The 69,553-nt window shown below is 43.9% G+C and overlaps 2 protein-coding genes across 3 annotated transcripts in view; both read right to left on the reverse strand.

The window, feature by feature from the left end:
* LOC121585604 (endothelin-2) overlaps positions 1-3,571 on the reverse strand; it is a 4,073-nt gene extending 502 nt beyond the window's left edge. Inside the window, exons 1-4 of the mRNA XM_041901928.2 lie at positions 3,352-3,571; positions 1,958-2,234; positions 1,195-1,299; positions 1-953 (exon numbers count right to left, since the gene is read on the reverse strand). The exon at positions 1-953 is cut by the window's left edge and continues 502 nt beyond it. Coding sequence (XP_041757862.1) covers positions 860-953; positions 1,195-1,299; positions 1,958-2,234; positions 3,352-3,418 — 543 coding nt within the window. The 5' untranslated portion in view covers positions 3,419-3,571 and the 3' untranslated portion in view covers positions 1-859. The remainder of the gene's footprint in view (positions 954-1,194; positions 1,300-1,957; positions 2,235-3,351) is intronic.
* A 22,577-nt stretch (positions 3,572-26,148) lies between these two features.
* Positions 26,149-60,612, reverse strand: LOC121586537 (transcription factor HIVEP3). 2 transcript variants are annotated; one of them, XM_041903289.2, is made up of 7 exons: positions 59,265-60,612; positions 36,227-41,002; positions 35,703-35,893; positions 31,043-31,218; positions 30,693-30,791; positions 28,186-28,997; positions 26,149-27,524 (listed from the first exon to the last, which is right to left on the reverse strand). In XM_041903289.2, exons 2-7 carry the CDS (start codon positions 40,544-40,546, stop codon positions 26,916-26,918), a joined length of 6,207 nt encoding a protein of 2,068 aa, XP_041759223.2. In that variant the 5' UTR covers positions 40,547-41,002; positions 59,265-60,612; the 3' UTR covers positions 26,149-26,915. The 2 variants fall into 2 exon arrangements, with proteins under 2 accessions (XP_041759223.2, XP_041759221.2); XM_041903287.2 differs by lacking the exon at positions 59,265-60,612 and adding an exon at positions 48,046-48,214.
* Positions 60,613-69,553: the final 8,941 nt, after the last annotated feature.

The following is a 69,553-nucleotide window of genomic DNA, read 5'->3' on the forward strand; positions in this document are numbered from 1 at the left end:
GACATTTGTTGAAAGCAGAAAAACAGTCACTGCATATTTGGCAAGGAGCAGACCCATTGAAATCTGCTGCCTTGGCTCTGTCTACAATCAAAACATTCAACGGTGGCTATGCAATAAATACTCCCGCCATCACAATAGACCTGCTTTTATCTGCTGCTACAGGAAGGCTGTGTGTGTATTAATTCCCTGTCCCTTAAAGTAATGTCCTTCATGTGCCAAAAGTATTTCAAGGAATTTAAATGCATGCATGGCAATCACTATAAACTGGCAATACATCTCTGATACAGAGGAACAATCTTTATGTATTTTGTTATTCTATGATATAGTAGATGTCATGTGACAGGTAAAGTAAGGATCAAAATCCAAATGAAAATAGTGGTCAATATTTCCAAAGTACTAATGAAGTAAGCCTGTAAATTAAACATAGGCTAACATCACTCCAGAATGCCTTGGCTTGCATTTCAGGTGCTCAGACACAGAAAGTGTATTAATGTTTGGGACATGATGACAACCCATGCCCAGCACACAGTCAGTAACTATCCTAGTCCAGACTGTCACAGTTCACAGTGGACACACTTGATCCTCCCTAGTCTTCTAAACCAGAGTCTTAGCCAAATTAGTCCAAGACTCATATCCAGATAATGGCCATATCCAGTCCACTGTATGGTATACAACAATCAGTGGGCAGCCAGTAGGCAGTGTTCCATCTTTGCCCTCTTCTCAGGGTCTCTCCTCTCAGGACCTCTCTTCTATGTCTTCCCTGGGGAGGACTCCCTAGTTTCCTCTAGGAGGTCTTTGTTCGGATGCTCTGGAGCTCTTCAAGCTCCTCTTTCAGCTCCCCTTCCTCCCTCCTCCTCATCTACCCAATGTTCAGTCTGTTGGCTCTGGATGCGTTCTTCTTCCTGGAGGGAGCAGCCTGCTCAATGGCAACCATGTTGGATCGGACCATGTTTCTGTAAAGAACAAAGAGAGAAACATCAGGTTAAGATCAGATTCCATGTTGTCTTTTCAATGACACAAAAAAACGTTTGCTGAATGTTAGTGGGGATCTCTCTATGGGCCAATACTCCTGGCCTGAAAAACATCCTCAATGGGGACAGGAATAAGATGAATGGATACAGGAATAAGATTAATCTAGGTCTGGGAAACTGTCTGGTCCTAAAAGGTTGTGATGATATCTTGTTTTTCTCTTACCTGAGAGAGGTCAGTAGATCGTTGCTGGTTGTGTCTGGACTGCTAACAGTCTGTTCCAGGATCTGGTCTGAGGGGCCTACCACTACGAATCTGGGGTTCTCTGAGCTGCAGACAGAAAGAACAACCATGTCAAAATGAGAGAAAACCAAGAAAACATTATCTAGACTATTCCTTAAGGGCCATGAGACTGGATTCTGTACCACATAATTCTACAATGCTAGCAGTGAGAGACAGTTGGCTATGGATTTCAACCCAGTAATGTCTGTACTGCATGCCCTACAGCCTGTTCTCAGTGACTTTTCACAAAGCAGGATAAAACCTTGTTGGGACACACAGACTAATCCTCAACCTTGGTATGTCATAACAGCAATAACTGTATTAATACAACAGACATTCCCGCTGGTAAAATATTCCAAAAATAGTGTCATGACTAATGGACCTGTCTGTAAGGGAGCTCTAAGCCTCCAGAACATGCAGGCTATTCCCACATCCATCCTCCCTCCCCCCTCCTCCCTCCTCCCCAATCGCTAGTTACACATCTAAGACACAAAGACAATACGCCTCCTCCCTGCATCTCCTCGACAAGCAGCCCTGATACAACCTGATACAGGCTGGTCACAGACGACTGAATGCCACAGATAGTCAATGGCTTGATACAATCTGGTATCTAGCAAGGAGGCAAGGAGGGGAAAGAGTAGGGTAGGATGAGGGAGGGAGGGAGGGAAGGAGGGTAGAAGTTCCTTGTCTATGAAGGTGAGCTCACCTGTTGTGGCAGAATCCGGAGCAGGTCCTGTCGGCTGGGTGGGCACATTCACATCGCCCGGTAGAGCGCCGACGTCGGGACAGGGGGCTTCCAAGACCGTAGGGGATGACCTTATTGGGAGTGTTGACCCAAATGATGTCCAGGTGACAGAAGTAGATGCATTCATTGTCCAGCCAGTTATTGCAGGAGCATCGTTTAACCCTGGTGTGGTGTGGGCTGTTCTGGGATGGGGACTGGGCAGGGAGCTCAGGCTGGCTGGATACAGGTAGCCCAAAACCTATAGAGACAGAAAGGATCATTGGTTAAGAGCCTGGTTATAACTCAGCAGAATCACTGGATGACTGTGCAATTTGACAATCAGCAATGAGCAAATGCACGTCACCACATCCTAATGAAAATCCTTTTTCACTGATACAGAGAAGTGCATGTAGGCTAACTGCCATCCCATTCTCCTATGTATCAGTACTTGTCAAACACATTTGAACTTTGATTCATTACTAATCTGTTATGAAATGTTATCCAAATCAAAACAAAGACTGTGTTTGTTGCCAACTGGGGTTGTTTCAAGTCAAATGCAGTGATAGGAGTTGAACTTGTGCCAATATAATCTGCATCTTATCAGAGAGAGTGTGATTACATGTATAGCCTAGCAGGATCTGTCATTGTATTGTATTGTATTATATCTCTGTTGGGCAACTGTGGGAGTAGGTCAAAAAGTCTGGCATCAGGCAGCATGTGTCATGCAGTAACCTCACAACAAGATCATTAGCCACCCACCTACCAGAGCCGTGATTAACTGAGTTATCATTCTGAGAGTGAAACTAAGTAATGACAAGACCAAGCATGCATGGTGCAGCAGGAGTTTTAGTATCAGGGCGGCAGGTGTCCTAGAGGTTAGAGCGTTGGGCCAGTAACTGAAATGTCGCTGGTTCAAATACCCGAGCCGACAAGGTGAAAAATCTGTCTGTGCCCTTGAGCATGGCACTTAACCCTAATTTGCTCCAGGGGCGCCATACTACTATGGCTGAGCCTGTAAAACAATACATTTCACTGCACCTATCCGGTGTGTGACAACAAAACAGGTGTTTCTCCATCTTTCATCATTGTAGGTTTTATCATGTTATTCTGGATCTACCCCCACCACCTCAACCAACCCTGAGCTATAATTCTACATCTCAACTGAGCTATGACCCCTCATGTTCAATTTAACAGCCTCATGAAAATAAAATGGAACACTTGTATAATAAAACGTATACACACTCACTGTCAGTCATCTTTATGACTAAAGAATACAAATCTGCATTGTCATGTACCACATGCACACCTTAGAATAAGTTCAAAACAAAGTTATATAAATGTTGAATAAAAAGTCAGTATAAAGGATGATAACTTACCCTCCTGCAGGAGCACACAGAGTGTGATGATGGTGAGAGACAGGATGGAGTTCAGTGATAGAGCCATAGTTATTCTCTGGTAGAGTATCTCTGAAGACGTAGTCTGCAATAATATCCAAGAGTCCACAGGACAGTAGAGTACACACACCGTTATGGTTAACAGTAATAGTAGCTACAGCTTTACAGTCCTGAGTGATGCAGCTAGAGAGACAGAGCGAGAGGCAACAGGTGCTTTGTGCTGTAGTGTTCTCCAGCACCACTAATTATACCCCTCACCCTGTGATGTCACCTACCTAACCACGCCTACTATCCATGTTGTTACACAATGCTCACCGTTCAGCAGCTGCCTGCCAGCCTCTCACTCTCTACACATTCCAGGCAACAGGAAGAGAGAGGGAAAAGGAATTAACTGATATTGGGTAGTTGTTGTAACCCTTATGGAGTATGCAGGTCATTGTCACTTACAGAGACAGGAAATCACCAGAGAAGGCTTGGAATCTGGGAATGCTTTGGAGTTTTCCGAGACATAAGGCAGGCAGGAGAGGGAAACCTGTAGGCGGAGGGAAGACTTGGTGTCATCAGTAAAAGGAAAGGCTGTAAAGATAGTGGCTGATGATGGGGACTGTTGTTTTGCATGCTGCCACTACAGGTCCTCAGGGCTGGTGATGTTCACATCAGAGGGAGCAGTCAGAGCTAGGTCCAGCGCCCCCGTGGAACAGAGGTCAGAGCCAGACGCATCCGGGACGACCCCACTGTCACACACGCTATCTCAGTGTCATCAGTTTGACACACGTGTGACATGACCCCTGATACAGAGATACTGTAGAACACACAAATTAACCCACACATTAACACAGACACACAGTCACACACACACACACACATACACACACACAGACATACACACACCCTTCTGCCAGTTTGCATGGCCAATCACACAGTCATTCCACTCTGACAGGACAGCTGTAAATCTTGATCAGCCTGAGGGACAGAACTGCCTTCCTACAGAGTGGGGTGTCAATCTAGATAGACAGAATACTAGTAAAGTCATGCAAATCCTTCTGGGTATTCCTACTCCTATCAGTGGTGAAGGAAGACTATGTGATTCAGTGGTAAACTCCAGCAGCAGATGATCAGGCAGTGGAAGTGAAAAGCACTACGTGCATCAGATAAAGGAATACCACCGGATAATGCGTGCAAATACATAATTTAAAGGATTACTGCTATCAATACTGTTGATTAGAGTGGAATATAGGTACGTTCATTCATGCACAAAGGAAAACATTGTGTTGTGAGGTTCAGAGGGGTAGGCTATTTGACGCCATACTCCAATACCATAGTCTACAGCTAAAATATAAAGATTTTACAAAGTGTTATTGAGTAGAGCAAATAGCACCGGCTGCGACGCTTCCAATTCACCTGTGGTCAGTGAGGAATAAGTTACATTTGGATACTGACACCTCATATCTTTTCCATAAGTTACATTTGGATACTGACACCTCCTATCTTTCCCATAAGTTACATTTGGATACTGACACCTCCTATCTTTCTAGTACCCTCACAGCCAAATGTTGAAACTATTCCCTGCAGAATGTCAACAGCAGTTTAGGCACAGTAATCACTGTGCTTTATATGCCAGTGTTTTTACTGTAAATCCCCTAGATGTTCAATGAGGGAAAAGCCTGCGGTGCAGTAGGCTGCCGTTTGCCCAGACTTGATATAGCTATACCATCAAAGGCAAGCTAAGGGCGCACTGGGGACAACCTCATTTCAGAAAACAACATTCTTCAATTAAAGGGGAAAAAAACACTATGTAGGAACATTAAGTATTTTTAGGGGGGAGGGGGGCCTTGGAGGAAATGCCAAAGTGATGTCACAATGCACAAAACAATGGCATTTCAGAAACGATTTGTTCCATTAGGGGAAAAAAAGTTGTCCAAAGCAAATATTTCTCCAATGTTGCGCGGGCTGGCGAGGTGGAACCAGTCTGGAGAAAGACCCCCCACCCCTCCATCCTCCCAAACCCTGCTCTCCCTTGTTCTTTCTAGACAACACGAGGGGGGGTATGGTAGTGATTTTGCAGTCACAGTGAAAAAATGTGCCCTTATCCATTTCCACTTGAGAGAGAGAGAGAGAGAGAGAGAGAGAGAGAGAGAGAGAGAGAGAGAGAGAGAGAGAGAGAGAGAGAGAGAGAGAGAGAGAGAGAGAGAGAGAGAGAGAGAAATAAATACAAATAAGATAATGTTTTTTTTCAAGAAAATATCTCAATAAATTCCCAACTTCTGCACATTTACTAATAACATAAAGCTCAGAATTATTCTGGGTGAGGGAGAAACTGCAAATATTACTGCCAGAGTCTGAGGGACATCCTATGACCATCAATTCCCTGAAGTGTTTTACATTGTATATAACTTACAAGTAATACATAGTGGAACCATCATCCATGAACATTTTGTTGTTTATTTATTAGCCATTCTTTCTTTTTCTTTTTATAATCTTTAATTACATTTATCGACCGAAGATTCCACAATACAACAGCAGTAGTGTTGTCCCTGTATACATGATTATATGTACTATTATTGTAACTACTGAAATAAACTGTATTTCATTATCCTCGTTGCATTGTACTGCATTGTCTTCCTTCACCACCATTTACTAAAATGCTGTACCACTAAACTGCTTTGGCAATATCTACAAATTGTATTTCATGCCAATAAAGCAATCTGAGAGCGCGAGCGCGAGCGAGAGAGAGAGAGAGAGAGAGAGAGAGAGAGAGAGAGAGAGAGAGAGAGAGAGAGAGAGAGAGAGAGAGAGAGAGAGAGAGAGATATTTGGAGATAAAAATTTGACCCCAAAAATTACAGAGGCATCTGAGTGAACCTGGAACAGGTACTTTGTAGTATTATAAATTCAAGACTTCTAGACTTCCTTATTGAACAAAGTGTCCTGACCAAAAGCCAAATTGGATTTTTACCAAATAACCGCACATCTGATCATATTTACACCCTGAACTCCCTTATTGACACCCATGTGAACCAAAATAAAAACAAAATATATATATTCCTGCTTAGTTGATTTTTAAAAAGCATTTGATTCCATTTGGCAATGAGGGTCTCCTGTTGGGAGGAATACATATGATTTTATTAAATCTATGTATACAAACAGTAAATGTGCAATAAAAATGGGAAGCAAACAAACAAACTACTTTACTCAGGGTCGGGAAGTCCAACAGGGTTGTAGCCTAAGCCCCACTCTATTTACCATATATATAAATGAATTGGCAAAAACTATTAGAAAAGTCCACAGCACCTGGTCTCGCCCTGCATGACACGGAAGTTACATTCCTGCTGTAAGCAGATGATCTAGTTCTGTTGTCACCCACAAAAGAGGGTCTACAACAGAATCTAAATATCCTACATCAGTTCTGTCAGACATGGTCCCTGACAGTAAACTTCAAGAAGACAAAAACCATGATTTTCCAAAAAAGATCAAATTCCCAAGACTTAAAACACAATTTAACAGTAGGAATGAAAGACATACAACATTTTACATTTACATTTTAGTCATTTAGCAGACGCTCTTATCCAGAGCGACTTACAGTTAGTGCACACAAGTCTAATCATATCTGGGCTTAAAAATAAGCTCCACGGGTAGTTTTTTTAGTTTTTTTATTTCACCTTTATTTAACCAGGTAAGCCAGTTGAGAACAAGTTCTCATTTACAACTGCGACCTGGCCAAGATAAAGCAAAGCAGTGCGATAAAAACAACACAGAGTTTCTGCTTGGCTGTCAATTAACTGAAAGAGAAAGCAAGAAGGGATTTTTACGCTATCAAAAGACAAATTCAAGTAAACATACCAATTAGAACCTGCCTCAAAATATTAAAATCTCCAATTGTACCAATTGCTCTGTATGGAAGTGAAGTGTGGGGTCCCCAAACCAATCAAGATTTTGAAAAATGGGACAAACATCCAATTGAAATCCTGCATGCAGAATTCTGCAAAATTATTCTTAGAGTACAAAGAAAAGCCCCAAATAACGCATGTAGGGCAGAATTAGGCCAATATAAATTACTAATTAATATCCAAAAATGAGCCATCTAATTCTATAACCACCTAAAAACAAGCGATTCCTACCACTAAAAATCCCTGAAATGCCAAGAGATTAACATAGAGAAAAGTCCCCTCATCTAGCTAGTCCTGACGCTAAATTCACAAACAACTACCAACACAACAATGCCTCAGAACAGCACTCAAACAATCTGTCCCAAAGAAATTATAACCAAACAAAAATAAAATTATATTACCTATTGGGAAAACATGACAAAATCTCAAAGTAAACTGAAATGCTATTTGGCCCTAAACAGACAGTACACGATGCCGACTATCATTTAACATTAACATAGAAAACTGAGGAAAGAATTGCCAATATACCGACTCAGTGAGCATAGCCTTGCTATTGAGAGAGGCCGCCGTAGGCAGACCTGGCTTTCAAGAGAAGACAGGCTATGTGCCCACTGCCCACAAAATGAGGTGGAAACTGAGATGCACTTCCTAACCTCCTGCCAAATGTAAGACCATATAAGAAACATATTTATCTCAGATTACAAGGACCCAAAAAGAATTTGAAAACAAATCAAATATTGACAAGTTCCCTTATCTGTTAGGTGAAATACCACAGTGTTCAATCATCGCAGGAACATTTTGACCTGTGGCGATAAGAAAAGAGTAACCAGTGCAGCAGAAACACCAAAGTAAAGAGAACCTATGTATTTATTTGTTTATTTATTTTCCCTTGCCATTTATACTTTGATTTTTTTCACACACAGCACACGTACCAGCTGGCTGAGCGGGCCCTAGTGGAGCGACTAGTTAAATTAGTCTGTGCGCTATTTTATCTTCATTTATAGGCTATTTTACATTTTATTTAGAGTGTATAGACCGACGGCCTGTACAGGTCCGGACCGATACACTCGTATTTGTGCTTGTTTTTGTACATAGTTAATCATTTAACATTTCAAATGTCTTTCTCTTTTGAAACGTTTGTGTGTTAAATGTTAACTGTTAATTTGTGATTGTTTATTTCACTTGCTTTGGCAATGTTAACATATGTTTCCCATGCCAATTGTGAGAGAGAGAGGGAGCGAGAGAGAGACGCAGAGAGGGAGAGACACAGGGAGAGAGAGACACTGAGAGGGAGAGAGAGAGAGAGAGAGAGAGAGAGAGAGAGAGAGAGAGAGAGAGAGAGAGAGAGAGAGAGAGAGACATAGAGAGAGAGAGACACACACAGAGAGAAAGAGAGACACACACACAGATATATATACAGTGCATTCGGAAAGTATTCAGACCCCTTCCCTTTTTCCATATGTTTTTACATTACAGCCTTATTCTAAAATGGATTAAATCAAAAATGTTCCTCATCAATCTACACACAATGCCCCATAATCACAAAGCGAAAACAGGTTTTTGAAATGTTTGCAAATGTATGAAAAATAAAAACAGAAATACCTTATTTACATAAGTATTCAGACCCTTTGCAATGAGACTCGAAATTGAGCTCAGGTTCATCCTGTTTCCATTGATCATCCTTGAGATGTTTCTACAACTTGATTGGAGTCCATTCAATTGATTTGACATGATTTTGAAAGGCACACACCTGTCTATATAAAGGTTGACAGTGCATGTCAGAGCAAAAACCAAGCCATGAGGTCGAAGGAATTGTCCGTAGAGCTCCGAGATAGGATTGTGTCGAGGCACAGATCTGGGGAAGGGTACCAAAACATTTCTGCAGCATTGAAGGTCCCCAAGAACATCGGGGGAGAAGGGCCTTGGTCAGGGAGGTGACCAAGAACCCGATGGTCACTCTGACAGAGCTCCAGATTTCCTCTGTGGAGATGGGAGAACCTTCCAGAAGGACAACGATCTCTGCAGCACTCCACCAATCAGGTCTTTATGGTAGAGTGGCCAGACGGAAGCCACTCCTCAGTAAAAAGCACATGACAGCCCGCTTGGAGTTTGCCAATAGGAACCTAAAGGACTCTCAGACCATGAGAAACAAGATTCTCTGGTCTGATGAAACCAAGATTGAACTCTTTGGCCTTGTACCATCCCTACAATGCAGCATGGTGGTGGCAGCAACATGCTGTGGGAATGTTTTTCACCAGCAGGGACTGGGAAACTAGTCAGGATCGAGGGAAAGATGAACGGAGCAAAGTATAGAGAGATCTTTGATGAAAACCTGCTCCAGAGCACTCAGGACCTCAGACTGGGGTGAAGGTTCACCTTCCAACAGGACAACAACCCTAAGCACACAGCCAAGACAACGCAGGAGAGGCTTCGGGACAAGTCTCTGAATGTCCTTGAGTGGCCCAGCCAGAGCCCGGACTTGAACCCGATCGAACATCTCTGGAGAGACCTGAAAATAGCTGTGCAGCGATGCTCCCATCCAACCTGACAGAGCATGAGAGGATCTGCAGAGAAGAATGGAAGAAACACCCCAAATACAGATGTGCCAAACTTGTAGCGTCATAACCAAGAAGACTCAAGGCTGTAATTGCTGCCAAAGGTGCTTCAACAAAGTACTGAGAAAAGGGTCTGAATTTTTATTTGTATTAAATTTGCAAATGTTCTAAAAACCTGTTTTTGCTTTCTCATTATTGGTATTGTGTGTAGATTGATGAGGGCGGAAAAAACAATTTAATCAATTTTAGAATAACGCTGTAACGTAACAAATTGTGGAAAAGTCAAGGGGTCTGAATACTTTCCGAATGCACTGTATATATATATATATATATATATATATATATATATATATATATATATATATATATATACAGTGGCTTGTTAAAGTATTCACCCCCCTTGGCATTTTTCCTATTTTGTTGCCTTACAACCTGGAGTTAAAATTGATTTTGGGGGGTTTTGTATAATTTGATTTACACAACATGCCTACCACTTTGAAGATGCCAAATAATTTTTGGGGTGAAACAAACAATAAATAAGACAAAAAAACTGAAAACTTGAACGTGCATAAATATTCAACCCCCCCCTCCCCCCATAGTCAATACTTTGTAGAGCCACCTTTTGCAGCAATTACAGCTGCAAATGTCTCTTTAAGCTTGGCACATATAGGCAAAACTGCTCCAGCTCCTTCAAGTTGGATGGGTTCCGCTGCTGTACAGCAATCTTTAAGTCATACCACAGATTCTCAATTGGATTGGTTTTGACTAGGCCATTCCAAGACATTTAAATGTTTCCCCTTAAACCACTTGAGTGTTGCTTTAGCAGTATGCTTAGGGTAATTGTCCTGCTGGAAGGTGAACCTCCATCCCAGTCTCAAATCTCTGGAAGACTGAAACAGGTTTCCCTCAACAGGTTTAGTGCCATCCATCATTCCTTCAATTCTGACCAGTTACCCAGTCCCTGTCGATGAAAAACATCCCCACAGCATGATGCTGCGACCACCATGCTTCACTGTGAGGATGGTGTTCTCGGGGTGATGAGAGGTGCTGGGTTTGCGCCAGACATAGCTTTTTCCTTGATGGCCAAAAAGCTCAATTTTAGTCTCATCTGAGTACCTTCTTCCATATGTTTGGGGAGTCTCCCACATGACTTTTGGCGAACACCAAACGTGTTTGCTCATTTTGTTCTTTAAGCAATGGCTTTTTTATGACCACTCTTCCCAGCTCTGTGGAGTGTATGGCTTAAAGTGGTCCTATGGACAGATACTCCAATCTCAGCTGTGGAGCTTTGCAGCTCCTTCAGGGTTATCTTTGGTCTCTTTGTTGCCTCTCTGATGAATGCCCTTCTTGCCTGGGCCGTGAGTTTTGGTGGGCGACCCTCTCTTGGCAGGTTTGTTGTGGTGCCAAATTCTTTCGATTTTTTTATAATGGATTTAATGGTGCTCTGTGGGATGTTCAAAGTTTCTGATATTTTTTTATAACCCAACCCTGATCTGTACTTCTCCACAGCTTTGTCCCTGACCTGTTTGGAGAGCTCCTTGGTCTTCATGGTGCCGCTTGCTTGGTGTGCCCCTTGCTTACTGGTGTTGCAGACTCTGGGCCTTTCAGAACAGGTGTATATATACTGAGATCATGTGACACTTAGATTGCACACAGGTGGACTTTATTTAACTAATTATGTGACTTCTGAAGGTAATTGGTTGCACCAGATCTTATTTAGGGGCTTCATAGCAAAGGGGTTGAATACATATGTACGCACCACTTTTCCGTTATTCATTTTGTATAATTTTTTGAAACAATTTATTTTTTTCATTTCACTTCACCAATTTGGACTATTTTGTGTATGTCCATTACATGAAATCCAAATAAAAATCAATTTCAATTACAGGTTGTAATGCAACAAAATAGGAAAAACGCCAAGGGGCATGATTACTTTTGCAAGGCACTGTATATATATATATATATATATATATAGAGAGAGAGAGAGAGAGAGAGAGAGAGAGAGAGAGAGAGAGACACAGTGAGAGACACACACAGAAACACAGAGAGAAAGAGAGCGAGAGAGAGAGAGAGAGAGAGAGACACACAGAGACACAGAGAAAAAGAGAGAGACACACAGAGAGAGAGACACACACATACGGAGACACACAGAGAGAGGGAGACACCGAGAGAGAGAAACAGAGAGAGAGAGAGAGAGAGAGAGACAGAGACACACAGAGCGATAGAGAGACCCATGGAGAGAGATAAACACAGAGAGAGAGAGAGACTCGGAGAGAAAGAAATACAGCGAGAGAGAGGAATACAGGGCTGCGCGATGACAAACAGAGCGGAACGCTGGATTCCTTGGAATTCCTTAGAGCAGAAAGAATGTGCTAATCGGCTGACCTTTGAAATCATGATGATGGCTCAATCATCATCACCTCCCTTCATTAAAACAGGCCACAGACATTTACATTACATTTTAGTCATTTAGCAAACTCTCTTATCCAGAGCGACTTATTTTTTCATATTGGCCCCCCGTGGGAATCGAACCCACAACCCTGGCGTTGCAAACGCCATGCTCTACCAACTGAGCTACATCCCTGCTGGCCATTCCCTCCCCTACCCTGGACTACGCTGGGCCAATTGTGCGCCCCCCATGGGTCTCCCGGTCGAACCAGGATCTCTAGTGGCACAGCTAGCACTGCGATGCGATGCCTTAGACCACTGCGCCACTCGGGAGGACAGACACAGAGAAGAGAGAGTCAGTGACTAAAGAAAGTGGAATAATCCGCCAGACATGGGTAGACATATACTAAAAGTATGTGGACACCTGCTCGTCGAACATCTCATTCCAAAATCATGGGCATTAATATGGAGTTGGTCCCTCCTTTGCTGCTATAACAGCCTCCACTCTTCTGGGAAGGCTTTCCACTAGATGTTGGAACATTGCTGCGGGGATTTGCTTCCATTCAGCAATAAGAGCATTAGTGAGGTCGGGCATTGATGTTGGGAGATTAGGCCTGGCTCGCAGTCGGCGTTCCAATTCATCCCAAATGGCTCGTAGCCGACCGCGACTGGGAAACCCATGGGGCGGCACACAATTGGCCCAGCGTCGTCCAGGGTAGGGGAGGGTTTGGCCGGCAGGGATGTCCTTGTCCCATCGCGCTATAGCGACCCCTGTGGTGGACCGGGCGCAGTGCACGCTGACTCGGTCGTCAGGTGTACAGTGTTTCCTCCGACACATTGGTGCGGCTGGCTTCCGGGTTAAGCAGGCACTGTGTCAAGATGCAGTGTGGCTCAGCTCGGTTGGGTTGTGTTTCGGAGGACGCACGACTCTCGACCTTCGCCTCTCCCGTGTCCGTACGGGGGTTGCAGTGATGGGACAGGGACTGTAACTACTACCAATTGGGGAGAAAAAGGGGGGTAAAATACCGAAGAAAATAAAAAAGATTAATCTACAATGTAATTCTATGCTGTAGTGTTAAGATTTCCCTTCACTGGAACTAAGGGGCCTAGCCCGAACCATGAAAAACAGCCCGAGACCATTATTCCTCCTCCACCAAACTTTACAGTTGGCACTATGCATTTGGGCAAGTAGCGTTCTCCTGGCATCCGCCAAACCCAGATTTGTCCGTCGGACTGCCAGATGGTGAAGTCACTGCAGATTCATCACTGCAGAGAAGGTGTTTCCACTGCTCAAGAGTCCAATGGCGGCGAGCTTGACACCACTCCAGCTGACGCTTGGCATTGCGCATGGCTGCTCGGCCATGGAAACCCATTTCATGAAGCTCCCGACAAACAGTTGTTGTGCTGACGTTGCTTCCAGAGGCAGTTTGGAACTCGATAGTGAGTGTTGCAAACGAGGACAGACGATTTTTACGCGCTACGCATTTCAGCACTCGGCGGTCCCGTTCTGTGAGCTTGTGTGGCCTACCACTTCACGACTGAGCCGTTGTTGCTCCTAGACGTTTCCACTTCACAATAACAGCACTTACAGTTGACCAGAGCAGCTCTAGCAGGGCAGAAATTTATGAACTGACTTATTGGAAAGGTGGCGTCCTATGACAGTGCCACGTTGAAAGTCCCTGAGCTCTTCACTAAGGCCATTCTACTGCCAATGTTTGTCTATGGAGATTGCATGGCTGTGTGCTCGATTTTATACACCTGTCAGCAACGGGTGTGGCTGAAATAGCCGAAGCCACTAATTTGAAGGGGTGTCCACATACCATGTAGTGTAGGTGAGCAGTCACTATCTTTGACACTTGATATATTTGACTCATAAAATGAGATGTCTGCATTTGAATGCTCCGTATCAGTCAATACCATACAGTGTTTGAGTATCTGCACAATTACTAATCTGTATGCACCCAATAAAAACCCCTTAATATTATTTGCATGAAGGAAACCATAGACAGGGTAGCATAGATAAGCATACTGAAAGATAACAGCACGTAGGCTCTAGTTAAATAATGTCTAAAAGGACAGACAGGAAATTCTCCATGGCAATTTTAATTGAGCAATGTCATGGTCAGTTTGGTATGTGTTTAGAATGTGGCGGGTTTGTGACTTACTGGATGATATCACAGGACAGGATGTTAGCGTTATGTCGTACTTCTCTGAGAGAGATAATGCTTGCTAGAAAACAAGAACAAAAGCCAACATCAGTTTCTATATTCCACGGGTCAGAGGGGTTTATGGGGGATGGGGCAACAATTAAAACACACACCTGCCTTTAAGGACAGTTTGCCCCCCCCCACCCCCCACCCACTGGCTCTCTTCCGTTTCCTTTTCCTGTCAATTCCATTGGTGTGAGTGTGTAGAGATGACACAGCGTAAAGAATGTGTAAACAGGCCCTTTTAAAGTGGGCCCAACACCTCTTTATGAGTGGGGGTTGAGAGTGTAACCATGAGGGCTGAATCTTGAAACCATAACAAATCCTGTATCAAGCCTGTATTATAAACCAACTCTGACCATAATAATCAACATCTCCACCGGCATATCTTCTCACTGAACATACTCATTGACCTAATGAATATCATGGCCAAGAACTAACACTTGAATCTTCCATGTCATATCTGGTAGCTGAGGAATTCATATAATGAGATTCAACACACATTTCAACACATCAGTATGTCACTTCAACAGCTCCCTCGGGTGCAAGACATTTCCCTAATATTTGGCGAAGAGAGAATGGATAATAAGCATTACAAATGATGTGTGGCTCCTGCTCTTTCCATCCATATAGACTTATACTGACAATATACTATATACACAGCACCAGTCAAAAGTTTGGACACATCTACTCATTCCAGGGTTTTTCTTTATTTTTACTATTTTCTACATTGTAGAATAATAGTGAAGACATCAAAACTATTAAATAACACATATGGAATCATGTAGTAACCAAAAAAGTGTTAAACAAATCAAAATATATTTTATATTTGAAATTCTTCAAAGTAGCCACCCTTTGCCTTGATGACAACTTTGCATACTCTTGGCATTCTCTCAACCAGCTTCATGAGGTAGTTACCTGGAATGCATTTCAATTAACAGGAGTGCCTTGTTAAATGTTAATTTGTGGAATTTCTTTCCTTCTTAATGCGTTTGAGCCAATCAGTTGTGTTGTGACAAGGCAGTGGTGGTATACAGAAGATAGCCCTATTTGGTAAAAGACCAAGTCCATATTATGGCAAGAACAGCTCAAATAAGCAAAGAGAAATGACAGTCCATTATTACTTTAAGGCATGAAGGTCAGTCAATACGGAAAATGTAAAGAACTTTGAAAGGTTCTTCAAGTGCAGTCGCAAAAGCCATCAAGCGCTATGATGAAACTGGTGCAGAGGATAAGTTCATTTGAGCTAGCGGGCTATACGCTACATCGGCAGGATAGAACGGCTGACTCCGGTAAGACAAGGGGTGGTGGTCTGTGTATATTTGTAAACAACAGCTGGTGCACAAAATCAAATACTAAGGAAGTCTTGAGGTTTTGCTCGCCTGAGGTAGAGTATCTTATGATAAGCTGTAGACCGCACTATTTACCAAGAGAGTTTTCATCTATATTTTTCATAGCTGTCTATTTACCACCACAAACCAATGCTGGCATTAAGATTGCACTGAATGAGCTGTATAAGGCCATAAGGGAACAGGAAAACGCTCATCCAGAGGCAGCGCTCCTAGTGGCCGGGGCCTTTAATGCAGGGAAACTTAAATCCGTTCTACCTAATTTCTACCAGCATGTTAAATGTGCAACCAGAGGAGAAAAAAACTCTAGACCACCTTTACTCCACACAGAGACGCATACAAAGCTCTCCCTCACCCTCCATTTGGCAAATCTGACCATAACTATATCCTCCTGATTCCTGCTTATAAGCAAAAATTAAAGCAGGAAGCACCAGTGACTCGGTTAATAAAAAAGTGGTCAGATGACGCAGATGCTAAGCTACACTCCACACTGCCCTTTCCCACCTGGACAAGAGGAACACCTATGTGAGAATGCTATTCATTGACTACAGCTCAGCATTCAACACCATAGTGCCCTCAAAGCTCATCACTAAGCTAAGGATCCTGGGACTAAACACCTCCCTCTGCAACTGGATCCTGGACTTCCTGACGGGCCGCCCCCAGCTGGTAAGGGTAGGTAACAACACATCTGCCACACTGATCCTCAACACGGGGGCCCTCAGGGGTGCGTGCTCAGTCCCCTCATGTACTCCCTGTTCACCCATGACTGCATGGCCAGGCACGACTCCAACACCATCATTAAGTTTGCCGACGACACAACAGTGGTAGGCCTGATCACCGACAACGATAAGACAGCCTATAGGGAGGAGGTCAGAGACCTGGCCGTGTGGTGCCAGGATAACAACCTCTCCCTCAACGTGACCAAGACAAAGGAGATGATTGTGGTCTACAGGAAAAAAAAGAGGACTGAGCACGCCCCCATTCTCATCGACGGGGCTGTAGTGGAACAGGTTGAGAGCTTAAAGTTCCTTGGTGTCCACATCACCAACAAACTATCATGGTCCAAACACACCAACACAGTCGTGAAGAGGGCACGACAAAGCCTATTCCCCCTCAGGAGACTGAAAAGATTTGGCATGGGTCCTCAGATCCTCAAAAGATTCTACAGCTGCACCATCAAGAGCATCCTGACTGGTTGCATCACCGCCTGGTATGGCAACTGCTTGGCCTCCGACCGCAAGGCACTACAGAGGGTAGTGCGTACGGCCCAGTACATCACTGGGGCCAAGCTTCCTGCCATCCAGGACCTCTATACCAGGCGGTGTCAGAGTTGTCAAAGACTCCAGCCACCCTAGTCATAGACTGTTCTCTCTGCTACCGCATGGCAAGTGGTACCGGAGTGCCAAGTCTAGGTCCAAAAGACTTCTCAACAGCTTCTACCCTCAAGCCATAAGACTCCTGAACAGCTAATCATGGCTACCCTGACTATTTGCACTGCCCCCCCACTCCCACCCCCCACCCCATCTTTTTACGCTGCTGCTACTCTGTTAATTAATTATGCATAGTCACTTTAACTCTACCCACATGTACATATTACTTCAACTACCTCAACTAGCCGGTGCCCCCGCACATTGACTCTGCACCGGTACCCCCCTGTATATATAGCCTTCCTACTGTTATTTTATTTTACTTCTGCCCTTTTTTTCTCAACACTTTTTTGTTGTTGTTTTATTTTACTTTTTTATTTAAAATAAATGCACTGTTGGTTAAGGGCTGTAAGTAAGCAATTCACTGTAATGTCTGCACCTGTTGTATTCGGCGCATGTGGCAAATACATTTTTATTTTATTTTATTTTATTTTATTTGAGTTAACTTCACCTCAGATTGCAGCCCAAATAAATGCTTCACAGAGTTCAAGTAACAGACACATCTCAACATCAACTGTTCAGAGGGGACTGTGTGAATCAGGCCTTCATGGTCGAATTGCTGCAAAGAAACCACTACTAAAGGACACCAATAAGAAGAAGAGACCTGCTTGGGCCAAGAAACACGAGCATGGACATTAGACCGGTGGAAATCTGTCCTTTGGTCTGATGAGGCAAAGTGTGGCTACTTTGAAGAATCTAAAATCTAAAATATATTTTGATTTGTTTAACACTTTTTTGGTTACTACATGATTCCATATGTGTTATTTCATAGTTTTGATGTCTTTACTATTATTCTACAATGTAGAAAATAGTAAAAATAAAGAAAAACCCTTGAATGAGTAGGTGTCGAAACATTTGACTGGTAGTGTATATTTAATCCATCTTCCATGTGATAGCCAGAATGACCTGTTCACTATATGTTCTGCATTCTCGTCATGTCCCTGTCTCCGAAAATAAATATAATGGTCAAATGAACCAGTCTGGTAACATGTTTCCTCTGCAATTATTATTTCATTATTTAATTTCAACATGTTCTCATTAGAATGACTCTACTGATTACCAATAATAAAGTACATTGGGAATATGTAGATTGAAATGCAAGCATGGCTGAAATAATTGGAAATGTATAATTATGTCAATTATGCTTTATGTCAATTTCTGGGTGAAATACAGTACGGAGTGATGACCAATATCTTTACTACATGATGTCATCGTTTTCAGCAAACCGCAGTCCCGAGCATCGGTCTCCAGTCGCTTGATGGTAGTGACATCTAGTGGCTGACAGAGACACTGTCCTCATAGTGAGACAAAGAAACAAAGGCGTCATTGTACACTGATGATTCATGTTTTCTCTTAAATCCACAACTTGGATCCCTCCACAGCCTCATAGATGATCTAGATACATTTTCTAACCTCTCTTACAACCAAATTATGATAAGTGTACTATATTACGTTATATGTTACGTATTGGATCACTAAAAAATACAACTTTTATATTACGGTGTAGTTTACTAATAAAATGGTCTGATGGTGATGTGGATATACTTGGTATACATATCTCGAAATTAATCAATGATCTCGCTCCAATAAATGTTAATAGAAAGTTAGCAAAAATAGGTAAGATCTTGCTAACATGGAAAGTTCTATTTGTGGAAAAATCACCCTGATTAACTCTTTAGTAATATCCCAGTTTACCTATTTGCTTATGGTCTTGCCTACACTTAGCGAACAGTTTTTTAAATGATATGAGAAAAATATATTCCATTTTATTTGGAACGGCAAGGCAGACAAAATTAAATGAATTCGGAGGGCAGAAATGATTAAATATGAAAGCAATAGACCTCTCATTAAAGGCTTCAGTCATACAAAAGTTATACTTAAATAAGAACTGGTTCTCTAGCAAATTAGTAAGAATGTCTCACCCCATGTTCAAGAATAGCCTTTTCCCCCTTTTCAGATTACAACCTCTCACTTTCAGTTATTTGAAAAGGAAATAATCTCCTAAATATCACTACTTCTGAAACAAGGCGTAGAAAGTTGGTTGCGATTTCAATTTCATCCACCAGAAACGACAGAACAAATAATACAACAAATATTGTGGTTAAACTCAAATATACTAATTGATTTTAAAAAAACATTATTTTTTGAAAAAATGTTGGAAAAGGTATAATCTTCGTAAATTATATCATAGGTAGAGTTACGTTGCACATGCAGCTAACAAAAACATATGGAAATGTCTGCTCTACATTGCAGCATTACTGCAAACATGGAAGAGGAAAGTGGAAGGGGGAAAAAGTAAGAAACTTGTCTCTCGGCCCTGCATTAAAGACCATAATTGGTTAAAGAAAATTGTGATAAATAAAAAAGTAAACCAGTTTCATTTAAGAGCCAAAAAATGTACAGCAGTGCCATATAGATTACAAAATAGTTGGGAAGAGATTTTTGATGTACCGATTCCATGGCACATGGTATATGAACTGATATGCAAAATGATGCCAGAATTTTTCAATTTAAATTATTATACAAAATTCTTACAAACAGTAGAATAATATTTATATGGGGTACACAACCTTCCCAGCTCTGCAGATGTTGATGCGAATTGACAGAATCATTAGATCATTTGTTTTGGTACTGTCCATATGTAATAATAATATCACATTTAGCAGACGCTTTTATCCAAAGCGACGTACAGTCATGTGTGCATACATTTTTGTGTATGGATGGTCCCAGGGATCGAACCCACTACCCTGGCGTTACAAGCGCCGCCCTGTACCAGCTGAGCTACAGAGGACCACATGTAGCTTGTTTTTGGTCACAGGTTCAGGAATGGCTGAAGGATTGCAATATTTACCTGGAGCTAACCCTGCAGATAGCACTACTGGGTGATCTGAAAAGTCATAGTCAATTGATCAATAATATAATAATACTTTTAGCAAAAATGTTTATTTTTAATTTAAAATCTGTAGAAACCATGAGAAAAGAACAGTTCAGAACTTATGTGAAACAGTACAGTTGAAAAATATATGGCAAAAATAAATCCAATATGGAAGGTGTTAAGAAAAAGATGGGAGGTGTTGAATGGAGCTGAAGGATGGGACTAATAACAACTAACAACAACTAATAACAACAAGATAACTAATGTAAAGCATACTGTGTCCATGATAAGTATATAGGTTATAGGTTGAGAGCTTTTGTGAAAGAGCACAGTTAGAAAGATATGGCATATAGAAGCAAACCGGATGGACATCATGAAAGTGATCGGAGAGTTTGAGGGTAGAGGAATTTCAGGAGTAAAAACAAACAAAATAGAATTATTGTAAAATTGACTGAGTCCATAAAATGTATATAGTATGTATAAGCTGGAAGTAGAGGCCTAAGCATTGTTGTTCACTAGTTTACTCCAATTAGGGAAGGGGTCATGGGGTTGGAAAGTAATAAAGGGAAATATTTTTTTTTAAAGGATATGTGTATATATGTATGTGGGCGGCAGGTAGCTTAGAGCGTTGTGCCAGTAACCGATAGGTCGCTGGTTCTAATCCTCGAGCCGACTAGGTGAAAAATCTGTCAATATGCCCTTGAGCAAGGCACTTAACCCTAATTGCTCCTGTAAGTCGCTCTGGATAAGCGTCTGCTTATGACGCAAATGTATATATATATATATACACATTGTGAGAAAAAAACATATGGGGGATTGGAAGGGATGCAGACAATTACATTGATGGAAGTTACAAACTATCTGCAATTTTAAAGCTGATCAACCCCCCCCCCCCCAAAAAAAAGAAAAGAATATATAGAAACACGAGCGATGGACATTAGACCGGTGGAAATGTGTCCTTTGGTCTAGAGTCCAAATGTGAGATTTTTGGTTCCAACCGCTGTGTCTTTCTGAGACGCGGTGTGGGTGAACGGGTGATCTCTGCATGTGTATTTCTCACTGTAAAACATGGAGGAGGAGGAGTAGTTATGGTGTTGGGGTGCTTTGCTGGAGACACTGTTTGATTTATTTAGAATTCAAGGCACACCAGCATGGCTACCACAGCATTCTGCAGTGATACATCATCCCATCTGGTTTGGGCTTAGTGGGACTATCATTTGTTTTTCAACAGGACAATGACCCAACACACCTCCAGGCTGTGTAAGGGCTATTTTACCAAGAAGGAGAGTGATGGAGTGCTGCATCAGATGAGCTGGCCTCCACAATACCCCGACCTCAACCAAATTGAGATGGTTAGGGATGAGTCAGACTGCAGAGTGAAGGAAAAGCAGCCAACAAGTGGTCAGCATATGTGGAAATTCCTTCAAGACTGTTGGAAAAGCATTCTAGGTGAAGCTGGTTGAGAGAATGCCAAGAGTGTGCAAAGCTGTCATCAAGGCAAAGAGTGGCTATTTGAAGAATCTCAAATATAAAATATATTTTTTGATTTGTTTAACACTTTTTTGGTTACTACATGATTCCATATGTGTTATTTAATAGTTTTGATGTCTTCACTCTTATTCTACAATGTAGAAAACAGTCCAAATAAAGAACAACCGTTGAATGAGTAGGTGTTCTAAAACTTTTGACATGTAGTGTATATATTTGCAAAATAATATATGGGGGATTGGAAGTGATGCAGACAATTACATTGACAGAAGCTACAATCTATCTGCAATATTCAAGCTGATGTACCCCCTAAAAAAATAATGGAATTAAAATGGATTTTTTTGGGGTTTGTATAATTTGATGTACACAACATGCCTGCCACTTTGAAGATGCAAAATATTTTTTATTGTGAAACAAACAAGAAATAAGACCAAAAAAAAAAAGAAAACTTGAGCGTGCATAACTATTCACCACCCCAAAGTCAATACTTTGTAGAGCCACATTTTGCAGCAATTACAGCTGCAAGTCTCTTGGGGTATGTCTCTATATGCTTGGCACATCTAGCCACTGGGATTTTTGCCCATTCTTCAAGGCAAAACTGCTCTAGCTCCTTCAAGTTGGATGGGTTCCACTGGTGTACAGCAATCTTTAAGTCATACCACAGATTCTCAATTGGATTGAGGTCTGGGCTTTGACTAGGCCATTCCAAGACATTTAAATGTTTCCCCTTAAACCACTCGAGTGTTCGCTTTATCAGTATGCTTAGGGTCATTGTCCTGCTGGAAGGTGAACCTCCATCCCAGTCTCAAATCTCTGGAAAACTGAAACAGTTTTCCCTCAAGAATTTCCCTGTATTTAGCGCCATCCATCATTCCTTCAATTCTGACCAGTTTCCCAGTCCCTGCCGATGAAAAACATTGGCAGGGACTGGGAAACTGGTCAGAATTGGATGGAATGATGGATGGCGATATGTTTGGGGAGTCTCCCACATGCCTTTTGGCGAACACCAAACGTGTTTGCTTATTTTTTTCTTTAAGCATTGGCTTTTTTCTGGCCACTCTTCCATAAAGCCCAGCTCTGTGGAGTGTATGGCTTAAAGTGGTGCTATGGACAGATACTCCAATCTCCGCTGTGGAGCTTTGCAGCTCCTTCAGGGTTATCTTTGGTCTCTTTGTTGCCTCTCTGATTAATGCCCTCCTTGCCTGGTCTGTGAGTTTTGGTGGGCGGCCCTCTCTTGGCAGGTTTGTTGTGGTGCTATATTCTTTCCATTTTTTTAATAATGGATTTAATGGTGCTCCGTGGGATGTTCAAAGTTTCTGATATTTTTTTATAACCCAACCCTGATCTGTACTTCTCCACAACTTTGTCCCTGACCTGTTTGGAGAGCTCCTTGGTCTTCATGGTGCCGCTTGCTTGGGGGTGCCCCTTGCTTAGTGGTGTTGCAGACTCTGGGGCCTTTCAGAACAGGTGTATATATACTGAGATCATGTGACACTTAGATTGCACACAGGTGGACTTTATTTAACTAATTATGTGACTTCTGAAGGTAATTGGTTGCACCAGATCTTATTTAGGGGCTTCATAGCAAATGGGGTGAATATATCGTGGTCCTCTGTAGCTCAGCTGGTAGAGCACGGCGCTTGTAACGCCAAGGTAGTGGGTTCGATCCCCGGGACCACTCATACACAAAAATGTATGCACGAATGACTGTAAGTCGCTTTGGATAAAAGCGTCTGCTAAATGGCATATTATTATTATTATATACGCACGCATCACTTTTCCGTTATATATTTTTTAGAATTTTTTGAAACAAGTTATCTTTTTCATTTCACTTCACCAATTTGGACTATTTAGTGTATGTCCATTACATGAAATCCAAATAGAAATCCATTTAAATTACAGGTTGTAATGCAACAAAATAGGAAAAACGCCAAGGGGATGAATACTTTTGCAAGACACTGTATATTTAACCCATCTTCCATGTGATAGCCAGAATTACCTATTCACTATATGTTCTGCATTCTCGTCATGTCCCTGTCTCCGAAAATAAATATGATGGTCAAATGAACCAGTCTGGTAACATGTTTCCTCTGCAATTATTATTTCATTATTTCATTTCAACATGCTCTCATTAGAATGACTCTACTGCATTACCAATAATACATTACATTGGGAATATGTAGATTGAAATGCAAGCATGGCTGAAATAATTGGAAATGTATAATTATGTCAATTAGGCTTTATGTCAATTTCTGGGTGAAATACAGAAGGTAGGGATGACCAATATCTTAACTACATGATGTTATCGATTTCAGCAAACTGCAGTCCAGAGCATCGGTCTCCAGTGGTTTGATGCTAGTGACATCTAGTGGCTGACAGAGACATTGTCCTTTATAGTGAGAGAAACATCATGAACCGCTGCAGTAACTCCAGGGTATACTGTAGATGCCCCATACCAAATCAACCCATATAACGCCCTATGCACCCTATACACTCGTGTAGATCTGAGAGAAGTGGATAGGTGCCAGGTCGCTTAGCGGTCAAGAGCGTTGTGCCATTAACCGAAAGGTCGCTGGTTCTAATCCCCGAGCCGACTAGGTGAAAAATCTGCTAGGGCACTTAACCCTAATTGCTCCTCTAAATCGCTCTGGATAAGAGCGTCTGCTAAATGACAAAAAAATAAATAAGTGTACGCAATATGGCAACAATTCCAGCTGGCTGGTGGTGTTATTCCTATTTATAAATTGTGTGGGTCGATCCCTGAATACTGACAGTCTGACTGTATGACAAAACATTTATTTTTAGTACCCTAATTACGTTGGTAATCAGTTTATAATAGCAATAAGGCACCTCGGGGGTTTGTGATATATGGCCAATATACCACACGGCTAAGGGCTGTGTCCAGGCACTCAACGTTGCGTGCTAGAACAGCCCTTAGGCGTGGTATATTGGCCATATACCACACATCCTCGGGCCTTAATGCTTAAATAATCCTCTCAGATTTCCACAAGGGGGTAGGGGCTAATAGCAGTTGAGTCACTATCACAAGTCAAGTCCATATCCGCTGAGAGAAGTAGATAGGGCCAAGCAAAATGGTGAAAGTTCCACCTAGCCTGTCATATAAGGTGGCACTATTACCATATTGGTTACATAGCTAAAGAAGAAGTAAACTACAGTGGTCAGTTTGGGATAGAGCGATAGAATACACAGTAGGTGACAACGTTTGGAGGGTTGCAGCTAGAAATTAAACTTCTAAAGGGTTTGATTTGGTCCATGGCATTGTACATGACTAGTATCTGACTAGTGTCTTAATGTGATATGTGGTTGTCCCACCTAGCTATATTGAATGCACACACTGTAAATCGCTCTGGATGAGAGCGTCTGGTGAATGACTCAACTGTACAAATGTACTAGACTAGTGAGTGACTAACACTAGCAGCCACAAGGTGGCGATATAAAATACAAGATAAACTGTAGTACTGTTGTGTGATGCTGCATTGAATTATGCAGAACCAAAATGTTTAGGTTGAAAGTAAATATACACAGGGCACCATTTCATTATAAATCTGTAAAAACTAGTTTTAATGGCAAAAAAACATGAAAATGACAAATATGGAAACTGACTCCTTTATAAAAACGAACTGTTATTACTGTATTTATGACAATAAATATAGACTGCACCATGGACAGCAGATGATCAAAACAATATATATTTATATGACTATCCAATGAGTGCAGTTAGCTTTTCTACCCCGAATGCGTATTCTTATTCCAAGATTTAGTCTCAACAAGATAGTAGAAAATAAGATATAATTCTAACCCTGATTCTTCAAAACAAACTGATAACATATTGTAAAAAATGAACAATATTTAAAGATGGAATCCACAGTGGGGAAACGGCACCACTGCCTGCCCCACGGCCTTTGCTTTTGTTTTGTTGATGAAGCAGACCCGGGAGCGTCCGTCAGCGTGGTAAAAAAAGCAGTACATATTCTGCCATTCTAGCGTGCGTGCAGCGATGTCCGAGTGAGAAAAAAAAAAGTGTTAGTTGTTTGCGATATTACAACAATAAAGAAGTTAGTGCAAACGGACGTGGCTGTTTCACCATTAAGGATTCCAACTTAAAAACTAAAATAAATAATCACAGTCATTAAGAATGACATTTCAAGCCACAATCTTTACAGAAATTGCACTTCAAAATACTGGTCAGGGTGAGTAGATTTCTAGTACTATATTTGGTCGTACAGGTGTAGGATCTTAATTTTCCTGCACCACATTAAATGCAGATGAGCTTTGTGATTTACATGAATTCACAGAAAACCCACACTAACACACGGTTATATTGACAGTATTGCACTTTTCTTGTAGCCTACTTTTGGCCAGCTAATAGCCTAACCACCGATCAAGCAACATTATGGTCTAAACGGCGGCAGGTAGCTTAGTGGTTAAGAGCATTGTGCCAGTAACCGAAAGGTCGCTGGTTCTAATCCCCTCACCGACTAGGTGATGAATCTGTTGATGTGCCCTTGAGCAAGGCACTTAACCCTAATTGTTCCTGTAAGTCGCTCTGGATAAGAGCATCTGCTAAAAGACTAAAATGTAAATGTTCAAATCCTGTTTCTGCAGGATTATTTTGCTGTGACAATATATGTCAAATTAAGATCCTACACCTGTACATCATACAGTATAAACACAGCAAGGGTAGTATAATGTATTATAGAGTTATCAAAGGTGTCAACAAGGGGAGTGTTAAACTAAATAAAATCTTTATAATCTACATTTCATTCCAGCCCTCACAAAGGATAGTACAGAATTGCATAAGAGCACATCAATAATAAATTAACAGCAATGACATCAAACAAAAGAAGAGGGTAAAAAAAGATTACAAAACATATACTGCATATTCAACGTATCTATATATTATTCATATAATTACATAATAAAATTATAGTCAGAAGCCAATACGCTTCTGAGTGCTCTTCTTGGATTCCTTTAGTCTTCTTCAGTCTCAAAACCAGAACTGCTTCTAGCTCTGAGATCAAATGGCACTGTATCCCCTATGTAGGAAATACGCTGCAATATCAGATGTACCCAAGACAAGTCTGTTGCACTGTTCCCTAAAGGTGCTCCTTCCTATCAGAGTTTAGTCTGGAAAGAAGAAGGTGTTTTTTTGGCGTTGGGTAGTCACTGGAAAAACACTTCCTCCTCTAACGTGTGTATCTATATTTCTTTCTGTGTGTGTAGTTCCCTTGGACAAAGTGCTCGTCTGGGCACCTGTAGTGTGTGAGGTGCCTCTTAGCTCTGTCCCAGTGAACAGTAGTTTAGTTTCTTCCCTTTGACTCCAACTCCCATGATTCTCCGGTCTCATGGATCACACCTGTACATGGGCCGTACCTGCCTTGTCTGGGAGAGGTCCTGACTGTCTGCACCCAGCCCCGGCCTCTCCCTCTCCTACCCTGTTGTCCTGGTAGCTGGTGTGCATGCTAGTGCTAGGCCTAGCAGCCTCTTTCAGAGTGTTTTGATGGTGCTTCAGCAATGAAGGCCAACTAAGTGGCCCTTCGTCCAGTCCAGCTCTCCTGGTCCTGGACTGGTCCATCTCTGCTGGGGTAGGGGTGTTCAGGGCTGTCATGGGCCGGTCCATTCCTGTTAAGGTAGAAGTGTCCTGGGATGACCTGGTCCGGTCTATTGCTGCTTGGGTAGGGGTGTTCTGGGCTGCCATGGACCGGTCCATCCTTGCCGGGGTAGGGGTGTTCTGTGCTGCCACAGGGCTAGTCACCAGGCTGTAGTGTGGACTGGTCCTGGGCTGTACCATGTGGATCCCCCCAATGGGGATCATCAGGTTGGGGGTCCTGGCTAATTGCTGGGAGTGGAGAGGCAGGTGGCTGAGGACACCCGCGTGGCCCCCTCGGGATGGTCTAGTCCTGGGGGACAGGAGAGGGGGACGCACCTCGTCGTCGTCCTGAACAGAGTAGCTCTTCAGCTGGGTGGGGATGAGGGGAAGGAAGGGTGTAAAGGTTAAAACCACAACGCAACCAAACCACAACGTCAACACGACTTTGACACAAATTTAGAGGCTGATGGCACAGTCCTTGAGGTTACAATCTCAGACATCTTATGATAGGTGTGTCTCGTTTTATCACCGACTGCCCAGAACAAACACGTTTGTGTCTATTTGGGATCTCTCTTGCATTATTTTCAGGTTTTGTGTTGTTGGTTTGGTTTGAATCATATAAAAGTAGAGAGTTACCCTTCCTTCCTTTTCCTATATAGGTATGACTTTAAAATAACCCTGAATGTACCGGCCTGCGCATCTATATTTGTTTTGGATGTTTATTTTACTCGGATTTGGCTGTTTAGCCTGCACAGCAACTGCTTTGTGTGCAGAAAGGGGTTTATTTAATCTCTGAACCGAACCGGCTAACCAAACAGAGACAGATCACGTCGCAGGTGAGTGAGCATCACTGTGGTTATCAAACCAATCCGTCCCCACGTTATAGACATTAAATTCAATTATGTAACAAAAATGCAAGAGAGCCAAACAGTCTTCCACAGTTACCTTGATCAAATATCAACAAGGTCGGACACAAGGTGTGTCTGTGTTGTGTTCTAAGGGTGACAGAGAGAGACAGTGAAATACTCACCAGCTTTGCCTTGGAGCTTGTAGCTGTAGCAGGTCTGTCCCTGTGGGGATTTGAAGATGGGTGTCTGGACAGACAGGCTCTGTGTTGAGCAGGGATGGTTGCCTGAGGGGCAGGGGAGACACCGGTGGGGGACTTGGGCTTGACAGGCGAGAGGCCTCTTAGGGGGGAAGGATGTCTTTCTAGGGAGGAGGAGACATGACAACCTAGCAGGGACAGAGAGGAGGGTGGGGAGGGGTAGGAGGGGGCAGGGGACAGGTTATATCTAGGAGACAGGGATGAGAGTGGTGGAGTGGAGGGATGGCAGGAGACAGGGGAGAGGTAATGCCTGGGGGAAGGGCATCGGAGAGGGGACAGGTCCGCTCTAGGGGATAGGGAGTGAGCAGGAGAAAGGTGATGGGTTAGGGATGGGGATGGAGATAGGTCTGGAGTTGGTGATGGACAGTGCAGTGGGGAGCGGTGACCATCGGGGTCCAGGTGCCTCCTCCGGGAGAACAGAGCTCTCTTCTTGCTGGGGGAACCAGCAGGGTAACAGAGGCTTGGCTCCCGGGGATTCAGCCTCTGAGGCTGGCTGAGCTGGCTTGACCCTGATGGTCTGGTCCTGTCCCGGTCTGGTGTGGTTCTGTTCTGGTCTGGGGGTTTGGGTGGCTTCAGGTGGCTTGTTGAGGTGGTGGAAGGGTCTTCATGGGACCAGGACTCCTCCTCACCATCATCATCTTCATCATCATACTCGTTGTCATCATCGTCTTCTTCAGTTTCGCTGACATCAGAGTATCGGTGCTCGTCCTGTCCTGTCTCTGGCCAGACTGAGCAGTCTAAGAGTATTAAGCAACATAACAAAGTATTATTGGATACTTCTAAGGTAGACACTGCAACATACAGTGCCTTGCAAAAGTGTTCATCCCCCATGGTGTTTTTACTATTTTGTTGCATTACAACCTGTAATTTAAATTGATTTTTATTTGAATTTCATGTAATGGACATACACAAAATAGTCCAAATTGGTGAAGTGAAATGAAAAAATAATTTAGACAAAAATGTCAAAAAAATTAATAACGGAAAAGTGGTGCGTGCATATGTATTCACCCCCTTTGCTATGAAGCCCCTAAATAAGATCTGGTGCAACCAATTACCTTCAGAAGTCACATAATTAGTTAAATAAAGTCCACCTGTGTGCAATCTAAGTGTCACATGATCTGTCACATGATCTCAGTATATATACACCTGTTCTGAAATGCCCCAGAGTCTACAACACCACTAAGCAAGGGGCACCACCAAGCAAGCGGCACCATGAAGACCAAGGAGCTCTCCAAACAGGTCAGGGACAAAGTTGTGGAGAAGTACAGATCAGGGTTGGGTTATAAAAAAATATCAGAAACTTTGAACATCCCACAGAGCACCATTAAATCCATTATAAAAAAATTGAAAGAATTTGACACCACAACAAACCTGCCAAGAGAGTGCCGCCCACCAAAACTCACGGACCAGGCAAGGAGGGCATTAATCAGAGAGGCAACAAAGAGACCAAAGATAACCCTGAAGGAGCTGTCCATAGGACCACTTTAAGCCGTATACTCCACAGAGCTGGGCTTTACGGAAGAGTGGCCAGAAAAAAGCCATTGCTTAAAGAAAAAAATAAGCAAACACATTTGGTGTTCACCAAAAGCCATGTGGGAGACTCCCCAAACATATGGAAGAAGGTACTCTGGTCAGCTGAGATGAAAATTGAGCTTTTAGCCTTCAAGGAAAACGCTATGTCTGGCGCAAACCCAACACCTCTCATCACCCCGAGAACACCATCCCCACAGTGAAGCATGGTGGTGGCAGCATCATGCTGTGGGGATGTTTTTCATCGGCAGGGACTGGGAAACTGGTCAGAATTGAAGGAATGATGGATGGCGCTAAATACTGGGAAATTCTTGAGGGAAAACTGTGTCAGTCTTTCCAGAGATTTGAGACTGGGACGGAGGTTCAGCTTCCAGCAGGACAATGCCCCTAAGCATACTGCTAAAGCGACACTCGAGTGGTTTAAGGGGAAACATTCAAATGTCTTGGAATGGCCTAGTCAAAGCCCAGACCTCAATCCAATTGAGAATCTGTGGTATGACTTAAATATTGCTGTACACCAGCGGAACCCATCCAACTTGAAGGAGCTGGAGCAGTTTTGCCTTGAATAATGGGCAAAAATCCCAGTGGCTAGATGTGCCAAGCTTATAGAGACATACCCCAAGAGACTTACAGCTGTAATTGCTGCAAAAGGTGGCTCTACAAAGTATTGACTTTGGGGGGATGAATAGTTATGCACGCTCAAGTTTTCTGTTTTTTTGTCTTATTTCTTATTTGTTTCACAATAAAAAATATTTTGCATCTTCAAAGTGGTAGGCATGTTGTGTAAATCAAATGATACAAACCCCCAAGAAATCCATTTTAATTCCAGGTTGTAAGGCAACAAAATAGGAAAAATGCCAAGGGGGTGAATACTTTCGCAAGCCACTGTAACATCATCTTACCTTCTTCAGCCTCAGTCTCTTCCAGGGAAGAGCCGGTCATTGGCCCGTCATGGCATTTCTTCCCATGGGCCTTGGACTTCATGTGTTTAGTGAGGTTCCCTGGAACAACAGAGAACCATTACATTACCATCACTGACATCCCTACAACACACTGGATGAACAGAGATGTCAACTCCAAGCAGGTCAGCAGTACCCTTTTCCTTAAAAATCTATTTTATAGGAGAGACCTTGTCCCAATAAGGCAGCCATTCCAGTACCTATCCAACTATCCATACCCACTAGAGAGTCACAGTCATGTGACTATCTATAACCTCAGTAAGGCAGCAATCCTGTGTCTATCCAAAGCTCACCTTTGGTTTTGAAGGCGAAGCTGCAGTGCTTGCAGACGTACGGTCGTGAGTCGGTGTGCAGGCGGATGTGTTTATGCAGCATACTAGGCTTCTTACAGCGGATGCCACACTCCTCACACACATATCTGCCCCGGCCTCGACCCCGCACGTACACATACTCCTCACTAGACCTGTAGCTGACGGACGAGAGAGAGAGAGAGAACATTTTTTATTTAGTGTAGTGTTATTATGTATAGGTAATGCTACCACCAAAAAACCTTGGTGATATCAACAAAACCTTGTGACTTGATGCTAGTGCTCTTTCAATAACAACTAGGAATGGAGAGGAACCTGAGATAACAGAGTTCCCTAAATTCTGATCTTTTGATCTGAATCCCGGGTCACATTTTCAGTGGTGAGTTCATTTCCACCCCTGATGAAAACCACAGTCCATATGTACTGTAAATAGCACCTGCAAGCTGCTATAATGTTTCTATTTATCGCTGTATCTGTTTGGCAAACGCCCTTCTTACACAGTGAACTCAGTTCAGTTGGTTAGGGGGTCCACCCTGTGTGTGTGTGTGTGTGTGTGTGTGTGTGTGTGTGTGTGTGTGTGTGTGTGTGTGTGTTGCTGCTTTTGGGTGGAGGGTGTTCTGGTTTGCGGTTATAAAAGCCTGACTGTGTGAAGCTGAAGTGGGGGCTGTGCAGTGGGACTCTAACCCCCATCACCACCCTCTCACACCACCCCCACCCAGCCCAGTCCAAACACAGAGAGCCTGCAACATCAGCTGGGGTTTGGAACAGCAAGCCAATAAAAACACACCAGAGAGGGAGGAAACCCTGGGCTCAGACCAGCTGCTCCAAATAAACAGAAAACAAAAACGTCTTTCTATTAATATGATCGGTAATTACAATGATAGCTAACATGCTTAATTTTCTCAACTTAATCCCTGTTTGGTGCCTTAAAAGCGATGTTTTGGCTGAATGAATGAGACAGGTGTTGCGAGGTCCTTACAGGGGTTCAATGTGGAGCTTTCATTAAACCATATCAGCTGTGTTTGTGTGTTTGTGTGTTTGTGTGTGTGTGTGTGTGTGTGTGTGTGTGTGTGTCGATTGTTACATGGAGCAGGCCTTTTCTGAAAAACTCTTTAAATACCAGCCCCTCATATCACGCGTGGACAGCCTAGGATACAAATGCAAGTTGGTGCCATTGAAATTTGGCAGTCTTGGCCACATACATAGGCTTACTGTACGTGGCCTTCAGATTGCAGGCCTGACTAAGAGTAGAACAAAACAACTGGCTAGGTACTGCTCTGTTTCAGCTGTTATGGGCAGCCTAGCTGTGTGGAGGAGAAGGTACTGCTCTGTTTCAGCTGTTATGGGCAGGCTAGCTGTGTGGAGGAAAAGGTACTGCTCTGTTTCAGCTGTTATGGGCAGGCTAGCTGTGTGGAGGAGAAGGTACTGCTCTGTTTCAGCTGTTATGGGCAGGCTAGCTGTGTGGAGGAAAAGGTACTGCTCTGTTTCAGCTGTTATGGGCAGGCTAGCTGTGCGGAGGAAAAGGTACTGCTCTGTTTCAGCTGTTATGGGCAGGCTAGCTGTGTGGAGGAGAAGGTACTGCTCTGTTTCAGCTGTTATGGGCAGGCTAGCTGTGTGGAGGAAAAGGTACTGCTCTGTTTCAGCTGTTATGGGCAGGCTAGCTGTGTGGAGGAGAAGGTACTGCTCTGTTTCAGCTGTTATGGGCAGGCTAGCTGTGTGGAGGAGAAGGTACTGCTCTGTTTCAGCTGTTATGGGCAGGCTAGCTGTGTGGAGGAGAAGGTGCTTTTTGTTTCCTTGCATCAACAACCTTTGAAATGTTTGAATAATTTATGATGTAATGTGATTTGTGGATTTAAATAAAGTATTTCAAATGTGTGTGTGCGTGTGTGTGTGTGTGGATGCATGCGTGTGTACGTGCCCACTGACAAAAAATCCCACATGCTGAACTGATATACAGCATGTAGGCATATTGATGGCCACCAACCCACGCAATTCATAGTTTACTCTGACACCCATTCACAGATCCTGCCCCTAGCTTTATCTTCAGAGAGACAGCCTACACTAAATCCTCCCTCACTCAGCCTTCACTCCCCCTTCACTGTAGCCATACTGAAAGGTCATTGTTTGACTTCCTCTCTCTCACTGCTTTGTCTTATCATCCCGCACACACATCGGCCTGAACAGATGGAATTGGCGGGCTCAGAGCTCCACACAGCACAGCATGGAAGGGAGATGAGTCATTCCCAGCTAGCACATCGGGGTTTTGGGAACATTGTGGGAACTAATGTTTTTGGTTTCATATTTGGTTGTGGGAACAAAGCCATACGTTTCCTGACAGGTAAAACTGAACGATTTTTAAACGTTCTGAGAAGTGAAAATTTGGCCTGTTCTGAGAAGGTTTTACTCTGGTCCCTTGAAAGATTTCCTGGGAGTTTTTATTAACGCTCTGAGAACGAAAATTAAAGGTTATTTGGAGGTTTTTGAATAACTTCCTTAAAACTTTCACTGAATGTGTGGCCAATTAGTGGGCGCGGCCAACACACCTGAACACACTTAACAAGACAGAGGATAGAGAGCGTACTCTTTGCCTTGTCCAGTCAGTGTGCCCCCTCCGCAAAATACAGCTGACAGATCTTTTATAAATAATTCTGATAAAACGTGAAGTTTAGTCATTAAAAACCCCTGTAGGTCTAAGCCCTTAGATCGCAATATCTACTAAGCTAACGTATCTAATTGTTTTAGGATGGTAATAAAATGGATCATTTAGCTATTTGATTTGGAATTTTAGGACCCCTGTTGGTATATTAGTTCGCTCAAACGCTTCGGTCTGGACAGTTGGTTTTGTGAGAAGACATCTTCGAAATTAGGGTGTCCGCGTCAGAGAGTTCAGACGACTGACGTAAAGCTTCTGGATGTCATAGGGCAAAACAAACAACACTGTCGTGTTCATGAGAGGCTCATCTTTCATCTTATTCATTTGTAGCTCAAACGTTCAGGTTCTACAGACAATTTTGTGACGATTTTCTTGTCCGGATCCTCTCAAGTGTAGAAAAACACAGCTTTTAAAAGCCCCATGTTATGGAATAGGCACAAACTTCATATTGAGCTGCAGCCACTGCAAGACATGGCAAGTCTCTAGCATAAACACACAGGGAGCTATTCAAAATGACATCAACAATAAAAACAGGACAATGCTGACGGGGCACTTGCCCTTGTGCCCCTTATGGGCAGCTTGTTCTGAGACGGAATGTATGTTTTTAAATATCATTCTTAGAATGTTCTCTGAACGTTACAAAAGTTTTCTTGTGGTTTTTATGGAAAGTTTTCTTAACGTTCTCGGAACAATTTGAGAACATGACTTTAAATAGGAAACCTGTAGGAAACATTATGTCGAGGGTACTGAAATTCCCACAGAATAATGTTGTTTCTTAACGTTCTCTGAACTATTTGAGAACATTCCCAATGTCAAACCAGTTGGAAAACGTTCCTAGAACATTACCAAGATTGAAATTAAATGTAACCATGTTTGAATGTTTAGGAAACGTTCTGTTAAATTAATGAAATACCAAAAAAAATCTGTTTTTTTTTGTCAAGTTCCTTAAATGTGCTGAGAATGTTCCAAAGCCAAGCAACTATCCTACACTATTCCCAGAAAGTTGTGGGAAGGTTGTATGCAAAATAACCATAGGACAAACACACTCTCCCCAAGCTCTAAGAAACATATGGTTCTCAGAACGTTATGTGCTAGCTGGGTTGTGACTGATGAGAAGAAGGCTGTGAACCTGAGTCACAACAACAACAACAGGTTCCCAGCGGTACTCAGAGAGATGCAGAGGAAAGCACAGATGGCACCTCAGTGGCACATTCACAGATATGATGGAGGAGACCAAGTGTTCTCAGGAGTTTCAGTTATTTCTGCTTCATAACCTCAGTGTGATTCAATCTAGCTGTGTGGATTAACGTAAATGAATTTAGATGAATCAGAGCGCTCTCGATCTCTCAGAGCTCTCTCTCCTATCTGACACATCCTACATAAGTCCCATTACTAGAGAAGCAGAGAACACTTTCTTCATCTGGGTACTGTACCTTCCTCTCCCTCCTCTGAAAATAGTATCCCTCTTATGTTCTCTGTCTACAAATAGATACACATAAACCCAGATGTACAGAGAAATCATGTAAATAGACGTAAGGTTCTCATTCATTCAATCAATCACCATCTAAAATGGGAATGAAATTGGGAATGAAACTTTCCCTTTACAGCTTAATGGCCAGAACTATTGACTGTGTTGGGTGTAACTGAGCCTCTACAGGGTACAGTAGAGGAAGCTGGGTAGTTGTTGGTCATTTCCTGGCTAGGGCCACTCAACAGACGTGCTCTGTTGGTGTAGTCAGACAGGCAACCCTTAGCCCCTCATGTCCTGCAGAGGGGAAAGACAACATTTCTCAGCTCTCCACAAACGACACAGAGACCCAATACCCTCACTGTCTGTGACTAGTAGCTTACAGTACCATGGCTTGTACTGTATAGAGATACAGTTGTAAGGCTGAGTGTAGTTTCTAATGTCCTTATGAATGTAAAGCCAATAAAGCTTTGCATCTTCATTTTTTTTCAACTGTAAAATGTAATCAGTCATAGCCTACTCACCCTCCCTCACAGATCCAGATTCGAGGTGGAGGTTCTCTACATTTGCTGGTTGACTCGGCCTCCGTTTCCTTTTCCTCCTCTTCCTTCTCTTCCTCCTCCTCTCGGTCTTTCTTTAGCTCCTTGTCCTCTGCGGATTGCTCTTGCTTTGTTGTCTCGACACGGTAGCTGTCGCCGGGCAGAGTGGCTTGTACCTACACTCGAGAGAGACATGCAGGGCAAATTCACCAACCCTGCTCCAGCAAGATCAGGCCAAGGAGACAGAGATGGGGGGGGAATTCATCATAACTTATGTGTTTCAGTATTTATCGAAATTATACTGTAGCATTACAATTTACAATATAGGCCTACAGGCTTTAAATGAGAAATAAGGCCAAACTTTAAGACTGTATTGGGTCATATACAAAATATAGTATGAAAGACTACAGCACATAGTACAGTATGGGACAAGGCTAAATAAATACATACTGTACTGCATATTTCACATTGGCCATTCTATGAGGAGGCCTACAGTAAAGTCTATTTACCTCAGAATGGCATGGCATCTTCATGTCGGTGGGCTCTGGTGGGGTCTCTGCTTGGGTGGATGACATGGGAGACATGGTGTAGATGGTGGAGCTGACCCTCTGCTTGCAGTCCAACAGGGACAGGGCTGTCTTGCTGGATAGGCCTGGAGGGTTGGGGTCATACTCGCTGGTAGACCAAGAGGAGTACACTGAGGGCTGGTGGTCAGTCGAGGTGGAGGGATTTGGCTTGGCGTAGTTCAGATAACACCAGCTGTGAGAGGTGGTGGACTGGAGGGTCGGATATGAAGTTCCTTCTTGACTTATGGGAGTACACACCCTAGGTAAACATGTTGTAATTTCAACCTTTTCTTCTTTTGTGGATGTTTCCGCGATTACGTTTCCTACGTAACTCTCCTCTACTTCTTCCTCCTCCTTCACTCGTTTCTGCTGCTGTTTGGACTCAAGGCTGAAATCGACACTGTTTGAAGGGGATAACATCCTCTTGTTGCTCCCTGAGCCCGAAGATCTACAGCCCTCCTCAGACCACAACTGGCTGCCTGGAGGCAAAGGCAAAGCCAAGTGGTTGCCTGGAGGCAGGGCCAACTGGCTGACTGGTAGCAGAGTCTCAGACAACATCTTGCTGCCTACAGGCAGAGTCATGACCAGGTGGCTGTTATGTTCAGGAATTGGGATATTTCTATTGCCACTGTTTAACCCAGAACACACAGGTTCCTGGGACCTAGATGTTGTGGTTTGGGACAGAGTGGTGTATATGGCACTGGCTGGGGTGTTGGTGTCTGCCTGTAGCCGGACTACTGCTACTGCTGGTGATATGGAGGGCCGGAGAAACTCTGGGCTATGTGTGATGTTAGGGTGAGGGTGGAGGATCTGCGGAGGATGTGTTACAAACTCTGAATGTCCTCCATGACTGTGAGTTGGGACTGGGATCTCCAGCTTCAGGCCTGTGGACATTGGAAGGTAGTTCGCCCTAGCAATCCCTAATGGGCACTGGGTGGGGAGGGGGTGGGGAGGGTAGACAGGGCGGGGTTGGGATTGGGGTTGGGCAGGGTGGATGTAGGTATGGACAGGACGCAGGGAGATAATTAGAGGTTTCCCTGAACAGAGAGGTGATGGGGCTACCCTCTGGAGGGGGTCAGGAGATTCTACAGAGTTCTTTGAGGGTAGGACTTCAGAGCAATGTCCGGTCAACTGAATACTTTGACCCAGTTTCCATTGTAAGGGGGGCTCTTGGCAAAGAGTTTGTACAGGGTTAAAGTACGTGGTTTCGCCTGACAGACGGGAACCAGCGGCCGGACTAAGGTGTCGAGGACCTGGGCTTAGTCTAGAAGAAGTGCTAGGACTGACAGGGTCAGGACTGGGGCTACAGTGAGAAGGGTTGTTCACCTTTAGTGCTGTGTGTTTGGAAGAAATGGAGGAACTGGGGTTCAGTTTTATTTCTGCGGGTCTGGCAGGCTGCTCCTCCTCTGGGTCCCTGACCGCAGTGTGTCTCATGAGGAGACATTTGCGTCTGTCTCTCCAGCCAGCTGCGGAGCGCTCAGGGGACAAACTGCTGTAGTCAAAGGACTTGCTTCGCATCTCCAACATCGCCATCAGGACAGACTGCTGCTGTGGGTCGTGAGGTGCTTGCTCTGAGGCTGACCGCCGCATCTCCCTTTTGTGAAGATGCAGCCCTGGGACGGTCAACATGTTAGGGGCCCTAGACCTCCTCAACGGTGTCCCAGCCAGGGTCTCCATGTCTCCGGGTCTGGTGGACTCCTCGAAGGATGCAGAGCGGCTAGATGCGTGGGATGCACAGCTGTCCTGGCTGGGGCTGCGAGGCAGGGAGATGGAGTCAAAGCTGGACATGGACTCCCCTGAAGACTGGGCGGCCTCTGCCAGGCGAATACGTTTCTTCTTCGGGGGCAGCTTCTCAATGGGCACCCCAGACAGGGTGAGGCTCCTCTGTGGCCACTGGAACTCCTCTGTCCTCTCAGTCTGTTTAGGCATTATGGATGCTGTTTCTGACTGTGTCTGAACAGACTCAATAACATTGGTGTTGGAATCCTCAGTGACGAATATCTCAGGGACTTGAACATTGTGTTGGCGCACCAGTTTGCGAGGTGTTGGTTTGGACGAGTGTTCCTGCGGTTGTTTCTGAGACACATCCTCATGAGATGGGAAACTAAAATGCGCCTCCTCTTTACCTTGACTCTCTGTAAACAAAGTGTCCTGTTTCTCAAATGAACTAGTATGCTGAATCACTGAGAAACATTTCGATGTGCCTCCCCGATCCTGCTCTAACCATGGCCATGAGTTTCTATTGCATGCTACACTTTTTTTGTCTCTGCCTTGCACCGACGTGGAGAAGTTGGGTATGGATAAAGACACAGGAGAGGATGGATCATCAGATTCAAAACTCTCCTCTTTCCTTCTCTTGCGCATTGCCAAAGCCCCTGGTTTGCTGATCGGATAGTGTATCAACTGTGAACGGTCCAGCTGGCATATTGTTGTATCAAGACTCTCTTGGGGAAGTCGTGCTATACAAAGACTTCTCTTGTGTGCCTTATAACCTTCCCAGTTCTTACATCCAAAACCACAGGACTCACACTCATATGGCTCTGGTTGACATTGCTTGTGGTCAGGAGGCACAACGGACATATTGTGATTGTAGAGTGTGTTGGAGCTACTGTGTAAACTATGTTCCTCTTTAGTGAATTCAGCACCAGGGTGTAGTTCGATAGCAGGCTGGCGTCGTAGCATCCCAATCCGGCGAGACAGTGTTTCAGACCGTTCATCGAAAGATTGGCTAAGGCGGAAGTTTTGTGGGAAGACGTCAGAGGTGGCATCAGTTGAACTAGCAGCAGAGGGCATAGAGAGGCTTCTCAGAAGAGGAGCCATGGAAGTGGATGACAGGCCTGCCGTTGAATCCACGTGTAGTGACTGGTGATGATGGAACTTCTCACACGGAACTCCCATAGTGATGGAACCACTGCATTTAAAGCCTGGGTCTCCAGGGTTGTTGGTGCTGTGGTGGACTACCGGCAGCTCTTTCAGAGATAGAGAAACCTTAGAGTTAGACTCATTGCTACTTCTCCTAGGCAGAGAGAACCTCCTGGGCTTAACGCTGTCGATCTTACTTGTATCAACCACAGCCTCGTTGATGGTGATGAGGTTGGTGATGTGGTCAATGACCTGCTTCTTGGGCACTGTGAATGGGATGCTCTTCTCCTGCTGTCCCTGGCCTCCAGAAGGCTGCTGGTCCTGATGCCGGGACATCCTCTGGAGGTGACCCAGACGGCCATATTTCCCCATGATGATCTCTGCGTAACTTTTGGCACTTGTTGCATTGGGTGGGCTGTCCTGCGACTGCTCAGTGCTCTCAGAGCGAGAGAAATAGCCAGACTCTGTGCTGCCTCTACTCCCTATACTCGCCATACCCAATGAGGAACTGATCGAGTCAGACGAGCCTAGAAGGCCACGTTTCCCTCGGCTCAAACGCATGGCCAGCCTCTTCTTGACAGCGTAGGAGTTGTCCATCGCACTGGACTGCTCTGTAGACCTCTCTGTGTCTTCATGGGTCTTCTCGTTGGCTACACTGCCTTGTCTCTCCAAGTTGGAGGAGGCAGCAGATGATGGCTGTCTGGTTTCGTCTTCTGACTCTGGCACCAGTTCTTCTAAAGCACTGGGCTCTCCAGAGGCGAGGCCGGCCTTCACCCTGTGGGTATGGGACTTCCGGTGCTTGTAGAGGTTGCTCTTGGTCTTGAAAGAAAAGCCGCAGGGAGCACAGGGGTAGGGCCTCTCTCCGGTGTGGGATCGGATGTGTTTCTGCAGGACACTGGGCTTGGCACAGGCACGGCCACAGTAAGAACACACATATTTCCCAGGTTTTCCAGGCTTACGCTCCCGTTTATGCTTCAGGGTGCCCTCCTGGTTCTCCTCTGTGGCAGGAGCCTCTGTAGACTGGGTGAAGGTGGTTGATGAGGAGGGAGTTGCCGGGGTCCCCCCAGACGAGGTCCGAGACACTCTAGTCGGTGTTGCCTCTGCCTTTGCATGCTTACCCCCCTCCACCAGTGGGGTGTCTGAATCAACGCTTTGCCTCTGATGTCGGAGACGCTTGCGCTCCCTCTTATTAGGCAGTTTGTGGTGTTGCTCTTGTTGTTGTTGAGGGCCTCCTTGCTTGGAGCGAGTCTGTTGTGTCTGCAGTTGATTGTTCTGGGAGTAGGGAGATTTGGGAGGCTCGGGGTCTGCGAGAGGCAGAGCAGACTCTCCTGGCTGAGGGTGGTCGTGACCTCCGGACTGCTCCCCAGTCGACAAGTGGCTGCAACTGTGCAACGCCTCCATAAAATGGAACAACAACCTCAGGTAGACACCTGGGATCCCTCCGCCTGAGACAGGCCACACAGGTCAAGCCTATTCATTCAACGGACTCTGGGATTGATGTATGATGAGTATTTTATTCCTTAGTTATATCTGGCTTTCGGGCTGTCTGTCCTCATACTTAGTACTTACTCCAGTAAAGCCATTAATTCAACGGATCCTGGGCAACAACTGTGAATTGTCATGCGGTGATGAGGAAGTCCTTTTCCATCCTGAGCCAAATAAGCTTCCCATATCGGAGCTCTGTTGTCTCCCAGAGTCAACAACTCTGCCCTCTAAGCCTCTGAGCCAGTCCCCTCAGATAGTCCCGTTGTCCGGTATTCAGATACTGGGTTGAACCCTTCCTCGTGTCAGGTCTTCAGATCCAGCTATCAGGACTTTTTGTTGGATGTCTGTGTCCTCTGATTCACTCCAGAGGACCTGAAAGAAGAAAAAATTGAGGGGTAGTCTCTATCGCTCCTTCTTTCTCTTTTTCACACACACACAGCGCACACACCAAATGAAATTACATCATGAAGACAGATGGCAGAAACAGTCTTTCTCCGCCCACTATGATCTAAAAATATTACTGTTGAAGGGAACAAAACAGCTAAAAAGCAAGGTTTTAATCACTTATTTCATGAAGATGTATTGGAAACAAGTTGGAAACAAAGCTTGGGGTTTGATCGTATTAAAGGGGCACATTTCTCATAGCGCCCAGTTTCAGTTTCACTTTGTCAACAACAACAAAAAACATTAGCATGATATAGAAAGTCCTTCAATGCAGAAAGAAGTCTGCTTCAAAAGTTCAAAACCATACACCTAAAATGTAGGTGTTCGTTACCAAACTGTGATTCGGAATCTGGCTACAAAAATATCTAATTTACCTGACTATTGTGAAGAAAACGAACCAAGTCATAGCATCCATTTTCAGATTCGGCAATCAATAGCCCCTTGAATAGTTCCCAATCAGCCGTGTGCATTGCACATTGCTCAATCATAAGATACTACGTGTTTCTCAGGGATCACACTCCCAAGACAAGATTACATAGTTTTCCTCTTGATTGCCCAAACTCATGAGCTTTTGTTGCAGCTGGAAATGCAAATAGTTTAATTCATCCAGATTCCCCCAAAGTCTCCCAACCCCAGCTGCTAACGCTAGCTAAAAAGAATTAGGCCAAATGCAAATGTTGTAGTCTGCATATGGATACCACCACAAGATAACACCAACACTTACTTCCTGATGGTGTAGTCTGCAGATAGATACCACCATAAGATAACACCAACACATCTCCCATTGGGAAGTGGATAACATCATTCAGCTGTGAAAAAAATACACTACCGGAATCTAGTCAAATATTCATCTACAATAACACACTTGATTTCTAATTTCTCCCTATTGTAACTTTACACTGTTAAACAAGCAGACTTCTCTAATGATAGCAATTCACTGAAAGCACATTAAGTAATATAGATTTCACTAAATAATATGTTCTTTAATAGATTCTTATTTTCATACACCTAATGGCTCCAAAACGAAATGGCTCCAAAACTCTAACTGGAGTATTTAAAGATTTCTAAACACCAGGCAGCCAAATACAAACAATCTTTGTCATTTTAGCTTTGTATCATCTCTGTTTCTCATGAGGAAAATATATAAGGTGACACAGTGCAGAATCAGATAAGGGAGAAAATAAACTCCCTCTACTTTCTCTGCGCCAACATACTGCACTGTAGCAACAACCCAGTCATCCCACACACTAGATACGTTCCAATATCCACACTACCGCACCACCTAGAATGCATGCCCAATACATTGCTTCGTACTAGGAAGTATGCTAGGATGGTATTTGAACAGTGCCACTGATCAGCTGGTTGCAGCCTGCACCCAAGCTCCTCTGGAAGAGGGCAAAACCACAGGAGGTGCAAGCTGCTGGTCAATATAAAACAACTGATAACATGTTGCCATTCTTACAGTAGTACTGTAGAACTCTCTTATACAGTACCATACAGTGAATGGCGCCGGAGAAGATGGCTGCCGTTTTACAGCCCTCTAACCAATTCTACTATTATGTGTGTTTTTTGGCGTTATTTGTAATTTATTCTGTACATAATGTTTCTGCCAGTGTCTGTTATGACCAAAAAGAGCTTCTGGATATCAGGACAGCGAAGGATATCCTACAGACACCCGACAAGGCCCAAATCCCCGTCATTCGCAGATATCGTGGACGTAGGTCGGGGTGCCTTGTAAGGATCCGACGGCGAACGAGTAAATTGCCTCTTCCATCAATCCTACTAGCCAATGTTCAATCATTTGAAAATAAGGTAGACGACCTAAGATTACGGTTATCCTACCAACGGTACATAAAAAACTGTAATATCTTATGTTTCACCGAGTCGTGGCTGAACAACGACATTGATAACATATAGCTGGCGGGATATACGCTACATCGTCAGGCTAGAACGGCTGACTCCGGTAAGACAAGGGGTGGTGGTCTGTGTATATTTGTAAACAACAGCTGGTGCAAAAAATCTAATACTAAGGAAGTCTCAAGGTTTTGCTCGCCTGAGGTAGAGTATCTCATGATAAGCTGTAAACCACACTATTTACCAAGAGAGTTTTCTTCTATATTTTTCGTAGCTGTCTATATACCACCACAAACCAATGCTGGCACTAAGACTGTACTCAATGAGCTGTATAAGGCCATAAGTAAACAGGAAAACAGTCATCCAGAGGCAGTGCTCCTAGTGGCCGGGGACTTTAATGCAGGGAAACTTAAATCCGTTCTACCTAATTTCTACCAGCATGTTAAATGTGCAACCAGAGGACAAAACAACTCTAGACCACCTTTACTCCACACAAAGATGCATACAAAGCTCTCCCTCACCCTCCATTTGGCAAATCTGACCATAACTCTATCCTGATTCCTGCTTATAAGCAAAAACTAAAGCAGGAAGCACCAGTGACTCGGTTAATAAAAAAGTGGTCAGATGACGCAGATGCTAAGCTAAAGAACTGTTTTGCTAGCAAAGACTGGAATATGTTCCGGGATTCTTCAGATAGCATTGAGGAGTACGCCACATCAGTCACTGGCTTCATCAATAAGTGCATCGATGACGTCGTCCCCACAGTGACCGTACATACCCCAACCAGAAGCCATGGATTACAGGCAACATCCGCACTGAGCTAAAGGCTAGAGCTACCGCTTTCAAGGAGCGAGACTCTAACCCGGACGCTTATAAGAAATCCTGCTATGCCCTCCGACGAACCATCAAACAGGCAAAGAGTCAATACAGGACTAAGATTGAATCGTACTACACCGGCTCTGACGCTCGTCGGATGTGGCAGGGCTTTAAAACTATTACAGACTACAAAGGGAAGCACAGACGCAAGCTGCCCAGTGACACAAGCCTACCAGATGAGCTAAATCACTTATATGCTCGCTTCGAGGCAAGCAACACTGAATCATGCATGAGAGCACCAGCTGTTCCGGATGACTATGTGATCACGCTCTCCGTAGCCGATGTGAGTAAGACCTTTAAGCAGGTCAACATTCACAAGGCCGCAGAGCCAGACGGATTACCAGGACGTGTACTCCGAGCATGTGCTGACCAACTGGCAAGTGTCTTCACTGACATTTTCAACATGTCCCTGACTGAGTCTGTAATACCAACATGTTCCAAGCAGACCACCATAGTCCCTGTGCCCAAGGACACTAAGATAACCTGCCTAAATGACTACCGACCCGTAGCACTCACGTCTGTAGCCTTGAAGTGCTTTGAAAGGCTGGTCATGGCTCACATCAACACCATTATTCCAGAAACCATAGACCCACTCCAATTTGCATACCGCCCCAACAGATCCACAGATGATGCAATCTCTATTGCACTCCACACTGCCCTTTCCCACCTGGACAAGAGGAACACCTATGTGAGAATGCTATTCATTGACTACAGCTCAGCATTCAACACCATAGTACCCTCAAACTCATCACTAAGCTAAGGATCCTGGGACTAAACACCTCCCTCTGCAACTGGATCCTGGACTTCCTGACGGGCCGCCCCCAAGTGGTAAGGGTAGGTAACAACACATCTGCCACGCTGATCCTCAACACGGTGGCCCCTCAGGGGTGCGTGCTCAGTCCCCTCCTGTACTCCCTGTTCACTTATGACTGCATGGCCAAGCACGACTCTAACATCTTCATTAAGTTTGCCGACGACACAACACAGTGGTAGGCCTAATCACAGACAATGATGACACAGCCTATAGGGAGGAGGTCAGAGACCTGGCTGTTTGGTGCCAGGATAACAACCTCTCCCTCAACGTGATCAAGACAAAGGAGATGATTGTGGACTACAGGAAAAAAAAGAGGACTGAGCACGCCCCCATTCTCATCGACGGGGCTGTAGTGGAACAGGTTGAGAGCTTCAAGTTCCTTGGTGTCCACATCACCAACGAACTATCATGGTCTAAACACACCAAGACAGTTGTGAAGAGGGCACGACAAAGCATATTCCCCCTCAGGAGACTGAAAACATTTGTCATGGGTCCTCAGATCCTCAAAAGGTTCTACAGCTGCACCATCGAGAGCATCCTGACTGGTTGCATCACCGCCTGGTATGGCAACTGCTTGGCCACCGACCGCAAGGCACTACACAGTACACGTCCTGGCCCCGTGTAGCTCAGTTGGTAGAGCATGGCGTTTGCAATGCCAGGGTTCGTTTCCCACGGGGGGGCAGTATGAAAATGTATGCACTCACTAACTGTAAGTTGCTCTGGATAAGAGCGTCTGCTAAATGACTAAAATGTCAAATGTAGTGCGTACGGCCCAGTACATCACTGGAGCCAAGCTTCCTGCCATCCAGGACCTCTATACCAGGCGGTGTCAGAGGAAAGCCCTCAAAATTTACAAAGACTCCAGCCACCCTAGTCATAGACTGTTCTCGCTGCTACCGCACGGCAAGCGGTACCAGAGCACCAAGTCTAGGTCCAAAAGGCTTCTCAACTTCTCAAGACTCCTGAACAGCTAATCATGGCTACCCGGACAATTTGCACTGCCCCCCCACCCCGTCCCCCTTTTTTACTCTGCTGCTACTCTGTTAATTATTTATGCATAGTCACTTTAACTCTACCCACATGTACATATTACCTCAATTACCTCGACTAGCCGGTGCCCCCGCACATTGACTCTGCACCGGTACCCCCCTGTATATAGCCTCCCTACTGTTATTTTATTTTACTGCTGCTCTTTAGTTATTTGCTTTTTTTTTTTTTGCTTAACACTTTTTTTATTTGTTTTACTTTGCATTGTTGGTTAAGGGCTTGTAAGTAAGCATTTCACTGTAATGTCTACACCTGTTGTATTCGGCAAATACAATTTCATTTGATTTTATTTTATTTCACTGACGGTATGCTACTGGTAAGAACAGTGATAAACGAAATAATTAACTAGAACGTTTTTTGGGCCAGTCATTTTACTTCTGTTTCCAAATGCCCTTAATAATAGACGACAGTACATCTGTATGGACTGTCAGTGTGTTAAGTGTTTATCTGGTATGTACATCAGGGTCCCGGACAACCTCTAGAGTGCATTTCAAGAGTGGATGATGGAATGTAGGTCAGACAGGTACTATACTGCAGGTGGACTAAGAGACCACGAAACGGTTCACGTGAGGACTATCAAAGAGTAGAGCTTTCTACAGTAAGAGATTCATTTAGACTTCGAGAAAGAGGTGACATTCTTCTGTTAAATCTGGAACAAGTGTGAACGGTGCAAATTATCAAACAAGTGGAGTGTGTTCACTGTGTGTATACATTTTGCGTGTCGTCAGGAGGTATTGGCGTCTCACAGTTATTGCCTGGGCTCAGAGAAGCAGGTCATTTTCAATAAGATGCTTGTTATAGGCAGCAGCAAGCATCCTGATCTACCTGATATTCAGTCTAATATCTCACACAGTCCTTAAACTCCATAACACAGCCATATCTGCACAAGAGGGAACCAGATTTTCTAAGATCTCATTCAAACACTACAAATGGCATCTCATTCTCATTGCCAAGGAGAATAAACTGGGTTAGTACCACTGCCTAGTCTCCTACATTTTAAAATAATACCCCCAAAAAAAAAAATGACACATCACTGAATTTGAGTTTAGAAGTAAAAAAAAAAATCCAATACATTTCCCTCCTCCGGTACCAACATGCACCCAGCGGTGGTTGCTATGGCGACGCCCCTAAACCACGCACAGCAGATGGAGGGAAGGAGAGCTAAATATATCTCCCAGCATCCTCGCTGAGAGAGAGAGAGAGAGAGAGAGAGAGAGAGAGAGAGAGAGAGAGAGAGAGAGAGAGAGAGAGAGAGAGAGAGAGAAAGCCAACTGAGATGCTGCTATCCCACAAAGCATATCTTTTTGAGAAAAAAATGGTACAAATCCAAAAATCAATACCTGGCTTTAATCCCAGCTCTACAGACATGTATCCCACCAGAAGAGAAACTGAGAATATGATCCAGTTCTTGAGATGACAACGGAGAACTAAGAAACCACAATAAATACAAAATAGAATATCTAAATCTGAAAATACATTTTGACATTTAAGAATTTACAACAGAATTCAACAGCATTAACAACACCGTGCACAGATACTCTGTGAAACTAAATGACCTTGTCAAAAAACATTTGTTTATTTTATATTTCTTGTCACCAAACACGTGTTTTACAAATACCCTTTGTTATGGCTTATGTAACAAGAAATGTTTTCCAATAACAACATGAAACATATTTCTGTCTCACAGAGACATAATGTATTATTTTAAGATTATGTCTATTTTTTCTCTCTGCCAGTTCTCTCTTTTTTTTCTCTTTCTCTTTCTCTTTCTCTTTCTTTCTCCCTCTCTCTCTCTCTCTCTCTCTCTCTCTCTCTCTCTCTCTCTCTCTCTCTCTCTCTCTCTCTCTCTCTCTCTCTCTCTCTCTCTCTCTCTCTCTCTCTCTCTCTCTCTCTCTCTCTCTCTCTCTCTCTCTCTCTCTCTCTCTCTCTCTCTCTCTCTCTCTCTCTCTCTCTCTCTCTCTCTCTCTCTCTCTCTCTCTCTCTGTTCCTTTGTTACATTATCTCTCAGGAACACTATTAGCAGGGCATTTAGTCAGAAAACCGACCGTAGCTTCATCAGCAGTCTGTCAGAGAGACAGAGAAGTAGAGCCCTGGGGGCATCTCACACACATGCAACGCTGACATTCCCAGGGCTGTGGGTGTCTGTGTGTGTGTGCGCCTGCATACGTGCACAGGCAGGTGTGTTTGAGGCCCAGGGGTCTCTGGACACTCTGTCACGGACAGAGTGTTGGAGCATGGACGGACAAACAACACACATGGAAACCATTCACAGAATCACCACATACACACCAATAACCAGGCAACAATCCAGTAAATGAACAATGTGGAATAAAACACAGCTATCAACACTAAATGGTTAGAGAATATCAATGTCCTTTACCTGGTGGCAGGTGGTTTTCCCTCCACATCTGACAGAAAGAGGGTGAGAAAGAGAGGCTGGGAGACGGAGTGAGAGAGAGCGAGCGAGACAGCGAGGAACAGAGCGAGCGAGAGAGTGTGAATGAAAGAGAGCGAGAGCCCGCTCTGTGACTGTGAGAAGGGTAATCGAGACACCACTCTACTCTACGTGCACTGAGCTGACAAATAGTTATGTTTCCTGTCTGTGTGTATGAATGAGGAGGAGGGGACTATATCTCTTTCTCTCTCTCTCTCTCTCTCTCTCTCTCTCTCTCTCTCTCTCTCTCTCTCTCTCTCTCTCTCTCTCTCTCTCTCTCTCTCTCTCTCTCTCTCTCTCTCTCTCTCTCTCTCTCTCTCTATCTATCTCTCTTTCCCTCTCACCCTCTCTCTCTATCCCTCTATCCCTCCCTCTATTTGTCTCTCTCTGTCTCCGTCAGATAGTAAAAGTGAAGTGGAATCTTCTTATTTGGAGGGTGACGTCAGGCCATGTTGTTCTTGGCAGGGATCTCAGGCTGCTCAGCTGGCAGAGAGGGAGAACAGAGAGGAAGGGTGTGCGGTGGTGACTTATATTTTTAAAACACAGTTTCCCCATTCAGTTTTCACTTTCCATAGGCGGGGGAAGCGAGGCAGCAGTTGCCTATTGCTGCTGCTGCGTTCTGACAAAAACCTGGAAATGTGGAAAAGCTAAAAACACAGGACCCAGGTGGAAACAACAGGCTCACAGGGTTCCAGGTTTTCAGAGTGGTTCTGGAGAATGTCCACACACACACACAAACCATTCCCCTCTGCATACTCCTGACAGGGCCAGCTGAACACAGTCCAGGCGATTCAGTGATTCTGACATCACTACTCCTCTCTTTATGCCACGGGAGGGAGGAATGTTATTTTCCCTTTTTTCCCTTTTCAATAGGCTGAAAGCTTGCCGACGTGTGGAGTGTTGAGGTAATGCCATCAAGGCAATGGGTAGCTAAAGGACGACCACTCACACACAGAGACTGGCTGGCTTTGAAAGGAGAGGCAGAGAGGCAGTAGGAGAGTGGAGAGAGAAACAGAAGGCAGCCCTAACCAAGGTCTTCATCCCTCTGCAGCATTAGCAGGCAGCACAGAGAGAGGCCTTGTCAGCATCACAGCCATAATGCCAGTGACAGAGCTGCCAGTGTGCGTGTGTTGTGTTCCCTCGCCCTCCACAGGCAGCTGGGCCTTGAATGGGATGGCTATTTGCCACAACGTGATGCCAGCCTCAATCTGCCCACCAACTTGTTCCTTCAGTTGCCATGTTGATGGGAGGGGGGATACACCCAGCCTGTCTGAGTCTCCCTAGTCCCCACCCTGTCTTTGCTTATCCTCACTGACTCAGAAACTCACTGCATTCATTGTACTGTGCTGTAGAGCAAGACAGTAAATTCACTAGCGGTTAACCAGGAGAGAAGATGAGGAAGGGGTCAAATAAGAAACACACACACAAGGAGAATGAATCCTGTGCAATCACACGTTGTGGCTATTTTTACGTGTGACTGCTTTGAGAGTGTTTGTGAGTTTATATTTAGCTATCCTTATGTAAAAGCAGTGTTTATATAAGCTCTTACATAAAATACAAGGCTTACTCTCCGGTCTCTCCCGGTTGTTGCTGTCTATACCCGTGCTCGAGTTTCCACTCTCCGTCTTTCCATTGTCCATCATATCAATCAATTAACTATAGGCCTAATGGTCATCCACTCAATAGGCAGCAGCAGCCATAGCAGGAGACAACCAGGATAAAGGACAGATAACCTTCTGCCTGGCACGTGACTGGGAGTCCCATATGGGCGGTGCACAATTGGCCCAGCGTCGTCCGGGTTAGGGGAGGGTTTGGCCGGAGGGGCTTTATTTGGCTCATCGCGCTCTAGCGACTCCTTGTTGTGGGCCAGGCGCCTGCAGGCTGACTTTGGTCATCAGTTGATCAGTGTTTCCTCCGACACATTGGTGCGGCTGGCTTCCGGGTTAAGCGGGCGGGTGTTAAGAAGTGCGGTTTGGCGGGTCATGTTTCGGAGGACGCATGACTCGACCTTCGCCTCTCCCGAGCCTGTTGGGGAGTTGCAGCGATGAGACAAGATCGCAATTGGATATCACGAAATTGGGGAGAAAAAGGGGGTAAAAAAATAATTTAAAAAAATACCTTCTGCCTGTCAGAGCAGAGCACCCACCACAAGTAGCAGCTCAAAGGCTTATACTGTCTCTGTCCCCAATATCCACACTAGCCCACTACGTAGAAGGAATCAATGTACTGGGCATGTGTACTAAATGTTATGTTAGTATGGACAGTGGAACGAAGCAACAGTGTATGACCGTCTAAAGTCAGCTAGCCAGGCGGTGTGTAGTCTGACATGTACAGACACCGAAACCCAGACACCCACACCCAAACCCAGACCCAGACACACACACAGAGACCCAGATACACAGAAACCCAGACCTAGACTCAGACAGACAGGCCACAGAGACCCTCCCTCACAGCCACAGGAAATGGTGACATGACCGTCATGTGGCCCATATGAAGCTCTAAATAGTACCTGACCAGACAGGGCCTTGTATGTTCCGTTTATGATCTAACCAATCTGACACACCACCATGTTGACATGTACAGTACTGTAGGGCTGGGTGGCTATGTGTGGTGGGTGACCCATTTCTGTAGGACCCTGTTATTAACTGTTCCAATAACAGGTTAATTACATGTATGTAGTGCATGTATTTGCTCAGTCTGTACAAAGGACACTTCAGATTTTCATTTGGAAATAGAAACCTGATGGGTATACTTTGCTCACCTCATTTAGTCTAATTGATTCTGATTCTTATTTGGATTCTCTCTCTCGTTCTCTCTCTTTATCGCGCTTCTGCGGCTATTTCTTCTAAATATTGAGAGCGAAACAGTACAATGTTACAGTGAATTACCTGTTGAATGATCTCACTAACTACAGAACAGAAGAAAGCAGAACCCTAAAGCAGACCCAGAACCACACCATGTGGTTCTAGTCATCTAGAACGTTCCTTTCACATGATGAAATAATGCACCATCATGAATCATTTAGTAGAGCTACTATGACGCTGTTTCACAAGCATCTAACAATAACGATCAAAGTTTATCACATTCAATCTCGGAGTTTCTGAACAAAATATATGAGTCTTACCATAGGGCCATCATTCCGCAAATAAGATATCATTGATATTAAAAAAAGGGTTTTCGGGCAATCATAAAAATACGCACACACACACATAAAGAATCTCTTATGGGAAAGGGTTATAAATACAGTCAGACAGACTGAGAAGTGGACCATGAAGGGAATCACAAAGAAAACATCAATGGGAGGCTTTGTGTGGTTAGAGAAACCATGTTGAAAATAGAAAGAGGAAGTGCTATATTTACAAAGTGTCACTGCATTAGTTCTTTCTCTGAACCCACGCGATTCACTTTAGGGCTACTGTAGTGTGTGTGAGTCTGGGAAGTGGGGGGGGTACCACCAACAAATGTCAAGGAAACTGTGACATTCTTCACACACACACTCAACAGTCACCAGGAAGAAGGTGTTATGAGGACGTCAACATTACATTGTGTCTGTCCCTGTCATTACTGGGAATGTAGAAACAAAGAAGAGATAAAGGGATACTGAAGATGAAAACCAGGGAATGGGATCCAGAAGATAACACAAAATTGTGTAGCTGGTCCGCACTCAAAAGGGAGAATTAAGGTTTTCCAGAAGATAACACACACACACCAACCACTAGGAACAGAGCCCTGAGGCTGATTGTGTACAATTGATAACAACCGTCATACAAAAAGGCTCAACAGGCAGTCTGTTCTGGCCTTCGTCAATGGGAAGCAGCGTTATATGATGTAATTCCACATCACTAACACACACACACAGGGCAGCAGTGAGGCTGATAGAGCTATGATGTAACACTTCCATCAGAGGGACCAATCCAAACACAGTAGAGTGAGTAGATGTGATGCTGTTGGGAAGACAAAGCCTGCCACACATCAACACCAGGTTGGCTCCCTCTCTTTCTCTGTATCAAGTTGACTTTGGCACAGATCATTTTGACTCTGAATGAGTTAGGAGTGTGACCAACCAGGGTTTCAAACCCAGTTCTCCAGCACACCACAATATTGTTTTTTTAATCCACTGAGCTAAAGCGTAGGCATTAGTTCAACGAGGAACACACGTCCTCCCTAGTGGCGCAGTGGTCTAAGGCACTGCATCGCAGTGCTAGCTGTGCCACTAGAGATCCTGGTTCGAGTCCAGGCTCTGTCGCAGCCGGCTGCAACCGGGAGACCCATGGGCGGTGCACAATTGGTCCAAGGTAGGGGAGGGTTTGGCCGGCAGGGATGTGGGTTTGTTTCCCACGGGGGCGGGGGGCCAGTATGACATTTTTTTTATTTTTATGTATGCATTCACTAACTGTAAGTCGCTCTGGATAAGAGCGTCTGCTAAATGACTAAAATGTCAAATGTCTTTAAGTATATGGCAAGGTTACTCATCACCAGAGTGTGGTTCACCGAACCACCTCAGTTACATGAGCACATATAACTAAAGGACTGAGCTCCAATAACACACTTTCAAATCCAGTACTTTCTCCTGGTCCCTTTGGTCTCACTGAGCAGTAATGCCAAACCAATCGGCTCCCATATCAAGGTGATGTAATGCAGAAAGAAAGAGAGTGGGAGAGGGAGAAAGAGGGAGAGAGAGAGGAAGAGAGGGGAAAGGGAGTAGCCATATGTTCTCTTATTTCACCAACAGAGAACCAACACACTGGCTGAGAGCTGAGCTGGGGCATTCTGCCAACAAGCCCCTGTCCAGGAATCTATAGCAATTAAAGAGAGAAGGAGGAGGTAGAGAGAGAAAGAGAAATTGAGGGGGGAGGTAAAAGGAGGTAGAGAGAAAGGGGGAGAGAGAGAGAGAGAGAGAGAGAGAGAGAGAGAGAGAGAGAGAGAGAGAGAGAGAGAGGGGGTAAGACAGAGTAAGGCAGTGATAATGTGGACAGGGAAGCACTAAGGAAAATATTTTGACATCTACTGTATCGATAAAGCCTGCAACAGATATCGATAAAAGCTGTTTATCTTATAGGCAGACAGCTACGCTTGCCACTTTAACATTTTAACACTCGATATAAGTAAACATTTATCAATACAAAAAAATATCCTCCACAAAGCTGCAGACCAATCCCCACTGTGAGAGGACACTCATACAAATAAATAGCGTAGCTATATCTACTGGCCTTGGTAGCTTGAGGGTAGGCCCTGTTTTGTACACTGGCAGATAGCCCTCTAGCCCAACCCAGAGAACCTATGACCTTCATCCACTATGTAAGCAGTATATGTATGTATGTGTGTGTGTGTGTGTGTGTGTGTGTGTGTGTGTGTGTGTGTGTGTGTGTGTGTGTGTGTGTGTGTGTGTGTGTGTGTGTGTGTGTGTGTGTGTGTGTGTGTGTGTGTGTGTGTGTGTGTGTGTGTGTGTGTGTGTGTGTGTGTGTGTGTGTGTGTGTGTGTGTGTGTATGTGTGTGTGTGTGTGTGTGTGTGTGTGTGTGTGTGTGTGTGTGTGTCTATGTGTACTGTAGGTGACTTGTGAATGAGCCCTACAGCTGATGGCCTTCTGGCCTGACAGGCTGCTCTCTCCACAGGAAAAAGGTAGAGTAGAGAGAGCCTGGTCCTGCACCTCACTGAGAGAGAGAGAGAGAGAGAGAGAGAGAGAGAGAGAGAGAGAGAGAGAGAGAGAGAGAGAGAGAGAGAGAGAGAGAGAGAGAGAATACCCTCCAGGATCACACAAAACCAGCCAACTTCTTCACCTTGGTGAGAAGGCAGGCTGGGCAGAGAGAGGGCCCCTTCACCTCACTGTGAAAGCAGGCTTTGTCCATATGCTCCCCACCACGGTCACATAGTTCCATCCAACCCCTGCAGGACTGGGCTACAGGCTGAGTGCGGGTCGGGGTCGGACTCCGTGCCGAACACAGCACCCAGTCAACACGTGAGCTCATTCCCATACATGCTGTAAACACAAGAGCATAAGGTGTGGTGTGTCCACATGAACGCACACACAAACACAAACTTGTGTCTATACATTTTAATGTACACACATGCGTGGGCGAGCACACACACACACACAAACACACAAACACACACACACATAAGCGAGTGTGCCCTTTCATTTATGAGGATGATATAGAGAGAATAAAAAGAGAGGGATGTAATTTCCAGTCCTGACGTCCTGTAAGCCGGTGCCAACAGGGAGGAAGTGTGTTCACTTAGAGCTGTTTGAATATTTCCGCTGTCGCCGTGGTGACCTGGGGAAGTCCTCCTGATTAATGGCCAAGACAAGACAAATCCACTCTCAGAACAGGTCCTCCTCAACCTCACTGTGGCTTCTGTCTTCTTCAATAACTGGCATATTAGATATGTCTGAGTGTCTACAAATTGTCAAGTGTTTAAGAGAAAAACATTGATACCGTAACAATACACTCTCTTAATCTCTCTCTGTCTTTCTCTCTCTCTGTCACACACACACACACACATTTATAGAACTCACAATTTACTGGTGACTATTTGTCTTGCTTTCAAAAGCAGTGGTGTGTGAGTGTGCGGGTTGGTTAGGACAGTGGGCAGGAATTTCAAGATACTGTAAAATGGAAACAAACAGTTGTTCCAATCGGATGTCCAGGCTAATAGAGTAATTAGTGCTGGACATAATGTAGCCTACTGGACCATATAGATCAATGGAGGACTGAACTGACAGCCATTTCCTGTAGATTATTATCAGCATTAAGTAGGCCCAATGCACGGCTATAATCAGTCATCTGGTTCACTGAGCTCTCTAGATGAAGGATTTGTCAACGTGCTGCTACTGTGTAAGCTTATGTCTAGGACCAAGGATTAGGAGTTTTCGTGTGTGAGAGAGAGAGAGAGAGAGAGAGAGAGAGAGAGAGAGAGAGAGAGAGAGAGAGAGAGAGAGAGAGGGGGGTGGGAGGTAAAAGGAGGTAGAGATAAAAGGGGGGGAGAGAGAGAGGGTAAGACAGAGTAAGGCAGTGATATTGTGGACAGGGACGCACTAGGGAAAATATTTTGACATCTAGTGTATCGATGAAGCCTGCAACAGATATCGATAAAAGCTGTTTATCTTATAGGCAGACAGCTACGCTTGACACTTTAACATTTTAACACTCTATATAAGTAAAAATGTATCAATACAAAAAAATATCCTCCACAAAGCTGCAGAACAATCCCCACTGTAAGAGGACACTCATACAAATACAAATAAATAGCGTAGCTATATCTACTGGCCTTGGTAGCTTGAGGGTAGGCCCTGTTTTTGTACACTGGCAGATAGCCCTCTAGCCCAACCCAGAGAACCTATGACCTTCATCCACTATGTAAGCAATGTATGTATGTATGTATGTGTGTGTGTGTGTGTGTGTGTGTGTGTGTGTGTGTGTGTGTGTGTGTGTGTGTGTGTGTGTGTGTGTGTGTGTGTGTGTGTGTGTGTGTGTGTGTGTGTGTGTGTATGTGTGTATGTGTGTGTGTGTGTGTGTGTCTATGTGTACTGTAGGTGACTTGTGAATGAGCCCTACAGCTGATGGCCTTCTGGCCTGACAGGCTGCTCTCTCCACAGGAAAAAGGTAGAGTAGAGAGAGCCTGGTCCTGCACCTCACTGAGAGAGAGAGAGAGAGAGAGAGAGAGAGAGAGAGAGAGAGAGGGGGGCTAAGCAGGGTTGGTCCAGATGCTGCTGGAAGTGGTGTTGGAGGGACAGTATGAGGCACTCTTTCCTCTGGTCTAAGAAAATGTCCCAATGCCCCAGGGCAGTGATTCGGGACGTTGCCCTGTGTTAGTTGGTGTCGATGGGATGTTAAACGGGTGTCCTGACTCTCTGTGGTCACTAAAGATCCCATGGCCCATATTGTAAGAGTAGGGGTGTTAACCCTGGTGTCCTGGCTAAATTCCCAATCTGGCCCTCATACAATCATGGCCACCTAATCATCCCCAGCTTTCAATTGGCTCATTCATCCCCCTCCACTGTAACTATTCCACATGAGGATGTGTTCTCAGTCAACAGCTGGTAAAATAAGGGATGAAATAAAAGGTTGGCTTGATGACTGACACCACACACACACACTAGTTACTGACAGGACTTCCAGAAGCAAGAGTAGGATGAATATCAATGTTGTCCTCACCAGGCTGGACTGATCGTGGCTGAACAGACACACTCACAAAACACCCACACTTTCAGGACCCCACTTTGGAGATTCTTCGTTCCTTCTTAAATGTTTCCCATACCACCACTGTATGTGTTTTGACTCGAGCAGGAATGACTCGTGAGACTGTGTTGCTTCTCAAAGTGTGCTCATGTTCAGTATCAAGAAGAAACTGCGCCCCATTCTGGCCCTAATGGAAAACACGGTAAGCGCCATTTGGGCTCTGGGCCTATCAGTGTCATAATCACAGCATTATGCTCCTGCTTTGGCTAAACACTATAGTTCACAGTGGAAAGTAAAACTCAGTGGTACGTCAGTGGTTATTAAAGTATTATATAAAGGTATTGTACCTATGTGAATGTGAATGTTCATATTGTTATTGTTTTACATCCATCCCTTAGGTTTTAAGGTCATTTGGTACTGGATGTGTTTTTCCCCATTAGCATCTGGTGTGATTGTCCTGATGTCCTTGGTCTCTCCTCTCCCCAGTCACCCCCACAGCTGAGAGAGGTGCATTTCTATTCTACCACACAAATAGAATCTGGGCCAAATGTCTACTAGTGTTGTTAGAGGCTAGTTGAATACAAGGTCACAAAATATTCAACCCAAATATGACATCCTCCTCAAAGAAAATAACAATACAGCAGCAGCCTTGTGATCCTCTTCATCATCACTAATAACTGGGTCGGAGTGGAGGTTTATGCAACGGCATACAATCAACATTGACCATTAGAACACACAACTGTATGATCACACACACACACAAGCCTATTCCTGCTGTCATATGTCTAAGAGTAAGGAGGATGGATGCCTTGGACAAAACAAATAATAATGTTGCTACTGGGCTCACCATGAAGCCATGGGGGAGATTCCCTCTCTATGAAGTCACACACACACACAATCTGTCAGAAGAATGCCAAACATCCCACCTCTCCACAGCTAGGGAGTGAGACAGTGTGCCCTCTCCTCTCTCTGCATGCCAAACTGACACCCAATAACCCAGCACAGTATTATGTACCATGGGATATCAGGACTGATCGTTTTGGGGGCACCAGAACCCTGGCCCTAAGCGTCAGCTTTAAATGCCAGGTTGAGGTTAATTCAGCAAAAGCTAAACCAGCTAGTAAAAAATGCTAGTTGAAAATGCCAAAACCAAAAAGCAGCTTGGATAAAGTAATCAAGGTTTTGGTGTTGAGTTTGGATCCTTGGGAAGCATTTCTTGTCCAAGGCCTATTATTTTGGAAATCTTATTTTCATATCAAGAAAATACACCATATGTCTTGTTCTCTCTATAAATTCAACTCTGCAAAAACAATTTCTGATGTGTCTAAAACAACATTTCAACAGTTGGCCTGAGATGCCCTCTGTCTTTACGACAGTCCAACCTTTTTTATTACACGCAAGATGACAGTTAATACTATATGAGGGGCACGTGGTATCGAAAATCGAAGCACTCTTGAGCTGTTGATGGACTCCAACTGTCACATGGGTAATTATTCTTATGATGTACTATTATTAACTAATGCATCGCAGGACAATATAATGTGTCGGTATTTCACCAAGAAAGAGGTACTTGCTACACAGAGAAGGCTATGTGCGTGCTAGATGAGAATGGAGAAAGCGTCACCGGGGCGCATGGATGGACGCAGCAGTGTCGTCCACAACAGTGCCAGTGACTGCGGTGCGGCAGCATTACGACACCGTTCATTCCGAGAAACCAACGATGCCAGAGTCTAATATAGGCTAGTCTCTAGCGATCCAATTCTTACCATTGTAATTTTTTGAGTAAAATCACATTTTAGGCTAGTGTAAGTGGACGGGGAAAGGATGCGCTGCACCTCAATGAACACGGTCGGATCTGTGCAGACAGACAGGCACAGTGAATGCTGGATAGATATAGACTATTGACATTGCATTGCTTCAATATATCCAATAGCATAGCTATATATTCTACCACCGCAGTGACATTATATTAAACCCAAATGAGCCGTAATCTGAGCCTAGCAGTTGTGATTATGTAGGCTAATATTTATTGATAATGATATGATTTCGCGTGCGGCTGACAATCTCGCGGACTGTACGGATGCTCTCTCTGCCGTCGCCAGTCACATTTATTTCTAGCAGGTTAGAATTCCATGCACAGAATATGTCAATTCACAGGGCATGCTGTGCAGAATGACCACTACATTTCCAGCTATTCTAAAATGGATATGAAATAGGCCTACATTATGTGACCTCAATTTAAAGGAATTTCCCTATTCTCGCTTTCGGAGATTGGAGGGGAAAGGGAGGCATCCCTGTCCCGCTGATGCTGATGTGGGATTGTGGGCTCTTGCATTCATGAGAGAGCGAAGCACATCTGTGAGATGCACGTTGGCAACATCAAGACCTAATCGAATGACAAATAATTCGAAAAAGTAATGGCATAATCTTTTATCAAGATGTCTTGAAAAGAAAAACACAACGAGAGCGTTTTGTTATTCATACATTATTATTTATGTTATTTCCGTGATGAATCAATAGCCTAGGCTACTGTAAAATAATGGCTGATAAAAACGCATGGCCGTCGGATCGCGTGTTGTTCCGTTTCCTGTCAGCATAATGTAGCCTGGTGACTGTATGTGTGGCAAGCTGAACCACTGGTTTCGCTCTTCCTTCTCTCTTGTCTACCTATTTCACTTGAAGAATGACAAACCAAGCCTGGGAATGGACACAATACTGTACAAAACAGAGGCAGCCGGTATAGGCTACACATGCACGCAACACGCAATCATTTAGCATCACAAGGCATTCTTACTCATATTCTGCTTCACACACAAAAACATAACAGCAATATTTCCCAAAGGTTGCTGTTTTGTTGGATAGAAGGTTTTATGCACGCGAGAATGCACAATAGCCTATCATCATCTACTGGGAAGAACAGTTACACTGTAGCTAGCGAGCTCTTGAAGGTTCCAAACATTTATACAATGTATCCAGCATTACTGTACCTGCAGAGCAGCTGAACTTCACTTCGTTGCAGTGCGGTTGCCTTGTCTCCGCCACATATAATCTCCTCTCGTATCAGCCAGGGGCAAACCGGTATGCTAAATTATGGTAATAACGCCAGATCCTAAAATTTGAATACCTATCAACATAGCTGCACTGTTTGAGCAATGTAGGTTATTCGGCAAAAGAGCAGACTTTCTCATAATCTAGCCTACCCTGTAAACGGACTGCCCCAGGTTGAGAAGTGTTATTTTTCTTCTGGCGGTGGCGGGATAGGGATGGAGGGTCCTCTATTCTCTCCTCCTTATCCCTTTTCAAACTGATGCTGCGATTTCACAAGGCAGCGCGCGCCAGTGTCCCACACACACACAGCTGGTCCTCGCGACGGACATGCTGCTTCGATCCACGCAGTTCCAGCGCGCTGCACTAGCACACACGAGACCAGAGAAATACCCCGCCCACTTTAACAACTGTCAGTGGCATACTGTAGTCACTACAATGGAGAAAACATCCCTTTGCCTTTTGTTTCTCAGTAAAGGCTCTGGTATGGTATTAGCCTTCAATTTAGTTTTAAGTAGGCCTACGATATTATATATTTGATATCTCAGTTTGAACAAATCCTGGTGTGGGACTGGGACAATGGATAATAGTACACTGTAAAGGGGTTGCCATGAATTTGACAGTAATTTGCAGGCAGCGCTGTGGCAAGTAAAATGCTGTATTTCATATTACAGTAGGCATATAGCTAATGTAATATAAATATGGTATCAAAGCAAGTACTGTGTATTGACACAGTACAATACCGTAAAAGTGACTGTATTATACTGTAAAAAAGTAAACGCTACCTTCGTCAGATTGAATGGATGAATGAATGACATTATTGAGGGGAGGGGTTTGTATTTCACTGTATTTACAAGGAATTGGTGCAAGCAGGTTGGCTGCTTGGTAAAGTGTTTACACATTACAGCATGTTAATACATATTTGGTGTTTTATATCACTTGCACTTCTAGAGGCCTTAACAAAGGCCTCCAAAAGGACATGGAAAAATACTCAACCATTTAAGGTTTAAGACTTGCTGCCACTCCAATCTGTCCCCTATAGATTTTAAATTGATGGGGCACTATAACCACATAGGAGGTAAATTGGTGCAGCATTCTCATTCATGGGTGCAGCAAATATCCTCTTACAGTGCAAGCCTCAAAATATGTAAATGAGCCAGAAACAACAAACCATGCACCCACTAGTGGTCAAGGTTTTTGGTGTTCCAAAGATACAGTATGGTACTGTATTCTGTGGGGTGGAATTACAGGACCAATTTAAATACAGCAATTTCCCCACAATGCACCATCATTTACAGTATGCTGCTGTTAAAGGACTCCTGAGTGGCGCAGTGATCTAAGGCACTGCATCTCAGTGCTAGAGGCGTCACTACAGACCCTGGTTAGATTCCAGGCTGTATCACAATCCGGCCGTAATTGGGAGTCCCATAGGGCGGCGCACAATTGGCCCAGCGTCGTCCGGGTTTGGCCAGGGTAGGCCGTCATTGTAAATAGTTGCCTAGTTAAATAAAGGTTAAATAAAAAGTTAAACGTTTCCGAGTTTTTTTTACTGTTGATAATACCTAAAATGACAGTGTAACAGTAAACACAATAGACAACGTAAATACATGTTGAATAATGACTTTTCTGTAGCCTAATTCAAACAATAATTACTATGTAATATTAATAATGACTGCCAACAAATACAATAGGGTTTCTCGCAGCTTCGATGCTTGAACCCCTAATTACATGATGAGCATATATCAGAATGTGAAGAGGTTCCCTATTAAATTATTGGATTGTCTGAATCAAATACATAAGCCTGAACCAAAAGTATTATTTTACAGTGCCTTCAGAAAGTATTAAGACCCCTTGACTTTTTCAAAATTTTGTTGTGTTACAGCCTGAATTGAAAATGGATTAAATTGAGATGTTTTGTCAATGGCCTACACACAATACACCATAATGTCAAAGTGGAATTATGTTTTTCGAAATATTTACAAATTAATTAAAACTGAAAAGCTAAAATGTCTTGAGTCAATAAGTATTCAACCCCTTTGTTATGGCAAGCCTAAATGTGCTTAACAAGTCACATAATAAGTTGCATTGACTCACTCTGTGTGTAGTGGCTTCCTTTCCTCTTTACCATAGCCACTGCCCTAGCCTGAAGCGGGGTTGTTTCGGACGCATACAGTCCACACTCAACGTTTCCAAACGGCCAAACATTCAATGAGATCCAGGGATATAGTGCAACAAAAAATGTTTATTCTTCTTATCTAACAAAAAGGTATTCTCCAATCAACTTAAAGCAGAGATTACTTGAAATGCAAATACATAATATAATATGACCTGTCTGTCTGTATTTCTGTATGTCTATATGGTCAAAAAACTATACCGCTCCCGCATCTAGCAAGGACTCCTCCCCCCGAAGGCCCAACTTCCTGCCTTTATACTAACACAATTAACACAGTACAATGAATGGGCAAGAGGGGGGGCCAAAAACTGAGTTACACTAATAACAAATGAATATATCTCAATCCGGTAAATAAATCATAAAGGTACGTACCTAATATTTCATCATATACATTAATATTTAATATATTTACACAAATGTACATGGAGCTCAGTATGTTCAGTCTTTTATACAAAATATGCCCAAATCGGCTCTAACACTGTGTGCAATAATAGGGTTTAACATGGTTAATAAATGGCTACCTCATCTCTGTACCCCACACATACAATTTTCTGTATGGTCCCTCAGTCGAACAGTGAATTTCAAACACATATTCAACCACAAAGATCAGGGAAGTTTTCCAATGCCTTGCAAATAAGGGCACCTATTGGTAGATGGGTAAAAATAAAAAATAAAGCAGAAATTGAATATCCCTTTGAGTATGGTGAAGTAATTAATTACACTTTGAATGTTGTATAAATACACCCAGTCACTACAAAGACACAGGCGTTCTTCCTAACTCAGTTGCCGGAGAGGAAGGAAACCGCTCAGGGATTTCACCACGAGGCCAATGGTGACTTTAAAACAGTTACAGAGGCTATGATAGGAGACAACTGAGGATGGATCAACAACATCGTAGTTACTCCACAATACTAACCTAATTGACAGAGTGAACCTGTACAGAATAAAAATATTCCAAACCATAAATCCTGTTTGCAACAAGGCACTGAAGTAATACTGCAAAGCAATTAACTTTTTGTCCTGAATACAAAGTGTTATACATAGTGGTGGCTGCATCATGTTATGGGTATGCTTGTAATTGTTAAGGACTAAAAAAAGAAATGTATTGGAGCTAAACACAGACAAAATCCTAGAGGAAAACCTGGTTCAGTCTGCTTTGCACCAGACACTGGGAGATGAATTCACCTTTCAGCAGGACAATATCCTAAAACACAAGGCCACATCTACACTGGAGTTGCTTACTAAGAAGACAGTGAATGTTCCTGAGTGGCCGAGTTACAGTTTTGACTTAAATCTATTTGAAAATCTATGACAAGACTTGATAATGCATAGTCTATGCATAGTCACTTTACCCCTACTACATGTACAAATTACCTCGACTAACCTGTACCCCCGCACATTGACTTGGTACCGGTACCCCCTGTATATAGCCTCGATATTATTGTATTGTGTTACTTTTTATTATTCTTTACCTTAGTTTATTTAGTAAATATTTTCTTAACTCTATCTTGAACTGCATTGCTGGTTAAGGGCTTGTAAGTAAGCATTTCTCGGTAAGGTCTACACCTGTTGTATTCGGCGCATGTGACAAATACAATTTGATTTGATTTGACATGGTTGTCTAGCAATGATCAACAACCAATTTGACAGAGTTTGAAGACATTTTTTAAGAATAATGGGCAAATGTTGCACAATCCAGGTGTGGAAAGCTCTTAGAGACTTACCCAGTACGACTCACAGCTGTAATTGCTGCCAAAGGTGCTTCCACAAAGTATTGACTCAGGTGTGTGAATACTTATGTAAATTAGGTATTTCTGTATTTCATTTTCAATAAATTTGCTAACATTTCTAAAAACATGTTAACACTTTGTCATTAGGGGGTATTGTGTGTTGATGGGTGAGAGACAAAAATAATATTTTATAATTTTTTCTGGCTGTAACGCAACAAAATATGAAATAAGTCAAGGGGTATGAATACTTTCTGAAGGAACTGTATGAACCAGCTTCTTGTCCTTTATTGTGTGTGTGTGTGTGTGGCTCTCATTAAAGCCTTCAGTAGCTAACTGTTCTACATTTAGCTTGTTTTTCCACACAGGTTGCTAGGTTATATTCTATACCAGAGAGTTGCCAGGTTACATTCTATACCAGAGAGTTGCCAGTTTATATTCTATACCAGAGTTGCCAAGCAACCCTCCTCCTGGGGTGCTAGTAGCTATCCTCCCTCCTGCAGGAATCTGGTCTGACCCTACTACTCACTTGATTCTAATCTATAGAAACAGATCCATGATAGAGCAGGGCTGGGGAAAAACCTGCAAGGCCAGTAGCTCTCTAGAACAGGAGTCTCCAACCCTGTTCCTGGAGAGCTATCCTCCTGTAGGTTTTCGCTCCAACGCCAGTTGTAACTAACCTGGTTCAGCTTATCAACCACCTAATTATCAGAATCAGGTGTGCTAGATTAGGGTTGGAGTGAATACCTACAGGTAGCTCTCCAGGAACAGGGTTGGAGAGCCCTGCTCAAGAATATACATTTTCCCCTCTACCTGTGTGTTCACCTCAACCTACGGAGGTATCCAGATGCACAGTGGGAGTCCTCATCCCCAGTGAGAGCATGATCCTAACCGGCTAATGCAACCAATCTTTTCCGGATTCTCTCCTCTACCGCACCACAGTAGAGGCCCCAGACAGAGTCATAGCATGGTGTGTTCCCCCAGCCAGGCCGTTATATAACAGCATTATGTAGGGTAGGTCTGCCTGCCTGCTGTGAGGGGGACTCCACCGCTATCGAACTGTCTGTCGCAGAGACCCAGGGTCATCACACTAACAAGGTCACCCACTCACCAAGATCATATAAATATAACTACTAGTGTAAAAGACTGAAAAACACTCAGATATATACAGTAGATTATTTCCTGTAAAAGAGCAAAAGGAAGGATCTCAAAGTGATTGAACGAAAGAAAGCATGTTCATTCAACTAACATGGAATACCATAAAGCAGTCAGCTGAAATTAATATGGCATGGTACTCACTTTATTTTCCACTACATGTACAGTACTTCAGTGTATGTCAGTGTGTAATTCTGCTATGCGTGAACTCAAACGGTCTGATGGCGGTGATTTGATTTGAGGCTGAATTCATGGACTAACTACAGACCCATCTCTCTATGCTCCTCCTTCTCCTCCCCAGCCGAACCCATTTGGTCCTCAATGAATATACTGTTGGTCTTGTGTTCAACCCCCTCTCCTCATGCCGATCTTGTGATTCCCTCGCACTCCCTTGTCGAGAGAGAGCGTGAGAGTGTGTGTGGTGTGATGTGGCTGCATGGGTAATCCTGCGTCACAAGGAATAAAAGTAATCTTGTTGGAGTGTGATCATGGTCATGTGATCAGGGTGATGGAATGAAGCCAGAGGCGATGGGAAGTTCTGGAATACCTGTTGGCTCAGACTGATGACATGTGATGACATGTCTTTGGTCTGTTTCCTCAACTTCTCATGTTCTGGAATGTCCTACTGACGGAATTAAGTAAGACTAGTGTTTAACAGAGTAAAGCACTTGATTCCAAGGTTGCTGCAGCTAATACATGGACAATGCTATTTAACTAGTCGGCATTAGGTATTGGTTGTCCTCATATGAATTGAGCTAACATTTTTCACTTTTTTGAGGCAGAATGGCAAAACAATGTCCCAAAAGAAGTGCCAAGGGCACTTTCTACTTATCTGAAAGAGGTCCATAGAACTAATCATTTAAAATAAAACCTAGCAGAAATATACAGTAATTTGAGGGGCAACAGTCCCACCTACAGGACACCATGAACTCTTAAAATAACAATCTCACAATAGAACACTGGAAGACATTTCAGAGATGATCAGATTTATTACATTTGATCATGACAAGGAGAGGCACTAGAGATACCTTGACAGATGTATGACAAACCATATAACAATTGGAATAGTCAGACTACAGACTAGCTTTATGAATAGGAATTGTGTAGCAAATCTATAGGTTTAAAGGCACTTTTACAAATCTCCTTAGCTATAAAAAGGAATGTATATGTACGTTGCAATCAAAGACACAATGTATAAAACTGATAACTAAAAACAAGGAGAAAGTGCATTGGAGGAACATAATCATGTACTAATATGTTTACAACATCCTCGAGACTGCTCATTTGTAGTGATGGCACCCTGCCAATCATGTCGTGGATGGACTGAGCAAGGTATATTGTGGAGAGAGAGAGAGGATCTAAATGTAGTGCAAACCGGTGGATTGGGTAACACAGAAACACCTGAGTGGAGTTTACTTGGCTGGTTTAACACATTGATAGTGTTCATATGATTTGAGGACTTATGAGGTCATTTTAGTAGATTCAGTGACCAGAGAAAGTATGAAATATTAAAGCATGAAACCAATCCTATTTTTTAAAAGAACAAAAAAAGTAAATAAGACCAACCTCAAGTATGGCTAAATGCATATTAACAACCTGGACTCAGAGGTAGACTTAACATAGTAAACGAAGATCCAGAAAACTCAAATTAGTATGATATGTTACGTTTGGTATGGCATGCATTAATTTGTGGATGTCCATCATCCATTTCATAAATGTTACGAATTTGCAATTCGTATGATATGTTACGAATAATTGTGACTAACTAGGTGGTTAACGCTAATGTTAGCTAGGTGGCTAATGTTAGCTAGGCTAGGGGTTACACCCTAGAGTCGATGTCCTCACCCCCGCGGAAATCTAATTAACGTTATAAAATTATCATTCAAAAGCAGTCCGTTTAAGCTAGAGATATACATTGTTTTGCACGGGCTGAGTCTCAATCATCCGCATCCGCCAATGGCGGCCTTCCACATCTGCAGTGGTAGGTAGCCGAGCTACAGCGTGTTTGTCATACCATGAGACATCCCGAAAATCGGTCTTCTCACGAAAACGTCAGTAGCGTCGTCTGAACGGTTTGGCCTACAAACTAATATGACCACTATGGGAAGAGGATTGTCATGAACATGACCACCACAAGCGTCACGGGACTCGTCTGAAGTCGGTACTGCTGATCTGCTAACTTCTGTCTGTAGTGTCCGAACAGTTTGGGCTACACACTAATATGACCCCTCGATGTTTTGCTCTAGGACGCCCACAAGCCTCGTCTGAAGGTAGCCCGGTACCAGTAAAAAATAAATAATAATGTGGACATGTATGGAAGTAGTTTAGTGCCCAAAGAAAGCTGGTTAAAGCTGCAATATGTAATTTTTGGGTGACCCGACCAAATTCATATAGAAATGTGTGTTATAGATCTGTCATTCTCATTGAAAGCAAGTCTAAGAAGCAGTAGATCTGTTCTATGCTTCCTGTTCTTAATTTAAAAACCTATAATTTTCGGATCTCTCTTATATCTCTTGACAGGACAGACACTTTAAAACAAACTTCCTATTGATTGATTTTTTTTTGTAGAACCCCCCCACAGGTTTAGATTTAAGGACAGGAAGCTGTGGTCGGGAGAGGTTGTGTTTTCTCTAGCAGGAGGTAAGCTTGGCTTCTTATATGGTGTTGAGTAAAGCTTAAACCATGTATTTAGATCGTAGGTAGGTAGTTGTAGTTAGGTATTGTAGGTAGTTTATTTAGGTAGTTATTTAAGTAGTTATTGTAGGTTTCCGTAGGTAATTATTGTAGGTAAGTATTGTTTACGGCGGAGCCCGGCGAAGCACGAGGCTAGCTAGCTAGCAGGTAGCTACTGGTAACGTTTAGCAACGGTGGAGAGTTGTTTCCAATGTTATTTCACGCTTAAGAGTACCTGTAATTAAGCCAGCTAGCTACCGACCATTCAGCCGTTTTTCTAACCTCATTATCTGAGCCATCAACGTTAGGTAGTTAGTAGCTACTGTACTTAATTACACCTACTGATTGCAGAAGACAAATGTTAGCTGGCGTCGGGTAAGTTTGGCTTTATACATAGCTTAGGCTTTGTCGAGTAAGGCTTAATTATGTATTTAGATTGTAGTTAGGTATTGTAGATCGGCCCGCAGCACGAAGCTAGCTAGCTAGCCGTTTTTCAAACAAAGTCAACACAGTAGCCATTGCTAGCTAGCCAACACGACCAGCTAACTGTACTGTAGTAGCTAAATACAATATACTTGTGCTAGTTAGCCAACGTTTAATTATTGCTGCGTTATGAAAGGAACTAGACACGGACACGAATTATCTGTTTAGTGTGTTAACACACTATTGGTAGTTTGTTGTAACCAAGTATTGGTGCTAAACTGTGTGTTATTGGATGCTAGCATGCTAGTTAGCTATGGAGTCATAGTTAGGCATCGTGGGCTGCTGTGGGTAGTTATTGTAGGTTGGCATTGTTTTCGGCGGTGCCGGGTGTAGCACGAAGCTAGCTAGCTAGCTGTTTTTCGAACAGAGTCAACACAGTAGCCATTGTGTGCTGTACTGTGGCAGCTAAATACAATATATTTGTGCTAGCTAGCCAACGTTTAATTATTGCTGCGTTATGAAAGGAACTAGACACGGACACGAATTATCTGTTTAGTGTGTTAACACACTATTGGTGGTTTGGTGTGACCAAGTGTTGGTGCTAAACTGTGTGTTATTGGATGCTAGCATGCTAGTTAGCTATGGTGTCATAGTTAGCTAGCTGAATAAAGTGGGTTGAGTCTATTCCTTGAAACATTGAACCGCTGTGGTTCACAACAATTCTGATTTCTAAAGGTGGAAGTTGGGAGAGTTTTTGTTCGGGTGGTTCAGTGAAACAATTATAGTTTCCGAGGTGGAAGTTTTGGTGAGGGAGGCCCTGCTCTCTCCTCTCCCAGATGTTTAGTTCATTTCATTCCGATCTCCTCTGCATTATTGTAGCCATTTGCTACAGCCTGTCAACTATGCCTCTGCCCATCCCTGTTCTCTCCTCTCTGCACAGGCTACACAAACGCCTCACACCGCGTGGCTGCTGCCTCTCTAACCTGGTGGTCCCTGCACGCACCCCACACCTGGAGTTCCAGGTCTCAGGCAGCCTCTGGAACTGCCGTTCTGCTGCCAACAAAGCTGACTTCATCCCAGCCTATGCTAACCTCCAGTCCCTCGACTTCCTGGCGCTGACGGAAACATGGATTACCACTGAAAACACTGCTACTCCTACTGCTCTCTCCTCGTCTGACCATGTGTTCTCGCATACCCCGAGAGCATCTGGTCAGAGGGGTGGTGGCACAGGAATCCTCATCTCTCCCAAGTGGACATTCTCAATTTTTCCCCTAACCCATCTGTCTATCTCCTCATTTGAATTCCATGCTGTCACAGTCACTAGCCCATTTAAGCTTAATATCCTTGTCATCTATCGCCCTCCAGGTTCCCTTGGAGAGTTCATCAATGAGCTTGACGCCTTGATAAGTTCCTTTCCTGAGGATGGCTCACCCCTCACAGTTTTGGGGGATTTCAACCTCCCTACGTCCACATTTGACTCATTTCTCTCTGCCTCCTTCTTTCCACTCCTCTCCTCTTTTGACCTCACCCTCTCACCGTCCCCCCTACTCACAAGGCAGGCAATACGCTTGACCTCATCTTTACTAGATGCTGCTCTTCTACTAATCTCACTGCAACTCCCCTCCATGTCTCCGACCACTACTTTGTTTCCTTTTCTCTCTCTGCTCTCCTCCAACACTACTCACTCTGCCCCTACACAGATGGTAATGCGCCGCCGCAACCTTCGCTTCTCTCTCCCACTACTCTCTCCTCTTCCATCCTATCATCTCTTCCCTCTGCTCAATCCTTCTCCCTCCAATCTCCTGATTCTGCCTCCCTCAACCCTCCTCTCCTCCCTTTCTGCATCCTTTGACTCTCTGTGTCCCCTATCCTCCCGGCCGGCTCGGTCCTCCCTCCAGCTCCGTGGCTTGATGACTCATTGCGAGCTCACAGAACAGAGCTCCGGGCAGCGGAGCGGAAATGGAAGAAAACTAAACTCCCTGCCGACCTGGCATCTTTTCACTCCCTCCTCTCTACATTTTCTTCATCTGTTTCTGCTGCTAAGGCCACTTTCTACCACTCTAAATTCCAAGCATCTGCC

Source organism: Coregonus clupeaformis, chromosome 17 (genome assembly GCF_020615455.1).
Source record: "Coregonus clupeaformis isolate EN_2021a chromosome 17, ASM2061545v1, whole genome shotgun sequence".
In the NCBI taxonomy this organism is placed as follows: Eukaryota; Metazoa; Chordata; class Actinopteri; order Salmoniformes; family Salmonidae; genus Coregonus; species Coregonus clupeaformis.

What these genes read in the sequence shown, in the direction of transcription:
- LOC121586537 (XM_041903289.2), bottom strand. Translation starts at nt 40,546, where the DNA reads ATGGAGGCGTTGCACAGTTGCAGCCACTTGTCGACTGGGGAGCAGTCC. An exon ending in CTTCGCCTTCAAAACCAAAG is followed by an intron (nt 30,792 to 31,042) that starts GTGAGCTTTGGA and finishes CTGTTGTTCCAG; the next exon opens with GGAACCTCACTAAACACATG. An exon ending in AGAGACTGAGGCTGAAGAAG is followed by an intron (nt 28,998 to 30,692) that starts GTAAGATGATGT and finishes TAATACTCTTAG; the next exon opens with ACTGCTCAGTCTGGCCAGAG.